General features: G+C 39.1%; 2 protein-coding genes and 2 long non-coding RNA genes across 5 annotated transcripts in view; 2 read left to right on the forward strand and 2 right to left on the reverse strand.

The window, feature by feature from the left end:
• Positions 1–7,948: 7,948 nt before the first annotated feature.
• On the reverse strand, positions 7,949–18,438 carry LOC148024585 (UDP-glycosyltransferase 85A5-like). 2 transcript variants are annotated; one of them, XM_087694209.1, is made up of 2 exons: positions 17,652–18,437; positions 7,949–8,246 (listed from the first exon to the last, which is right to left on the reverse strand). In XM_087694209.1, the coding sequence occupies exons 1-2, from the start codon at positions 18,151–18,153 to the stop codon at positions 8,179–8,181; spliced, it is 570 nt and encodes a 189-aa protein (XP_087550335.1). In that variant the 5' UTR covers positions 18,154–18,437; the 3' UTR covers positions 7,949–8,178. The 2 variants fall into 2 exon arrangements, with proteins under 2 accessions (XP_087550335.1, XP_087550334.1); XM_087694208.1 differs by lacking the exon at positions 7,949–8,246 and adding an exon at positions 15,581–16,700 and having other exon boundaries at positions 17,652–18,438.
• A 31,902-nt stretch (positions 18,439–50,340) lies between these two features.
• On the forward strand, positions 50,341–50,870 carry LOC148024586 (uncharacterized). The gene is made up of 3 exons (XR_015693249.1): positions 50,341–50,463; positions 50,573–50,692; positions 50,802–50,870. It is a non-coding gene; the product is annotated as an uncharacterized LOC148024586 (long non-coding RNA).
• A 21-nt stretch (positions 50,871–50,891) lies between these two features.
• LOC148024587 (uncharacterized) lies at positions 50,892–51,307 on the forward strand. Its single transcript, XR_015693250.1, has 3 exons — positions 50,892–50,921; positions 51,031–51,150; positions 51,260–51,307. It is a non-coding gene; the product is annotated as an uncharacterized LOC148024587 (long non-coding RNA).
• A 19,354-nt stretch (positions 51,308–70,661) lies between these two features.
• The window catches only part of LOC148024588 (mitogen-activated protein kinase homolog MMK1-like), a 3,573-nt gene continuing 2,145 nt past the window's right edge, over positions 70,662–72,089 (reverse strand). The window contains exons 5-6 of the mRNA XM_087694210.1: positions 71,814–71,997; positions 70,662–71,692 (exon numbers count right to left, since the gene is read on the reverse strand). Of these exons, the coding sequence (XP_087550336.1) occupies positions 71,520–71,692; positions 71,814–71,997 (357 nt within the window). The 3' untranslated portion in view covers positions 70,662–71,519. The remainder of the gene's footprint in view (positions 71,693–71,813; positions 71,998–72,089) is intronic.

Raw genomic sequence — 72,089 nt, forward strand, 5'->3', positions numbered from 1 at the left:
AACATAACCGGAGGAGAAAACACTGCTGCCAGGAGGCGAGAACTCCAATCTCCTCTCCTCTGTACCACCGTCGTCTCGCGAAACGGCGGTACCTAATGAAAACCCGAATCCCTCACAGTGGGCAAGGGTGCATCTCTGAGAGTATCCCTGTTTCTAACATGGTTCACACATACAGTCATAAACTGAACTGCTCTCATACCATCTTTACTGCGAATCCGTGCATAAGCAGATCCATCATCCATGACCTTTGTTTCCATGCGCATCTCTGTAATGAATGGCTGACCAAGAATTATGGGATAAGAGCATGAATCCTGCACAAAGAAATGAAAATCCTCCTCTACATCACCAATAGAAACCCTGACACTAGGGCAAGCAGCATATAAATCACTTGCAGTGTTATTGGCGGCTCTTATACGCCACCCATGCTCTACATCCATAGGCCATCTGTTACTCTCATAAACTCCACGAACTATGAGATTAATCTCTGAACCATGATCAACCAATGCAAAATAAGGCACCTGTTTCTCTCCAATCTTTACCATCGTCTCTGTAGTTGCCCTAGCCCAATGGCTCCGCGAAAAGTGACTACGCGGTATCAAAACAGGCTCATCAATTTCAGCATAATGCATAGGCTAAACCCTCTTCTCTACCTGCGACAAAACAGAAGCATTATCAACCATAACCTCATCATCATCCTCATCCAACTCTCCAATCAAAACTCCCTGTGTATCAGTGGTAGCCAATGCATGTCTTTTCCTCTTCAGGACCTCCTGAAACTGATCCTGAAACTCTCTTTTTGAGATGCCCAAAATCTCAGAAATAGTGAAAGTCACCTCATTGCCAAGTATCTTATCATTAAAGATTTTCTTCATGTCTGTAGATGTCTCAATATCGGACATCAATCTGAATCCTGGCTGCTTTCTCTCTCTAGGTTCTTGCCTCTTTTATCTCTTTTGAGCATCCTCCATCTGTCGATCTGGCCCTGATCGTGAAGACGGTCCTGCAGTAGGTGGAGAAACAAACTCACCCCCTCTAGTCTTCTTAGCTGCACTTGGATTTTCTTCATCCCTCTTACGCTTCTCCTCAACAAATACATCTGCACCATGAGATTTAGCCAAATAAGCATAAATAGAATACCTGTCAACAGGTGAGTCCCAACCTGTCTCTGATCTGATGCTAGAGCCTGCGCTAGTCAAAACAGTTTGCTGAATTTTCCCCTTGTTTGCAGTCTCCATAGCATAAGTCCATAGTGTGGATTGAGTCTCCGATCCCTTCTCAATTTGTACTCCATATGCAGAAGCATCACCTCTAGCTGTCACATAAGAAGTACGCGCAGCCATGTCCTCCACTAACTTCTTCATTCCACCTTTACCAAAGTTGGTAGCAAGTGGAGCTCCTGTCTCAGTCAACCAAATCTTACCATCTTGCCCCCAATATACCAAATTCTGCCTCCTTGCATCCTGGAAAGAGTCACAATCCCTGCAATGCTGATGCTCCGTACTATCACACCAAATACATCTCCAATCTCTCCTAGGAGCACTAGGAGCACTCCTAGGTGCAGTAGGAGCACTGGAAGAAGTAGTAGGCATAGTCGAAGTAAACTGCTCCTTCAACTTACCCACCAACTCCGCTTTAACTGACTCAAGTGTCAAATCTGTGATACCTTTGATTATGTCATCAAGAGAAGTAGGCACCGATGGAGCGGATGGTTTTGGAGCAGAAGGTGTAGGCATCGGTCGTGGAACAGGAGGAATCGGTGGAGTAGAAACAGTAGGCACTGGCATAGGCCAAGAAACTGGCTGAGGAGGAGAAGAAATAACAGGGATAGAAGTAGGCATAGGAGCAGATGATGATGTAGGCGTCATGGAACCATTCTGTAGGCGAGTCTTCCATATCCTCCTCTTAGTCAATGTCGAGACTCCATCCTGAGCATCCTGCCAATCAGTTTTAAGACCCATAGGCTTCGTGCGATCTTCAAGAAGCTCACCCAATTCTTCTTGAAGAGCAGGATCTACAGCTTGCAAGAAAAGCTCAACTTTTTCAACATCCAATGCTCTTTGTTCAATGGCATCAAGCTGACTATACCTCTCTTCGAATTCTCGAATCAACTCCGAAGCAGCAAGACCTTTGTTTGGCATGTAGACCCACTCTCGGAATGACCGTCGAGTAGCCATACCAAAGTCCTCAAGGAAATATTCTTCTTTAAGAGCCTTCTTAAAATCTTGCCAATGTGTATTTTGAATAAATAAATCAGTCACCTTTGTCCTCAAAGCAGGTGTGACAAGACGAAGGAAATACTTACTCATAAGTCCAGCAGGAACTCCAAAAAACCCCATCTTGATCTCATATGTCTTCAAATATGATGAAACATTACGCCCGTCAAATAGCTTCTTCTCACTCTCAACTGCTTCAATAGCCTTAGTCGCGCTGTTTGCATTCTCCTGCTCCGAATAGAGTTGCCTTTGCTGAGACAACTGTTGTTGATGCAATTGTTGTTGTTGCTGCATATACATTTGTGTTTGCTGATTTTGGAGCTGCATATACATGGACATATTTTGTAAAATCTGTTTTAGATCCTCCGTTGAAGTACTTGACGCAGCAGTCATTGATCGAGCTGAAGTAGAGGCAGCTGGAGTTGTAGAAGAAGCTGAAATAGAGGCTGAAGTATCTCCCATCCTGAAATTTCTGCGACGCTTTCACGTCGGGTTCACCAAAGATGTCGAAGTGTTTTCGAAAGCAAAGTCGCATCCACAGAGGACTTTGAATAATTTCAGGATAGGAGGTCAATCTAGCATATCAAAGTCAATTTGAAAGCTCTATTTCTGCATCATTTTTTTTTAGTCTCTAAATCTGTAAATAATCAGGGTACATTTATGCACAACATTAGTAATATGAGGAGCTTTTAATGCAAGTTTGTAAGTTTGCATCAATGTATTTCTGCCTTTCAAAACATCAATAGGCTAACTTCATCTTCAAAGGCAAACTGCATAATACAAAGAGAATTTTGTTGGGTAAATTCAACATGATCTTGCAAGTGAACAAATCCAAGCCTTTCAAGCCCATGGGTATGGGCTGCTTTCAGCTGCTCTTAGGAAAGAAAAGAACCCAAAGTGATCAAAGATTGAAAGTACTCTGATATGATCCTGTTAATCATAGAGAAAATGGGAAAGGAAATAACCTTGCATAAACATGATTCAATGCTAAACTCTGTGGATATACATTTAAGGCCGGACTTCACATCAAAGCTTAGATTCTTGACTATGCATGTACATCGATTCATTAAGATCCCTAATCTGCATACACTGGTCTGCATGAGGATTTAACCCTTTGTACCGATATCAGCTGCTCCAATCAACTTCAGCAGTCAAATATTCATGTTCATTTTTGCCGGCACTCATTCAGTGCACCAACTGGTCGTGGGATCAAACCACAAGTACATCCTCTGTTCTCTTCCTCCAGTCCCATTCCAATATACATTTGTCTGCAATATGTATGGATGGCCTGTCTCATTGCCCAAAAACTCAAAGTCCAGCTCATCCCAATGTATAGTCTGTGAAGAGAATTAATAAGCTGTCACTGTGCCAGCTGAATTCCCAGGGACCAGCTTGATGTTCATGCTAAAACTTCCAAACAATACCTCCTTTTGGATGCAAACCCTGATGCAGTGACATTGTTCAGAGCCATCTGCCAGACATGGTCGGTATAGAGTAATTTGATGTTTTTGTGGTCCCATATTATGGAAAAATCATTAGAGTATCTACACTGCGCTGTCTCAATATATATATGTGTTCGTAAGGATACGTCTGATGCAGAGCATACAGGCGTGTCATCGTCTGCAATACCATGTTACCCCCCGTTGATTATGAAGACAACGCAATCAGTTTTCTAAAACGATTATGGGGAGTCGATCCAGTGTATCGGTTAGCTGAATTCTGCACATCAGTATGCGCACCAGAATGCCTGACTGATGGAAGGGGAAAGCCCCAATCGGCTCTCTGCTTTTGACCTTCTAAATAACCGCTGCCTACCTAATCGATCATGCTGCTCTCGCTAATTCAAAAGGAAGTTCTTTGTCTCTCTCCCGCCTCCGCCTTTCTGTGGCTCATGTTCAAAGCTTTTGGGCACCTCTTTTGGATCTGTGTATCGAGCACTCCCCTTCCTCTCTCTCAGCATTCGAATGAGTTTTTTTTTAAATTCAATCATCTACAGCAGACATGAAGTTCAACTCTTTCTCCCCCAGCACTTGTCTGGTTGTAGCAGATCCATTCTGCCGGCCTTTGTTTGCTGATTCAGTACTCGATGGTCTCGTCGTCAAAGAGATGTCAGAAAAATTCTCCACAAACCCAGTCAAAGTGTCTGATGAAGCCTCAACGGCAGTTGACTGAGGACACTGATTGGCCTCATTGAATTGTTGTTTCTGATAGCCTAGATCTGAAGGTAAAGAAGAATGCCATTGCAATCGCTGTCGCTGTGGCTGTTGGTGTCTCCCCCATTAGCTACAGAGTCGTACCCTTCGTTCACCTCAAGACGTTGAACTGTGTCAGCGTGTGAGCATATCGAATTGAAATTCCCCATACTACAAGAGGAACGGATCAACATAGAAGGAAAAGGCCTCCTTCATCACTCTTCGTAGATCTTCCCCTCCAAAAGCCTCCTTTTCAAAAATAGCCCAAAAGCTTCTCCTTTTTCCCCTCAAAGCACGGCTCTCCTTTTCCCTCCTTCTTTAGCCTTTTAAAATCCCCTCTTTAGCCTTCGTAGCTCTATTTTCCAATTACCGGGATCCGCCTTGTTTGTGATTCCCTTTTTCAAGTTAAACCACATTCCAAGCTACATGGGTAAGGTCATCATCGTTATTCTCGCAGCATAGATACGATACTTGACTCGGAAAATCTATGTCATCGCATGATTCATGCATTCGACATGATGAAGCAAAAGATCACTATAGAATTATAATGTGGCCTTTCAAAAGTTGTGCATATCCTGTGATTAGGACATTCCATGTGTCTAGATCTCGATAAGGAAACATATCAAACACTGCTTGTGCCTCTGCCAGCCAGCCACATTTAGCATACATATCAATTAATGCAATGCCCACATCCACATTTGTCTTCAATAGCCCTATCTTATCAATCTCAGCATGTATTTCTTGGCCCTTGTTTATAGCTCCAGCCATGCCACAAGCTTTTAAGGTGCAGACAATTGTGATATTATCCAAAGAGATATCCTCCTCATGCATTTGTTTGAATAACTGTAATGTCTTGTCTCCTTGATCCTGTTCAACTTAGACTGAAAGCAATCCTTCATACTCGCTACTATACTCATACGCAGAAAAATATGTACAAAGTACCAAATCCCATGCACAACTTTTGGGTGGTTTACACACCTCGAATGCGCAGCAATACGACAACGTGACATGGAATTGATTAGAAACCCTATTTGGAGCTCATTCAAAATCCTTCGAATATGGCTTACTGATTGAATTTTTTAGGCTTGACATGAAAAGTAGTACCTCACTTGCAACTCATTTGAATTATATGGAAAGCTTGTTGACACAACTTGCAAGAATCAACTTGAAGATGGATGAAGACATTTGCATCGAAGTGCTTCTTAAGAGTCTTTCACTTGAGTTTGATAATGTGTCTACCACATTAATCAACATGCCAAAGCCAAAGCTTGTGGATATCAAAGCCTCTCTCTTGGAAGAGGAAAACAAGATCAAGAGCAAGGGAGAAACAAGCATCCAAAGAGGAGACCAACAACTCCTCTATGTGAAAGGAAAGAAGAGCATAGTCTATGACTTGTAAGAAAACTTGGCATATTGAGAAATTTTGCTATGCCAAGGAAATTTCTCAAAGAGTATATCTTGCTACAGTCAAAGAAGATAAAGACAACAATGAAGAAGAAGAAGAATAAGAACCCCAAGAACAAAAGGATAGGACTCACTGGTCCCTCTTTTGTAGCTCATTTGCTGATAGACTTTTTTAAGTTTAAAATGTGGACTTGCCTAATGTTCCCACCATAAGCTCATATACTCCTCATGTAACCTTTGCACACTACGGCCTCTACACACTTAGTGAGGCCTTGTGATAGCCTCTAACTTTGTATGGTTGGTTCTTTCCATGTCTACACTTAGCAAGGTTCTACTCATGACAGCCTCCATATACTCAATGTCTTTCTTGGTTTTGATTGAGGAAGGGTGTTGAGAAATGTGCAATCACATCCACCATAGCCTCTGTGTAAGGAACAAACAAGGCAAAGAAACACATTGCAAATAAAGCCTTAGACTAGGTCATGTATGCATGGTTTATTAAAACCATAGTTGGTGAATACCATGGTCACTTTCCACCTTTCTCCACCTACCAATACCACCTACTATAAGCCTATAAAAGGCGCTAATCTTCACATTCATTCCATCAGTCATACTCATCAGTTGTACTTGCATTATGCTTGGATAATATCAGTTGTTATTCTTTGTCAATGTTTATGTCTCATTATGATTGTCTATTTTCTCATCAATGATCCTCTTTAGCATGCATCCTCAATATTTTAACACTTGTATCCTCATTAAGTCCATTGTTCACTCTCTCTTATCAACTAGTGGAATACATAGAAAATACTTTGATGGAAAATCCCAATCCTCTACTAGATGAAGGCCCCTCATACCCACATCTCTCTCATGACTCTTCCATTTTTTGCTCTTATGCTCTCAACTCATCCATCCCAACATGTTCTAGGTCTCTCGGTCACTCTCAATACTACAATGTTTGTCATCCCTATCATGATCTCCTCTTACATCCTGAAATAGAGGACTCTACCTCAATTGGAACAACAATTAAAGAAGGGGATGCCCTTCATACCTTACATCATGAGGCCCAATAAGGCATTGCCCTTTAGTGGCAAGAATATGGCAAAACCTTGTCACTCTTTCATTTAACAATGTGGATACACCTACTATTCCTCATAAACTCTTATTGGATATTTCTACCAACCTTCAAGGTCACTGCCTCATTAAGTGCATTGCTTCCACTTCTCTTACATCTCTATGTTCCTTACATTTGTCACTCAACATCTAGTCTTTATCTAACTTTGCTTCAATCTCAAGATCACATCTTGGTCCTTATCTCACACTCTCTCTATGGGCTCAATATCCTCATATTCTTATGGTCACACATACACTCCACTTCAACTATGTGCCACAATCTTTTGGCCAAATGCAATCACACATACTCTTGGCTTCCTGCTACACATTTGGAATTCTCACAATGTTTCCACATTCACATCAAAATCCTATCTCCTTGAGTTTCTCATTTTCACATCACTATTTCTCAATGTGCAATCCTAAATCCCTACATATAATGTTATTCTACCATCACATTCCATCCACACTATATTTCTTTACATCCCATCAATCCCAATCTATCAAATCATCATTTATTTCTATCCTATCCCATCCTTCGTTCCTCTTGCAATCATCTTGCTCTAATTGTATACCCAAATCTCAATCATTATTCTACGTTACATGGCAAAAACCTCATCAACAATCACAAGTACTCTCTCTTCCAATTTTCTCTTAGTATCATCATGAAATAGACTATCTCTTACCTTACCCAAATCATCATCTACTTATTGTATCTTTCTCAAATTGGCCAATTATTTTGGCCTTCCAAAGGAGGGGAAAAGAATGGATAAAGTTCAAAGAAATACTTTTGCATATTTGCACAAGAAACTAATTTCTATGGATAAAAGAGAACACTGACACTAAGTATGCTATTATTGAAGATGTGATACTCAACTCTTGGAGTACTCTCAAAGACAATATGCTTAAAACTCCTCATCATTCACTAGCTATTCATTCCAAAAGATCAAGTCACAAGAACCTTATCAATCTCTATCTTACTATGGTATCTAGTGCCATTGGGATCATATTTCCATCTATAAACATGCTCTCTGACACCACTATTTTACTCCACAACTATCAAGTTCCAATTGAAATATATAATCTATTTATATGATGAGATCATCTCTTATCAAGTCTATCATGAAGCAAACTATGACTATAACTTCTTCATCAAGGTATCCATCAACCAAAGCCCAAAGAACTTCATCATCAACTTACATCCCTTAAATCATTGCAAGCAAAGATTGATGCATATCTTTTGCAACAACAAGGACAAGGTCTCATGCTATAGTGATCATTGTAATCTTACTTCTCTTGTAGCCAAAATGATTGGTAGAAAGTCTTTGTACTGCAAAAGAAAATCATATTAACTTTTGAGAAGGGAGGAAGAATGTTAGAACATATTGTTAACCTTTTCTAGAGAGGGGGAATGTTACAATATTAGAATGTACTCATATGAACATGTACTATAAAGACAATATCTAGATATTTAGGAGAACTAGATAAGATGGATCTAGAATATGTGGAGGATACTTCACTAAGATAACCTACCATATCCACACTTTATTGTATATATATATGTGTCCTCTCACCTATTCCAAAGTGTAAGTGTGTAAGCAAGTGTGCATTACAAGTATGTGGTTCATTCTCCATCTCATTGTCTCATTATCTATCTCTCTCTCTTTCTCTCACCATCACTTTCACTACAGTCGGTGGTTGCCTTCTAGTTGGGAAAAACTTTGCAGGTGGCCATGTACCAAAAAGAAGTTAGCGAGCTAAAGGCAAAGCTCAGTACCAATAAAGAAAAGGAGAAAACCTAGAGATAACAGCTCGAAGACAAGAACCAGAAGCTGGTTGCGCTACAACACTAATACAAACTCTTAATAATGAAGCATGAGGACCTAGAAGCTTAGCTGAAGAGAGTCCAACTAGGCATGGAGGAGCTTGTTGCAAAAGAAGAAAAAAGAGAGAAGGAACTGGAGGAGCATCATTGAGAGGTTGAAGAATTGATAGTCAGGGTGTTCCTAGAGATAGATGGGCAAGAGAGGCTGGAGAGAGAAATCAAAAACTTGGAAAAGAAGAAGGAGGTGATCACTCTCACAAGTGGAAATAACAGGACTCGAAAATAATAGCCTTAACATAGAGGCATGGAGAGAGCTCTGGGGAGATAACAAAGAGGGCAGAAGAGTGGGCAACTCACAATGAAGGGAGGGTGAAAACCCTCACATGCCATCTAGCTCAAGGGGAGAAAGACAAAGTACTCACTGAAGGAAAAGCAGAGGCCTCACCTAGGTGGGCTTCCAAATGCAACAACATGCCTTCGTGAATACCTTATTGGAAAAGAAGCTAGGAATGGCACATAGGGCCCTGAGAGCAGGCCTACGGATGCCACAACCTATGGGAATTTGCCTTAGCCTAGAAGAGCAGCGTCACTATCTTCTATCGGCAAGCTTAACCCCACCAGAAGTGGACACACTTGGATTCACCAAAGGGGCTCAGCAAGAGCCAAGGCACAAGGACGAGGCAGACATAAACTTTGAAATGGGACTGCATGAGGAAGAGCTTATCCCACCGCCTCCTTCCCCTCAATGTGATGAGCAGTGACAAGCAGATACCTCCACAGAAAGTAAGGTGGCGCTAAGAGAAAGGAGGAAAAAATGGTGCAGGAAACAAGATGAAGATGGAATGCCAGAGGAGTAATGGCACCACCGGCACCTATCCCACCAGGACAAATCCCCAACAAGCTTCCATGACGACATTGTGATTTGGGAGAGGTAAGAAATGGCCAAGAACCCCTTCGATTTTAACTTTCAATTCCCCACCACCCTACGTAGAGTTTTGCCCATTAAGGTGGTGGATGAGGTGATTAATATTGAAGGTAGTCTCAAGGAGAAGTGATTGAAGGAGAGAGAGTAGAACCCCACACTATGGGGAATTGAAGATGCGAAATTTTAGCAAAACAAAGTTTTTGAGGTACCAAGGTATGTACCTAGTTACAAAAGCAACCTACATGGAGAAGGAGGATGTGCGACGTCAACATGGACACTTGGATGGCCTTTTGCAACACTCAACCCTTCAAGCGGAATGACCCAACCTTCATGCCATAACCTCGAAGGGTGGAAGTGGATTTTGAATCTAGTGTCCATGGCCGCTATGACTTCCTAATAATCTATAATCCGCATTGTACTACATATAAAGATGCCCTTCTTTTCACATTAGAAAGTTTGTATGATACAGTGGTCCACTTCATTAACTAATTCTCTTCATGCCCTAACCTCACCTTTATTACCACCTATAATTAACTTAGATTGCTTAGGATACTCCTTAGGCAAGACCCCACTCTATAGGAGTGTGACCTCCTAGCCCTCCATTTTGCGCCCTCCATTTTGATCCTAATGCTATAGATAGTTGTGCGATGGCTTGACTAATGATGTGAGCTACTCTACTACCTTCATTTTTCTTAGCTCTTCTCAAGGATATGAATGATAGCCACTTCACCTGTTGCAATCATCCATTCCTCTCCACCACTGCCCTTCAAGTCCACCTAGACCTCAAGGGGTATCTCCAAAGCTGCCAATTCCTTAACAAATCTATTAAGCCCTCTTCTTTGCCTCACTCCAATGATGAAGACTAACTTCTGTCATGACTATGTAACTTTTAAAAAAATAAGGAAAAAAAAAGAAAAAATTTAAGAAACAAACAAACAAACAAAAGGCAAGAAAGTATAAAACAAAAAGAAAACAAAGAGAATGGAAATGAAAAGAGAAATCACATGAAGAAACAACGAGCTGCACATAGACCACAGTCACTACACCTAGGGGTTCTCAAGTGAGGCACGTCCAATGGCCTTGGTTGGTTGGCTCCGTGTCTACCCCTAGCCCTTTTTTATCCCCCACTACACATGCTTAGGGTGCCTCTAGCAGGACATACCTAGGGGGGAGGTAATACTCACCTACAGTTGGACATGTCTCACTCAGCTACAACCATTGCATGCACGAGGTCCTCAAGTGTGGGAAAGCACCCAGGCCTACACAGCTCCCTATTCCACCAACACAAGCACGATGCACTACACAGTGAGGTAGACACTCCCCCTAGGTAGAGCATGTCTCCCCTTTTTAGGTACTCCCAGCTACTACAACCACCAACATTAGCGGCCCCACCAACAACCATGCTAGTAGGATACTACCCTAGTTATTAGAACTACTTGATTTATCTTCTCCTTGGTACAAATACATGGAATAATGAAAAAATATATCCCATTCATGTTTTCCTCTGCATTCACAACAAAGTTGTCCCCAATAGACAAGGCATCATTCAATGCATTTAAGAGCCTTGAATATGCTAGAAGACCAGTATCCTCCTCATCACAAGAGCTATTGTCTTCCTATCCATCATCAAAAAGGGGTTCAATGGTGTGATACTCCCAATTTTGCACAATTAGCTTGTTTTTGCATCCTCTATAATGCCCATCCATACATTGGTCACAAAAGCATGATAGGATAGTGCTCAATATCTTATAGAATTTCTATTGGTAGATGAATATGCATTTAATGAATACATGGAATGGAACTTGGATTTGTGCCTGATATGAGCTTGTAATCCCACTGATTTTCTCTATCCACATCACCTACCTTGACCTCCTAGAAAACACAGTCCATATCATTGTTCAAAAACCTTGCCGTCAAGAAATTAATATAATTTGAAGCATGTTTTAGCACAAAGCCACTTTGTTTCACCTATTCATGTGTCAACCCTTGCTTTGTAATAGCACTTGCACTGTCATGCTCTCCCTTTCTGTGTACTAAGAATGGATAACTCAACATCTCTAGACTAGTCATAGCAAAGTATCTTGCAATAAAATAGAATGAACACTTTGCCTTGAATTATGCTACACGACCATTGGACCACATCCAATGATGTTTCAACTTGTTCCCTTGAACCTTCAACCACTTGTCATGCAAAGGAAACAATGCTAGAAAAACAATGTATCATGTGTTTTTTCATGAGAGATATAGAAGTGATAAATCTTTTTCACATCTTCATTATAACGAATATAACTTGTATGTACCAATATTGTGACCTAGTCACACTACCATTGCATAGGTTGCATTTCATTTTGTTTTCTGCAACATCAATCACTAAGGCTAATACTGCATCAAGAAAGCTTACTAGGCAATCTTCAAATTTTTGACTTTGCTACCTATAGATGAGGTTATACATAACGAAGCCTCTTGTCTTTTCTTTCAAAAGGGACATGAATCCTAGACACCCCATTTATTGCATTAAGAGATATTTCCTCTTCTTCTTCTTACCACCCTCGTTAGGTCCACTTTATATGTCTTGAAACACCTTAATTGATAGCAAGGGCAAGGCATTGCTAATCTCCATTGGGCACAAGCCAATTTTAGTGCCACATTGAGAACAAATCCCAAAAATGCATTTTCTATCATGAAATGCAAACCCTTCGATTTTAGGGCAAAGTAAAGACTCTAGAGAGATGTGACCCCACTACAAATAAATTACCCCTATTGTATAAGTAGAATGCTCTATACTCTTGGTGCATAGAGAGCACACACATGCATCCTTTGGTACATGAAATTAAAAGCATCCTTCAAAAACATCATTTAGACATGATCAATGAAACAACATGTATACATGTCTTTCTATTGTCTTACAAAGTATGGCTTCAAGCCCTCGAAACATCTCAAAGATATCCAAACATACAAATAGGTTCCCTTAAATCTCTAGAAAATCTTTGCTTGCATGCCATAATGCGAAAAAATAAAATTTCTAGGAAATAAGTAGTGGTTATCGCTAGATTTCTTGAGAAGAAAGCTATCAATATGATTGGATTTACTACAAATGGACTAAAAAGTAGGCGAGCAATGGAAGGAACAAGTTTTGAGACAACTACTCTCAAATATAGAAAAGTGCTTTTGGAACTAGAAAAGTGCCATAATATGTTAAAGACTTTTTTCAAATATAGAAAAATACTTTTGGATGTAAGCAATGCTTTCAAAACTAAAAAAGAATGTGAGAAAAAAGAAAATTTCTTTTTTGGCATAGACAATTGCATGCAATAATAGAAAGATGCTATCAAAAATACTTTTGAAAATAGCAAAGTGCTTTCCAAAATAGAAAATTAATGTCATCAATACAAAAGAGTGTTTTCCAAAATAGAAACAAGATTACCAAAATACAAAAGTGCTTTTGAAACACAAACATATTTTTTAGTATTAAAAAAGTGCTTTCCAAACACAAAAGTGATTTCTAAATTACAAAAGTGCTTTCAAAATAGCAAAGTATTTTTGGAAATGGAAAAATAATTTTTGATATACACAACTGCTTTCTAATCTGGATAAGTGGTTTTTGCAATAGACAAATATTTTTTAAATATAGAAGTGCTTTTTGAAATAGAAAAGTGCTATATTTAGAATAGAAACATGCTTCCATAAGGAAAAAAATGTGATTTATGCATACTAAGTACTTTTTTTCCTATATAACATCTTCGCATTACACACCACAAATTGTTTATTGATAAAACAAGTGCTCTTCTAGATGCGTTTGATATGACAAGATATGAAAAAACTATTCTCAAAAGAAAAAATTGTGCTTTCCAAAAAAGAGAAATTGTTTAAGCACAGGAAAGTGTTGCTTGAATGAGAGAAATCACTATTTATGCAAGATTAAATGCTTTTATACACTACAAAAATGTTTTGAATCATAATAAGGACCAAGCAATAGAAAATGATATACTAGTAATGCAAATGAATAAATATGAAAAAGTGATTTCTAAAAATGATAAACTATAGTACGACGAAGGAAAAAACTACTTTGAACATTGAAAGGGTTTTTTGGATTAAGTCGAAGGAGAACATCACTAGAAACAATCTAATATTTGAACTTGAATTATGTGCTTCCTAATATAGATTGGTGTTAGTATTACTATGTGCATCTATATAGTGATGCTAATACCTATGGATATACTAACAATATTATTGATAGAAATAGCAATGGCATATTGCGAAAAAAAAGCACCAAACATAGAGTAAGGTAGTTTTTCTTTGTGGAATGAGCATGAAGAAAGAAAGAGAGAGAGAGAGAGAGAGAGAGAGAGAGAGAGTGTGTGTGTGTGTGTGTGTGTGTGTGGGATGGAGATAGAAATGGATAGAGGGAGAGAGTAATGGAGATAAGGAGAGAGAAATAGAGAGAGAAAGAGGGAGAGAGAGAGAGAGGGAGAGGGAGAGGGAGAGTGGGAGAGAGGTAGAGAGGGAAAGGGATAGAGGGGGAGGGATACTAGATTCTTATAGTTTTTTTATAGCACATGGGAGATAAACGTGAAAATTTAACGAGGGAAACAATGCTATGTTTTTTTACCATTTAAAACTTGTTTGCAAAAGAAAGTTAGTCATGGCAAATATACATCTTGCTATGCAACCAATGTTTTTAAATAATTAGTATAGGCCTCATAGGATCTTCATAGAATGACTATGGCTTTTTTGGACTTTGCCATGATGAAGATGCCACTCTTGCCTTGATGGTCAGAGCTTTTACAAATGCATCAAGACCTTGTTCTGAAGATTGGCCCTTGGAAGTTGCTACTCTTGCTAATTTTTTTATAGCTTGATCTCTTTGTGTAAGTTCTTTCCCTTCCTCCCCAATCATAATAGACCTTATTAATATGTCCACTTCATCCCTTGGCACAATAGGTTTGTCTTTTGTTTTGAATTCAATACCAACCCTCCACACATCGACTACATATCTAGCATTCATGTTTTGCTCTACAAATCCACTTCGCCAAGCAAGGATGGGCACACCTGCACTCAAACTTTCTATTAGAGAATTCCACCCACAATGACTTAGAAAACCACCAACACTAGGATGAGAAATAACCAAGAGTTGAGGTGACCATGACACGATAAGTCCTCTTCCTTGAATCCTTCCTTTAAAGGTTTGTAGCATTGAAAGAGTGGCATGATCCTCCAGATCAGATCTAAGCACCCAAAGAAAGGGTTGTTGACTAGACTCAATACCCATGGCTATCTCCTCAACTTGTCGTGATGACATGTGAACAACGCTACCAAAGCAGATATATAAGACCGACCTTGGCTTTTTCATGTTGAGCCATTCAACACATTGTTGGTCTTCTTCCCATAGGCTAGTCCCAAAAGAGAAAGGAGTAGTGGGATTATCCATGACGAATGAAGGAGGAAGCAAAGGACCAATAGTAGAGTCCCACGTGCTATTAAAACACTATAAGCATCTAGTTGCTATACATGGATGTCCCCCTAGGTAGAGCATGTCTCCCCTTTTTAGGTACTCCCAGCTACTACAACCACCAACATTAGCGGCCCCACCAACAACCATGCTAGTAGGACACTATCCTAGTTATTAGAACTACTTGAGTTATCTTCTCCTTGGTACAAATACATGGAATAATGAAAAAATATACCCCATTTATGTTTTCCTCTGCATTCACAACAAAGTTGTCCCCAATAGACAAGGCATCACTCAATGCATTTAAGAGCCTTATGCGTAGTAGAGTCCTACGTCATAGATGTATTGGCTGAAGCAATTAATGGACCTTCACATGAAGGAGGGGACATCCATGTATAGCAACTAGATGCTTATAGTGTTTTAATAGCACGTGGGACATAAAAATCAAAATTTAACAAGGAAAAGAATGCTACAAATTTTAAAACATGTAAAACTTGTTTACAAGAAATCTAGTCATGGCAAATGTACAAATTGCTATGACAATAATGTTTTTTATGAATTGATATAGATCTCATAAGATCCTAAGAGAATGTCTATGGCTTTTTTGAACATTGCCATGATGAAGATGCCACTCTTGCTCTGATGGTCATAGCTTCTACAAATGCATTAAGACCTTGTTCTGAAGATTGGCCCTTGGAAATTGCTACCCTTGCTAGCTTTTTTATAGCTTGAGCTCTTTCTCTAAGTTCTTTCCCTTCCTCCCCAATCATAATGGACCTAATCAATATGTCCACTTCATCCCTTGGCACGATAGGTTTGTCTTTTATTTTGAATTCAATACCAACTCTCCACACATCGACTACATATCTAGCATTCATGTTTTGTTCTGCAAATCCACCTGGCCAAGCAAGGATGGGCACACCTGCACTCAAACTTTCCATTATAGAATTCCACCCACAATGAGTTAGAAAACCACCAACACTAGGATGAGAAATAACCAAGAGTTGAGGTGACCATGACACGATAAGTCCTCTTCCTTGAGTCCTTCCTTTAAAGGTTTGTAGCATTGAAAGAGTGGCATGATCAACATTAGATCTAAGCACCCAAAGAAAGGGTTGTTGACTAGACTCAATACCCATGGCTATCTCCTCAACTTGTTGTAATGACATGTGAACAATGCTACCAAAGGAGATATATAAGACCGACCTTGGCTTTTGCATGTTGAGCCATTCAACACATTGTTGGTCTTCTTCCCATAGGCTAGTCCCAAAAGAGAAAGGAGTAGTGGGATTATCCATGAAGAATGAAGGAGGAAGCAAAGGACCAATAGTAATGAACGAATTCACAAATCTCTCACGAAACAAATCTATACCCTCCTTCTCCAACTCATATATATTGTTCCCTAAGTTCCATTCTGCTTGTCTTCTTGGTCTTTCCTTAAATTGTGCCTCAATCCAATCAAACAAGTCAAAGGTAGATGTTCCATTATATGATTGCAAGAATGAGGGAAGGTCATTAGCAAGTAACTTTGAAAACTTTAAACCTGGAATGCATGTCACAATTTTGGATCCTCGCTCATGATCACCTGTATGTTAGGATGAATGTAAGGATAGTTCAATTACATAATCATCATTATTCATTCATACAAAAGAAGTATTAGTTATAAGATCAAGTTGTTTTTAGTTTAGATATAATTGAGTTGCAAAATACGAAGAGAAAAACTTTTGATAGTAAATCAATCTTTGCTTATTAACTTAATCTTGGATCACTAAGTGGCTATTAGGATCCAATACTCAATTGCTTGAACAATTCTAAAAACATATATTGCTAACATAGTGCAGTACACAACATGACTATAGGATGGAGGCTTCTGTTATTCTATGAATTGATGTAGCATTTAAAGGTAGAGAGTACAAGCATTGGTTCAGGAAATGTAAATGTTAAAATTGAAAGACTCTTCCTACTAAATCAATGTGGTTCAAGAGGAAGACGCTCCAATAAAAAAGGAGGGTATTGTAAATGAAACTCCATATATTAGCCATTATTATATGTAAAAAGTTATCCATTAGAAAGCTTCACACCTTCTACTTTGAATTCCAAATGACATTGTAGAAAATTTGTAATTTACTTTACATTAAAACTGAGCTTTTCGAGAATACCCACAAGTGTTTGACTATTTCTATTGAACTAAGGTATTAGCTTGTAAGTGGTTTTTGACATTTTCCCTTGTAGAAAAAAGGGTTATTTTCCCTTGTTTTTCCCTAGAGTGTTCAACATCACAAGCTTTTTGCAAGGGACAGGATACCTAGTTAGGTGTGGTTGGAGGTAGGGGTGTGAGCTGAGAACACCTTGCTGCCACTTGCACCTACGTAGGTATGGGGTTCCCTATCTTGGAGAATAGGTTGTTGAAGGTCACAATGTGGGGATTATAGTGGGAACTTGTCTAAAACCCAAAGGTTCCTTCTTGAGGATGTAGTGTCTCGAATGTGTAGCGTGCAGTCATGGTAAAAACGAAGAGATGAGCATATAAACGCACCTAGAGGGAAGGGTATGATACCGTCGGAGATGAGCTGGGGCATCGAGCAGTAAGCGAGGTTGGCGTGGACCGGTGTGGTCCACAGGGCGGCGCGTGGCAGGCCCACGTCTTCCGCCACGTCCTGGACCCACGCAGCGAGGCAGTCGGCAATAATGCAGGTGACGTGGCGCTCCTGCATGAGCCGCGTCAGCAGTTCCTGCAGGGGCCGCCGCATGCGCGTCTCGACGGCCTCGCCGAACTCCAGCACGTTGCCATTGAGGCGGGGATGGTCAGCTGGCAGGCCGTCCGGGAGAGTCTCGAAGCGGAGGTGGCGCCAGGTCAGCAGGTGGCGGTGGGAGGCGCCGTTGCGGAGGATGTGGAGGTGGTTGTAGTGGGTGTTGACGAAGGTGACATGGACGCCGCGCTCCAGCAGGCGCTTGGCCAGCTCCATCATGGGATTCACGTGGCCCTGGGCCGGGAAGGGGAACATGACGGCGTGGACTGGAGGGGGAGCTGGCGCCATCTTATTTACGATACTTATAATCAGTCAGAGAGACGGAGAGAGAGAGAGAGAGAGAGAGAGAGAGAGAGAGAGAGAAGCAGTTCTGGCTTGCTTACAGTCCCTTGTTCAGAGAGAGAGAGAGAGAGAGAGATTGATTGCTTCTAGCTTGCATACATTCCCTTGTTCTCTCAGAGAGAGAGAGAGAGAGACAGCTTGATTCGTTCTGGCTTGCTCGCATTCCCTTGTTCTGAGAGAGAGAGAGAGAGAGAGAGAGAGAGCGATTGCTGTGTTCTGGGTTGCTTGATCATAAGTATACGAGAGAGCCTTTAATTAGGAGGCCATGACAGACTTGACTGATCATCCCGCTTCCAGAATCGTAAGGGTAAGATCCGTTGTAACTTGTCGTCAAGGAAGTCGATGGGGCGCGTTGAAAAACGGAGCCTGTGACGTTCATCATGAATAAAATAAAATACAATGAAGAATCATGTCGATGTCGAGTCGTATTTTCTAGCGAAGAATTGATCACAACACTAACAATACGTTTATTAATCCAAGCAGCACGTGTCCAGCACCATGCTTCGACACTTTATACGTCGAATCCCGTCGGAAGTCCAATCAAACTCCAAAGTACATCAAATACATAAACAATGGCCATTGGCCTTCTTAACATTGAAATTTGGAGGCAAAGGCTCCATGTCGTGATCATGAGATAAGAGAAGTTGACAATTTTGTGATCATGAGATAAAAGAGTTGACAATTTTTATCGTTTGGGCTTGTGCATCTCGATCAATAAAATGTATTGGGATGAATGTATAATCAATGATCATGTGGCGGGGGCTTTTATATCATCATATCATGCTATACATGTGCAAGATATTTTTCAAGTTTGTAGGTTGAACCCTTAGATCAAGGAAAGACCCAATATTTGGCTTGGATATCATTTCACTAACATGTCACATAGTGAAGCACATTGTATCATTATTTGCACACAATATATTTGTCAAGTTTCTAGCTTGAACTATTAGATCAAAGAAAGACCCAATATTTGGCTTGGATATCATTTCACTAACATGTCACATAGTGAAGCACATTGTATAATTATTTACACACAATATATTTGTCAAGTTTCTAGCTTGAACTATTAGATCAAAGAAATACCCAATATTTGGCTTGGATATCATTTCACTAACATGTCACATCGTGAAGCACATTGTATCATTATTTACACGCAATATGTCTCTGTTTGAGTGAGTCAAGTATTCTCCTATCACTGAATAAGTGGTGCATGTATATTTCACATTGACCATGCAAATAATGATACATTTTATTAATGTTCATTAAATTCAAGATCCTACTTGTAGCAATGTGCTCTTTGGGAAATGAGCTTCAAGAATATTAAATTACTATTGCCTTTAGGATTAAGTTTTAAAACTTGAATTAAAAAGGATACTTCCTACATCGTGCAATGAAAAACACCAATATAAGAATACATTATGTCTAGAAAAACAAATAATCTATGTAAAGAGATAGTGTTAAGTAGTGCCATTGAGTTTGAGAATTCCAAATGAGAATGATGGTTCAAAACACCTTAAAATAGAAATAATCTCCAAATATTAATAATTGTAAGTAGCTCCCATTATAAATTATATTAAGAAACTCCTTAGATCAAGGGAAATTGAAACACAACATGGCACAACAAAAGGATAAGAAAAACTTCCTAGTGTACCAAACAAATACAATTGTTGCACGAAAGCTTTGTCCACCCATGTGTTCCAAGGAGCTTTGATGGTACCTTAGTAGATGTTGGATTGAATGCAATTGTAAATGAGGCTAGGAGGAGAGAGGAGAATGAGCAAAAGAAAGAGAAAGAGAGGAAGAAGAAGAGAGAGAAAGACTAAAAGAGGAGAGAGAAAGGCAAAAGAGGGAGAAGAAAGAGGAAGGAAGAGATGGAAATTAAAGGAGAAGGTGAAGAGTCGGTTCTTGATTATATGTAGATGCCATAAACTAGGTCTCTTACACCTTTTTATACCCTAGACGGGCATCTAATCTCTAGTTCTTGTGTACCCGCTTGCTACATTCTATCCTAACCCTAAAAGTTTTTGCCTTCAAAAATAAAAGGCAGTTGGGGGGACTTGTTAGAGTGGCTAATGAGAGGGGTTGCAAAGTACTACTCTTATATTCAACATTACAATGAGAAGATTGGATAGGGAAAGGGGGATGTATCCAAGGAGAAATTGGGGCATAAGGCCAGGTATGGCTAATATGCATGCCGTGGGGATGGTCACAAGGGAACAATACCATCAATTCATTTTAATTGAAGGCATGAAGACTATGGACAACATATTGTCCACCATTGACCTATTGAGGTAAATCTATCATAATTTTTTATGGGCCGCTCCAAATGGGATGTGCCACATGTCAAAATGTGTAGAAAGCGCATGGCTATAGTTAACGCAAGTACAAAACTATTCTAAAACTATGTGTAGTGTGAAAGCAATGTGGAGCCAAAATGGGGTATAGCTAATCCTGAGCTCATTGGGTCTCTTGGAGTTGAGGAAACTCTTCCACGATAGTGGCTAGGCACCAAGAGGCTTCTTCTAGGGGCAGGCCTTTCCATTTTATGAGATATTCCTTAATGGATCGAGATCTCAAGTGTTTATCTCATCGCCCAATGATTGCCTCAGATATATTGAATGATGCCTTCTTTATCTATTGAAGGTAGCTCTTCCACATAGTCCATTGAGGTGCCAATGAGGGGCTTTAGCTAGCTAACATAAAATACATTGTGAATCTTGGTGGTGGGTGGAAGCTCTAATCGGTAAGCCAAGTCACCAACTCTCTTGAGGACCCGGTAGAGGCCGTAGAAAAATAGTCGGCCAACTTGTTATTGCTACCCTCCTTGAGAGTGGAGTAATGATATTTAAGTACTTTTAAGAGAACCAACTCTCCCTCTTTGAATTCCAAATGCCTTCTTTTCTCATCAACATAAAGCTTCATGTGATATTATACCTTCTAAAGATTCACTTTGCATTGTTAAAGGAGGGCTTGTATGCACTCTATCTCCTCTTTACTCTAGGGGTTGATCTTATCATTGAGCAAAACTATAGGGAGGGGAACCTTATAATTGTATAGTGCCTCAAAAGGAGAAATCCCAATGTTAGACTAGGTGAAGTTGTTATAAGCAAATTCTGCCAAGTGAAGCCAATATCCCAACTATCTTATACACTACAAGGAGTTGAGCTTATAGCGACGGCGATTAGCGACGGCGGGTAGTGGCGTCGCTATTTACGTCGGTGCAAATACCGACGCAAATAGCGACGGTCCACAGGGAAAAAAAACGGGCCGAAACGAAGCGTGGCTTTATTTCGCGTTTTGTGTTTTGAGAGCGAGAGCGAGGGAAAGAGCGACCGTCGTGAGAGAAGAAGAGGAAGAAGACTTGCCACCGCCACCGTTGTTCGCAAAGGAGAGGAGGAGCCTTCATCGCAAAGAGGATCCGCCCCACACTCGCCATATCTCATCGGTGAGTCTCCCTCTCTCCTTCTTTTGCTTGTTTAAGATTTAAATCACTTTCTCTTTTGCTTGTTTAGGAGACAAAATGAGAGAGAAAGAGAGGGAGAGGGAGAGAGAGAAAGAGAAAAAGAAAGAGAAAGAGAAAGAGAAAGAGAAAGAGAGGGAGAGGGAGAGGGAGAGGGAGAGGGAGAGGGAGAGGGAGGAAATGAGAGAGGGAGAGTTAGAGAAAGAGAGGGAGAGGGAGAGGGAGAGGGAGAGGGAGAGGGAGAGGGAGAGGGAGGGAGGGAGAGAGAGAGAGAGAGGGAGGGAGAAAGAGAAAGAGAAAGAGAGGGAGAGGGAGAGGGAGAGGGAGGGGGAGGAAATGAGAGAGGGAGAGAAAGAGAAAGAGAGGGAGAGGGAGGGAGAGTGCATTCTCTCTCTCCCTCTCTCTTTTGCTTTTGGAGAGTGTTAGGATATATTGTGAGAGGGAGAGGAAATGAGAGAGAAAGAGAGGGAGAGAAAGAGAAAGAGATGTATACTCAAATGGATAGTTTTATGGAGATGTATGTCTACTCAAATGGATAGCTTTTGTCTACTCAAGATGTAGTCCACCTGTGTGTGTATATATTGGAACGATAACATATCCATGATTATGGTAATGATATGCACTTTGCTTTTTTTATGGGTACCATTACATCGACTCCCTAAGAGGGCTAAAAATTAGTCATACACTTTATAAAGTCTATTTAGGAGATTTAAGATGCACGATAATAGACTTATCGATAATGGTATGCAATGTGCTTTGCCATGGGCCACGTACATTGGTGACTCTTTAAGATGGCTTAAAATTGGTCATATCCTTCATAATGTCCAAGTAGGTGATCTAATTGTGATATGCATAATTCCTTGTTTTTGTATTAACTTTATAGGCATAACAAATTAGTAATCATGCCAACTAGTCAATGGAAGGACTAAAAGAAAATGATACCCTAGCTAATGGTCATTATGGTACTTCATCAAAATGAACCCAAAAGTATTGTTATAGAAGAAGAATCCCTTAAATTGAGCATAGGATATTTTCTTCAAATGTTATGACTATGAGTAGAATTGATTGGAACAAATTTTATAACTATAGTTGATAAATTTCATAGATGGCATTAATTTTTATACATGGACCTAGGACAAAAAACCACATTAGTAAGATGCTTTTTGTTGAGACTGATTTATTATTAGACTAAGAGATCCTCAATGATGCTCATAAATTTTGTTGACTAAGATTACTTATACTCAAAGCCCTCTAGTGTAGTTGTATAAGTAATCCTAGTAGAGCCCCTCTAAGATACTCAAAGTACATAACCTAGAGACCATAGCTAGGTATATAAGGTATAATGGCCATACAAGAAGACACCTCAATAATTGACTGATCACCACTAAATCCCAAAGAAGAATCGTGTTCCATCCCCTTCAACTCTATATTCACCTCGTGAAGAACTTCATTAATCATAGCATCCTTGTCACTAATCTTTTTGTTGCAATGATGAAGTAACATATTGATCACTTTTCCTTTTAGCATCTAAGGCATTATCCAATCTTTTAGTCAAGTCCAAACATTTAGTCTTCAACTCATGAACCTTATGAACCAATGCTTTTTTTTTACAATAATGAATAATTATCTACCGGAACAAACAAATCCTTGAGCATGGTATATGGCCGAGATATAACATCAATAAATCTCTCAACTACTATGTCCCATGCATTCTTTACATCAATCGGTAAAGCATTTCTTATATCTTGAAGTTTAGATTTCAACACCGTGGATGCATCAATATCAACCTCAATGTTTTACAAAATTTGCTTCTCAATCTCTTACAGAGGCTAAAACCTCTCAAGCAAGAGCTTATGGTCAACTTGCAACTTGACATACATCTCCATAAAGCTATCCATTTGAGCCTCGTTTTCCCAAATTGTATTACAAGTCATTAAATTGTTTGTTGTAATGTAGATAAGATGGAAAACGAAGAAGGTCTTGTTGTTCAAGATCGTGAGGCATATCTTAATCAGCGTGTCCCATGTCCTTGCCCTCAATGCAAGTTGGCAATTAGACAAAAACGCCGATTGTCTATAGAACATGTACGACGATTTGGCGAGTTTCAATCTGAGATCATTGATCAGGCGATTGCGGATTTTCAGCAAACGGTAATTTGAAGTTAATATCAATCATGCATTGTACTCGCAAGCTAATTGAAAATCATATACAATAAGATTGGGTCTTGCTGGCAAATTTTCTATCCAGGGAGGTGATGTCTCGTCCCAAGGGGGAGTGCACTCTTTGCGGCCAATTAGAAGAGTTCGTGGGCGTGCGATGGATGGAGTGCAGGAGCCAATCCACCACTCGCAAGGCCAATCTATACCGTCAATGCCAGAGGAGACACCTACAATCTTGGAGCCTGAGATGGAGGAAATGATCGATGCATTGATTCCCATGGATGTCGACACTTCTAATCCTCTTAGAGAGGAAGCATCCATACCATTATATGATGGGTGTCGAGTATCTCGGTTGAAGACACTGTTTGCACTCTTAAGTATGCAAGCAAAATACGAGTGGAGCGATATGAGTGTGACCGAATTATTCAGGTACCTTGCACATAGGCTTCATTGATTTTTTTTTTGACATTATTATTACAAATATTTGTGCTTTTTCAAGGTCTTTTATGATTTTTTTTAGGTTATTGAATATCATATATTACCACCTGCAAATACTATACCTGAGTCTCATGATGATGCACCACATGTTTTACAAAAGCTTGGCATAGACTACAATAACATCCATGCATATATCAACGATTGCATACTGTTTTGAGGAGAATACGAGACTATGGAGACATGTCCAAAGTGTGGTGCTCACAGGTATCGACAGGACTTGCAAGGGCAAACCATCCCTCAAAAAGTTCTCAAACACTTTCCGCTCATCCCCCACATAAACCACATGTTTCGTATGTCCGACATGGCAAGATTAACAATGTGACATGTGCAGAATAGGTCCACAGATGGAGTTCAACGAATATCAGTGGATTCGCGTACATGGAGCCACATTGACTCTACCTTCCCAGGCTTTGCACGAGAGCCAAGGAATCTTCAGCTCGGTCTCGCAATGGATGGCGTGAACCCATTCGATCTGCACTCAACTTCTTACAGTGTGTGGCCTATAGTCCTTATCAACTACAACATCTCTCCATGGCTTTCTACAAAGAAAGGACATATCCTTAGCTTGCTCGTCCTAGGCCGCTACAAAGTAAAAAATATGAATGTGTATCTTCATCCATTAGTTGATGAGCTTAAGATTTTGTGGGAGAAGGGGGTCACTATGCAAGACATGAGCAGGCACGATGGTCGGCGGCGGTCAGCCAATATTCGAGCCATTCTCATGTGGATGATGGATGACTTTTCGGGATTGGGAGAGTGCTCAGGTGAGCAGGCCTCCGTTCTCGTTGGTAATATCTATATTTTATCTCATTCAATCAAGTATTCACTAGGTCCTGGTGTTGGAACAGGTCTGGTTACCTCAGGTTATCATGCATGTCCATTGTGCGGGCCACAGTTAGACTCCCGAAGGTCACGAACCATGAAGAAGATGGTATATCAAGGGCACGCCGCTTTCTTGCCGGAGGATCATGAACTCAAGGAAGGTTTCCTTGGACGACCTCCAACACGTATGAATGCCGCAAGCTGGTATGACCTGAAAATGGTCCACGCGGAATCACATCCAAATGGCATGCAACGGTTCTCAGTTTTCTACGAGTTGCCATATTTGACCCACTTACAGGTCAACCACTTGTTGGATCCCATGCATATTTTCAAGAATGTGGGCAGCTTGCTATGGGACCACATCACAGGAAAGAGAGACACTATAGGGGCACGAATGGATTTGAAGGAGGTAGGCAAGATGGAGGCGCTTTGGCCGCAGTCGAGTGCTGATGGTCGCGTGTAGCTTCCTCGCGCTCCTTAGGTTTTGTCCACTAAAGAAGAGCGCATTGTGAAGCAAGTAATCAAGTCTATCTACACTCCGACGGGTATGATGCGTTCTCTCAAGTCCGCATTTTCGGGGCTAAAATCCCATGATTGGCATAAGATATGTCAAGTTTGTGCTACGAATGGATTGTAATTAGCATGGGCATTTTGCAATTTGGAAAGTGGCCATTATTCACAATGCTTTCTCATTTGTGGCAGTTTGTCCTACCGATCACAGGATGCCTTACTCCAGAAATTCGCGGGGCCATTTACAAGTTGTCGACTTTGGTGCAATGGATCTCACAAAAAGAGATTAAGACGTCCTCTATTGAATCTGCGAGGCAGGGAGCAGTGGAGACAGTCTGTCTCTTTGAGAAATATCTGCCCACTAGCATGCTTACGATACAAATCCACCTTCTTGTGCATCTTGTGAACGAAATGGAGATTGTTGGACCTGTCCATACGCGATGGATGTTCTTCCTGGAGCGCTTCATGAAAACCATGAAAGGCTTTGTGCAACAACGAGCTTGGCCAGAAGGTAGCATGGCCGAAGGTTGGTTGGTGTCAGAGGCGTTAGTGCATATTTCACAATGGCTACCAATGGTGGAACCAGACAATGAAATGCTATGGACGCTGAAGGATGATGATAGACTGACTGGAGATGTGGTGGTTGGAAATGGGGTAGAAAAAAGAATGGATGCCTCAATGGAAGAGAAGGTAAATCGCTTTTGTATGTTGCACCATGCCTCCATGGAGACGTGGCTCGCCAAGTACCAGATTGCAAGGCAAGATCGAGAGGAAGCGCGAGCTCAATTCCGACGTAGTACGCGTCATCGACTGATTCGATATCCCAAAGCCATGAAGGAGATGCCATGGTTTATGTCAACGCCATGGTGACGGACTCATTATTTTGTGGTGACATGTCTATCGACCTTCCAGTGTATGCGGAGTTGTGTCAGGAGATTAACATGGGACCATAGGATACTTCATACTTGGAGCATCCACTTACTCAATTCGTTGACCAATCTCTTATAAAGGTACATAAGATATGTATTTTAAGAGATATTTTTTTTAAATGATTTATATTACTGTGCTTTGTATGATTTAAATTGAATATTCTAACACCATTTTTTATCTGTGCAGGTGATATTTTCAGGATGAGTCAAGGGATGAGCGATGAGGAGTTGCAGGACATCTTCGCACGCATGTCTCCAGACCAGCTCGTGAGATTCACAGAGATTGAAGACCAGGAGCTGTCTCGTTCTTCGTCAGGGCACTCTGCTAGATCTACTTCAGCGCGATTGGATGCTTCGGCTTTGAGTAGACGATCTCGATGCTCACAACTTGGGCCAGAGGAAGGGAGTGCATCAGGATCAGGGGGATGCTGCTGTGGAGACACGAATGTGGTGTCTCCGTCTCGTCGTTCAGCTGAAGCTACATCACCTCCAAGATTTGTCACGCCTGTGGGGACGTCTACTCCAGTTACTCCGGCTTTTGCACAGCCGTCATCAGTAGGTGGCACCCCTTTAGGTGCCACCCCTTTAGGTGCCACTCCGAGAGAGATTACCGCCGTCCGTACACTGGATGTAGAGGGGTCTCCTGGATATGCCCAGGAGCATGGACGCAAATGGGAGAGGACCCATCTTAGGCAGACTCCTAGGGGTTATGGATATCTGGTCGATAGTAGATCAGGAGCCATCATCATGAATGATGAGGGGAGGAAGGTGATGGCTCGCATGAGAGAGTTGTGCCAACAAGTTTTTCGGCACAACGTCATGGATCATTGGAAGAACATACCGAAGGGGAGCAAGGACTATATAGTAGCATCCTTGCACGAGGAGTTTTTGATGCCAGCTGCAGTAGATAGATTCTCTACGGGCTGGATGATGGATTACATGTGTGCATACATGTCACATAGACGATCCGACGCACGCAAGGCAATCAAGAGTGGGGCTACAAAGCCCAAGTGGTTAGATGCAGACGACTGGTGCCGACTGAGGGAGGAGGCTACAGATTCTCCAGGACGTTGGAGTCAGTAGTGTGAGGCGGCGAGGGCACGACTTGAGGCCGGAGTGGTCCATCATCTTGGGAGTGGCAACCACAGGACATATTTGGACTTTGTAAGTTTTTCTTTTGTTTTGCTTGTTTGTTTTTTTGAAATATTCTTTGTACTGACAATCATGTTTCTAACAGTTAGCATTTTGTTTTCTTTGCAGCACTCCATTACAAATCGTGATCCGATAGGCCTTGAGACTCGAAATGCAGAGAGGCACGGTCTCAATGCATTGATCGACCGATTGTATAGACGCGGCGGCCCTGTAAGTCACTCATCTTTCTTGTCCGTAGTTACCATGAGATATTTGAATGCATTATTGTATGGTGAATTGATGTGTTGTTTCTTTTTCTCTAGAGTCCGTTCGATGCTGGGACAAGCTTTTGGGGGACGAGGATTTGTAGCTCGCCCTTGGATCCTTGGAGCTCACACACCTTTATTTTTTAGTCGCCTGATCTATGTAGACATTTTCTATGTATTAGTGATATCCTGTCATGATTGTACCAATCGCTTTTTATGCGATCATGTATTTATTTCATGTATCAATTTTATGATTTCAATATACATTCTTTTTGTTTGCAAGCGCTTTGTATACACTAGTGCAGAAACTATTTTGTATGGCTCTCATACAGCACATAGTGCTGCTGCCCTGCCACAAATTTTTTTTTATCCCTGTTACCATCGTCACAAATTTTACTGCTCGCATCGCTATTGTCGTCGCTATGAGCGTCGCAAAATGTTGCCATCATTTGCGACGCTGATAGCGACACCAATAGCGACGCTGATAGCGACGTTTCTATGGCGTCGTTAATAACAACGCTTTTTGCGACGACGGGGAAAAATTTTGTTGTTTGTATTTTTGTCGCTTTAAACATCGGTATAAGGCCTATATCTTGTAGTGATATATCGTAGCAAAAGTGTTGTAAGTAGGTCTTAAGACATTCATTTACCCTTTTAGTCTAACCATCATTTTGTGGGTGGTATGCATGGAATGGAATAATCTTGATGCCCATAGATGTGAAAATCACTTGTCAAGAGTTGCTTATAAATGCGATATCGTGATTATGCACTATGACTTGTGATAACCCATGCAACTTAAACACATGCTCCATAAACTAATTGACCACTTGAGATACGGTATACTTAGTCTTAGTTGGGATGAAGTGGGGTTAGTGAGATGGTCAACTACCACATATATATTGTTCCATTCTTTCTTGGTAATGGATAGGCTAGTAATGAAATCCATAGTGATATGTGTCTATTTCCCTTCAAGAATAGGTAGAGGCTACAAGAGACCAATAGTTCTAAGTGTGATATCCTTATTCTATTCACATGGAACACAATTGGCCACAAAATTCTTGACATCCCTCCATAGGGCCTTCTAGCGAAAGCTCTTAGCAATCTAATCATATATTTTGAAAACACTCAAATGACCAATAGTGGGGCAAAAATGCATCTCTTCCATGATCTTCTTCTATGTGAAGGGAGAAGTGTGGGGAATGATAATCTTGCCATGGGATCAAATAACACCATTTTTTAGCTAATATTGGAAGTTTTTATCTATTATCCCTTGCTATAATTTCTAAAATATGTGATTGAAGTCCTCATTTGACAAATAGGCCTCTTGAAGCTCCTCAATCCAATCACTATGCAACCCTGAAATGGAAGATACTTTGCATACCCACATCCGTGATAGTGATTCGGCCATTATGTTGTCTTTGCTCCTAGTGTGGAGATGTCAAAATCATAACTTCGCAAAGTTGCCACCCATCTCCTGTGCTTAGCAGTCAAAGTAGACTAGGTCAGGAAGTACTAGAGAACTCAGTGGTGGCTCTTCACTCTGAACCAATTTCCGTAGAGGTAATGGTACCATTTCTTAAGAACATGAAGGTTCAGGTGTTTAGAGCTGTTTTTCTCTTGATCTGGAGGTTTGGGTGACTCTAGTATAGAATCAAGAGAGAGTTTAGGGTTCTTATCATGTAGGCTTGGACAAAACCAGGTGAAGAGGTCGAGGTTGTATTGATGGGAAGCATAGAGATCTAGGATTGCACGGTCTTGACTGAGGCATAAGACATATGCATTGACATCAAGAACCATACTCCCTACTCCTAGCCTACTAGCCACGTGTAGATCTTCTTCTAGAAGCACTTTATTGTACAATGGATGTTTTTGGATAGTGGCAGAAAGCTAGACCTCATGGTCCACTGCCAACACTCTTAATGAGGTGTCAATGGTGTTTGTTGTGACACCTCTTCCATAGGTGAATTGCTAAGGATGCATTCTGCAAGGGGCATTGTCACGGCCAAAGGTTGTGACTGCTGTGATTCCTGATTGGAAGTAGTAGCGGCCAGTTTAGTGGATCGACTACTATTAGTCGACTGCGGTGTCAAGTCCTTAGGTGGATTGGAAGTGGTTGTGTCTTTTGTTTTCCTTTGAGCATTCACTTGTGTAGATCGAGCATCGGTTGAGCTAGTCACTATGGATTGCACAGGCATATCCTTAGGCTGAGAGCTAAGGGTGGTGTCATGTCTCACATCATGGACATTTGGAAGCTTAGATGGAGATAGAGATTGGGATTGAGCAGCTACACTTGACGACTGCTATTGTGCTTTCCGTGTCCGTTTAGGAAAAGAGGGTGTAGGAGATTTGGGACTCCTAGGTGGACTTGGCACTCACTGAAAGATTTGCTCATGGCTATTAAACAACTCAACCATTTTCTTTATTGAGAAATTAGCCTTATCATGAGCAACATTACACATGTGGTGCTCATTATCCTCTTGGGAGGTCAAAGGCTCCTTGGGCACTAGTGGCTTTTCTGCACACTCGATGGTTACATCTGATATCTGCTTATTCAGAACACTAGATTGAGAATCTACCCTTCGAATAGTCCCATTTGGTTTCTTGATTTCAATCGTGAGGGGCTTGGTCACTCTAATGTTTTTGACTCGAGACTTGTTTTTTCGTTTAGACTTCCTTTTGTGCTTCATCGCTCTTGATATGTCATGGCCTTCAGCTAATAGAGATGGTTTAGCAGGGGGTTTTGGTACCCAAGTCCATCAGTTACCTGCGGAATACCCTTGAGCATGTAGCAATGCTTTGGATATCCATTGCAGCATTGTGTTGGCTCTCCATCGATACCTCTGTCTATAAGGCTTGGGCTTCTTTTGTGGTATTCTATGATATTTGTAAGTCCAAAGCATGTCCTTAGCATTGTCTCTTGACCTTCTTGTTTCGTGCATGGCCTCGCTCACTAGTTCTCTTTGTTCAATATGCGCTTGTACCAATTCTTTCAACAAGTCCTTGCTCTCATTACTAGGCTTGCCTGGTATGTCAGAAGGTTCTGTGCCTTTCCCTCAAAGGTTGTACTAAAGTTTGTGACTATTCTCACACCCAATAGTGTCAAGTGTATCCTCTATGCTACATAATTGGCCTCGCACTTTGTCGCCCTTTTGAAAGGTCTTCCTCCAAGGGTTTCCTTTCCACAATCAACACTATTTGGAGGAACATGGAATAGGATAGGCAAGCTTTCAGTTTCAACAATTACAAGGATTTTGCACTTTCCTATAAGTGCTTGTGGGTGCTCCCCATATGGACTAAGAGTTGCATTAATTGGTGTGAGCTTTGGTTGGCCTAGTAGGGTCCATGCTTCATAGGTCAAGATATTAAAATCTGCTCCTTCATCGATGAGAGCATCGACACTATGCTCTCTTTTTGCGGTGAGTTTGACCCTAAGATAAGCAGGTGGTACTACGTCTTCATCCTCTGGGTCTTGGCTTATAAATTTAAGGGTTTTGATACATGCCTTTGAGTCCCCATTTGCACAACCAGATGTGGATTCTCCACTGATGTCTTGAGTCGTCTGTGCAGTGCCATTCAAGGTACATCTATGTTAGGACCGTCATTTCTAGTCATCCTCCCTATTTTAGCTTGATGTTGTTGCATTCTGCTTGGACTAGATGCAATCCAAATGCAACCTATACATGTTTTTGTGGTATGGCCTTTTTTTCCCTTGTTGGCTAGATTGGCCCATTGAGGTTCTAGGATCTCTGTTTGTCTTTGTTTGTGTATGGGTATTTGATTGTTTTTTTGTAAGTGAGAGTCTATGTGTATGCAAAGCCATTACTACACTAGGATCTAATTTGGAGGACTTGTCCCGGCACGCATTTTCTCTCCAACCTACTCAGGGGAGGTGCGGAGGGCCATTATGCTAAACACCATGCACAATTTGAAGGACTGTTCATAGTCAAAATTTGAACTACTTGTTCCAAATTTCAATCTAGTGATAGAACTATTATGTGTTTTTGGCTCTATATGGTCTTTGGGTCAACTTTAGGGTCTACATGTTAAAATTTGAAAAAATCCAAACTCGACCCAACACATCCGAGTTGCAAGGGCCGAATGTTCGATTCCGCTTATCCGAATGGCCGAGGGTCGAATGAGGAAATGGCCAAATGCAACCAGTCTGAATATCAAATTTCGACAGTCCGATTATGGTCATCTAATGGGCCGAATGGCCGAATGTAAATGGGCCAAATTTACTAGTCCGAGGGCCGAGCTAAGTGTGGTCCAAATGGTGAATTTGGCCGGGCCGTCTGAGTGGCATTGGGTGGAAACCCACCACGAAGTCTAAGGAGGGGAGTTGAGACTTGTCACAATCCGCCACACCACACCGTCAATACACCATAGGGATCAAACCTAAGGCCCTTGAACCACAGTTCATGTGGGTACCTAAACATCAAGGACTACCACGTAGGAGCATGCAATCATGGCCTCGTAAGTCTAAGAACTCATAGTCAAGACCTAGAAGGCAAAGAAGAAACTATAGGCACCAACGAACGGTCAAGCCACGATGGGTCCCCAATGCCTTATTACAAGTGCAAGGCTATTACAAGGGCAATGCCTAAATATGGGTGCCTAAAGCTAAGTTGACCAGTGGCACTATTCAAATGCCACCCTCAAACCTGACTATACAGAGCCGCACGATAGATCAAGCACTAAGGCTTTGTAGCCCCAACACCATTGACCCACTCATCGACTGAAACCACAACTTGATGACTCCAAACCAACTATTGTTGGCGCTACTCAAGCCTCACAGACATTTGGCAACACAAAGTCAGAATCCCAAACCAAGCCTAGTGCACAAGAGGCCAAACCACACACTCTAGAGCAGTTGCACCATAGATGTTAGTCGCCATTGAGCTGTCAAGTCCAATCAAACCCCAACCCCTAGCACGCCTTAAACCTTCTTACAAACGATGTCAACTCTTACCGTGGCCACAAACTTAGTTGAAAATATAGAGGATGAATTAGTTGGTTGCCTTTGACATTTGGATGCCATGTTTACCACACTTGCTAAAAGCTATGATCAATTAGACCTAGGTCTGTTAGATGAGCCTTTAGCAATGGACATATGTGCACTGCCTTGCTCATGGGAAGAATCGAAATTCGTAATCATTAAAGCTCCCCATGCAACTGAGAAACTCGTAGACACTGAGATTTCCCACGAACAAGCACGCAAGCAACATCTCATTATGTCTTATGCCAAGGGCATGGCCCTTGCTACCAACCAAGAAATTGCAAAGCTAAAACATATGCCTGTAATGACTCCTCTTTCTTGTGACAATGGTATATAAGCATAATGGTGAGCTGTATAACCTTCAAAACCAAATATTTTAATAGGATATATGACCCTACTAGACTTACATACCATTGGATCACTTAGTGGAGGCTTTACATTACCATATGCTCTCTATACATCCGATGTCTTGATTGAAGGAATACCAAGCCCATCATCCAAACTTTCTAAACCACTGGAATCTCCATCAAACCCAAATGACTAGTAGATGCATCATTACCATTTGACACTTTTTTCTTTTCTTTATCTTTACTTGCAACACTTGTAGATGTACTTGAAGATATACTACCAGCCTAAGGGCTAAGGGCTAACTGTAGATATACTACCAAATGATTTTTTGGGTCCACTAAGGGTCCTGATTCTTACTATTCTGTTTGCACATAACTATCATCATTATCATTATCATCCAATGATCACCAATATATGCATACCAACTATCCATCTCGTAAAAAATAACATCTCTACTCACACTTTGAACTCACCTATGATAAGATTATAGCAGCAATACCCTTTTTGCTCTTAAGAGTATCCAATGAAAATACATTTTTAAACCTTTAGATCAAGCTTCTTTTCTAGCTCACTTGGTACATGAATATATGTTACACAATTAAACACTTTCAAGTGTGACACATTGGACTTCTTACCTGTAAAGCATTCTTTGGGGGTTATTCCATGAATTGCAGCTATGGATGTCCTGTTCATAATATAGATAGTAATATGAACAACATCATATCAAAAATGTTTTGGCAAATTCTTTTTAGCCACATCAGTGCTTGTGCAGCTTCTGCAATATGCCTACTTTTCCTTTCTACAACCCTATTTTGTTGTTGGGTATACCTATAAGTAAAGTGTCTCTTTATTCCATGAGACCTCAAGAAGTCACTAAAATCATTAGAAAGGTACTCTCCCACTCCATATGACTTCAAGAACTTAACTTTTAACCTTTGTTTTTCTTCAATGGTAGCCTTGAAAGTTTTGAACTACTCAAACACGGCACTCTTTTTCTTTATGAAATACACCCACAACTTTCTTAAACAATCATTAATAAACATGATAAAATATTTAGTGCTTCCCCACCAAGAGATATGTTTTGTGTAGGCCTCCAAATAAATGTATGCACAACACCAAGTATATTCTTGCTAACATCTCTATCATCATGCAAAAAAGGATGCCTTACCTACTTACCAAACTGATATGCTTCACATACTTTATGAAATTTTGTAACTCTAGAAGCAAGAAACCTTATAACCAACCCTTTAGACTACGTTAATTTTAGTCTTTGCACATTTGCATGCCCAATACGCTTGTGCCATATATCAATATTTGCAACCCCTTACCTTTAGCATACATAGCAACATTCATTATAGAAATTCTAAAATCTAAAGTTAACATGCAGCAAATTGTACTTCCTTTTGCAACCAATCTACACTTATCATTAAAATTATTTACAAAACAACCTTTTGTATTAAATCAAGCCTACATCCCGTTCTCTACCATCTGACTAACAGACACTAAACTCTTTGTGATGGATGGCCCTTGTAATACATCTGAGAGACTGACCATCATGCAAGGATAAGGAAACTTTTCCAATGTCTGAAATTGGGTGGCATGAATCATCACCCATCTACACATAACCTAGATTTTGTAAATATTGAGTCTCTCCAAACCATTCAATATGGCTGGTCATATGATTAGATACATCTGAATCAATATACCATACATCATCATGTGTTCCATTTCCTATAATAGCATTGATAATATACCTCATAAACAAAGATATGCTCATTTTTGTATTCATTTTGTCATAAAGATTATGCATAGTTTCCTTATTGCAATTTACCACTGTGCATATCATCTTTCTTAACATAACATTGGGCTACGTTATGACCTATTTTTCCACAATAATGTAACAAACAATATTATTATTGCTAGAACCTATGTTTTACCATCCATATCTTCCTCTAGAGCTCCCCCTACCTCTAAAGTTACCACGACCTCCTAGAACCTGCATTTCACCAAACTATTGATTTAACCTATTTTATTGGTTATCACTACCACATTCCATACCATAGCCTCTTAAAGTGGATCTACCACACCCGCTTCTTGAACTTCAATAAAAATCTTACACCTATTTACTATTTCTTTTGGATGATTCACCATCAGTCATCATGAGAGAGACCAATTCATCAAAAACTCAAAATAGGTTTTGTACAAACACAGAAGTGACAAATGATTTCAAGGCCTTCTCATTATTAAGGCCACCTAAAGTAGATGAAACCAAATCATTATCATCAACCATTACATCAATAGTTGCTATGGCATCTACAATGCTTTTTTGTTTAAAGAGAGGAAGAGAGATAGACACAAGATGGAGCCATCCGAACAGAGAGCAGTGTACTCTCACTTCTTTCTTTATTCTATTCATTGTAAGACACCAAAGGTTCTAAGTCTAATTCACACATACAATGTAGTAAAAACCAGGAACTTGTAGATAAGAGAATAATGTGCACAATAAGAGAAAGAGATAGAGACAATATAGAGAAAGGAGTGAGCTGCAATTTGACATTTCATTGCTAGTAGTTGTATTTATACATGGTACATTAAATGAGGTAGGTGAGTTCCATCTCTAAATATCTGAGATATTTACAAAGTGGATATCTATGAGATCCCTTTGTCCACATGCTGACTTTTCCTTATCTTATCCAAGCTTTTATCCTTATCCACAACTTTATATTAACATCCCCCCTCAAAAGGATTCCATGGGTATCTGTAGAGGAATAAAATATTTCATTCAATTCATCAATTCAACTAGAATTTTTTTCCCTCCCTATCAAATCATGCAAAGGATTTGCATGGCAATTTTGTGCTTCAAGTAAGGAACTGATTTGGCGAGGAAATCAACAGCATTATCACATGATGGTAAATATTGAAGGATGATATGGCAATTTTCAACTAATTCACATACAAAATGATATCTCATATCAATATGGTGGAGTTTAATACTTAATTTTGTGCCTTGAATGATAGAGATTGATGTTTTATTGTCAATGAAGATTGGAATTTGCTGAGGATGATAACCAAAACTGACGTCTTCCAAGAGTTTTTTCAAGTAAATTATTTCCTGATGAGCAGCCATGTTGCATGCCACATATTCGGCTTTAGTAGTAGAGAGTGATACGGAGTGTTGCTCTTTGGTGCTCCAAGAGATGGGACCTCCTACTAGAGTAATGATAAAACTAGTGAGAGATCTTCGGGTAGCAAGGTTACCACCCCAATCTGCATCAAAATATGCTCATAAAAGAAAATCATTGTTGTCTTTTCTCAAACAAATCCCCACATTTGATGTTGCCTTTAGATATCGTAAGACCTGTTTGAGCTGCTTCCAATGTTCATAAGTGGGTTGATGCATAGCTTTGGAGAGGATGTGTCCTACATAAGATAAATCTAGACAGGGACAAGTAATTAGATATCAAATATATCCAAGTGCTTCCATATAAGGAATAGTCTCCATTTCACAAGCGTGGTCGATTGAAAGAGAATGGGATGAGGATGGATTCAAATGGCGATTTTGGGCAAGTGGTATGTTGATGCATTTTGATGGATGTGGATGACTGTGTTCAATTTCAATGCCAAGACAGTAATGCATAGGACCATAGTCTGTTATAGCAAACTGTGAAGATATGATAGATTTGGCTTTGGACATTTCATGAGGAGAGTTGGCAAGAATAGGAATGTCATCAACATAGAGACCTAAGATAATGACAGTGTTGCCCTGAAGAAGAGATAAATGTTGTGATCTATTTCTAGCCCTGCCGAAAGCCATGATGTAGTAAGTGAGAATGAATACAAGTGTACCATTGCCTTGGTGCCTATTTTAGGCCATAAAGAGCTTTATGTAGTAGACAAACATGTGTAGGAAATTTTGGATCAACAAAGTTTGGTGGTTTTGAGACATATAGGTTTTTTCTTCTAAGTGGCCATGCAAGAAAGCAATTTTGACATCAATATGGTGAAGAATCAATTTAAAATGAGCTACCATGGAGAGTAATACCCATAAAGAGGATAAAGAAAGTACAGGAGAGAATGTACTTCCATAATGGAGGCCTTCAATTTCTTCGAAACCACAAGCTACAAGTCGAGCTTTGTACTTGTCAATGGAGCCATCTGGTTTGATCTTTTTGCAAAGTACCCATTTGCAGCTTATTGCAGATTCTCCAAGAGAAAGTGGAACCAATTTTCAGATGTTATTGTGAAAAAGAGCTTTGTATTCATCAAGCATTGCAGCTTTCCATTGAGAGGCTTTGGGACTTTGAAGTGCTTAAGTAACAGAAGGGAAAATTGGGGGTTTGGGAATAGTGATTGGAGGCAAATCTCAAGCTTGGCCAAGGGTAATGTTAGCTTGAAGATGAAGGTCATGTAAGTTTTTAAAGTAAGGATTTGATTGTGATTGTACCTCTTTAGTGTCGGAGTTGGAAGTACTGAATAGAGTAATGGGCATTGATGGAGCATCTAGAGATGGAGGCCATAGAGTCGTAACAATGAGAGCCATAGGGGAAGTATTGCTTGATATTGAAGACATTGCTGCTATGCGAGCAGACCTTCAAGGTTTGTGCCCTTTAGGGGAAGAGGATGGCACTATTTGTGGAGTAGTGGCATGGAAAGGATTCGAATTCTCCTAATGAAATTGAGGTTGTGGGAGTTAGGGGATGTCTAAGTCTAAGTCTCTAATCTAAGTTGATCGACTCATTATTATGCCACACATGACTGGCAAAAGCTAAGTACAGCTATAGTAAGTAGAGTTAGTGTCAATACCACTAATGAGCTTGATTTTCAACACTCCCCCTCAAGCTCAAGTTAACTACTTTACTCCAAGTAGCTCCCTGAAGTAAACGAACTTATCTCTACAAAGTGATTTGGTAAATTTGTCAACTACCTGGTCTTCTATCTTCACATGTAGTCTATATTTCCTACAAGCACCATTTTCTTGATGAAGTGATAATGAACTTCTATGTGCTTTAATCTAGCATAGTAAACTGGGTTGCTAGCCAACAACACACTACTCATATTGTCACAATGCAATGTGACTTTCCTGTCCATCTGTATACCCAATTCATGTAACAGTTTCAAGAGCTAACTGCTTCACATACAGCTAAGGTTGTTCCTCTATACTCTACCTCTATGCTAGAGAGAGAAACTATAGGATGCTTTTTACTATTCCAACTAACTATAATACTTTCAAAACTAAAAGCATAACCACTGCTTGATCATCTGTCACATGCACATCCATCCCAATCAGCATCTATATGTCCTGTCAAATCAAGTGGCTTTCCAAACTCATAAAACAATCCATAATTAGAAGTATCCTTCACATACTACATAATTCTCCTAATTGCACCCAAGTGAGGTTTGTGTGGCCTTTACATAAACTAACTAATCATCTCCATTGAATAATTCAGATCAAGATGATAAGATAGATCAAGCTGCCCACCATTTGCATGTACATTGTCACATTCTCTATCTCACTGCCAACATCAACTCCAAGCTTTACATTTTGATCTAGTGCATGGGCGTAAAATCCATCATTCCTCCATACTTGATCAACATATCCTGTGCATATTGTTTCTATAGTAGTCAATTTCCTTGAGGTGAAGTCACTACCTCAATGCAAAGAAAATATTTTAGCTCTCCCAAGTCTTTCACTTCAAACTTTACTTGTAACATGGATTTAATTTCAATAATACCGTGGTCATCATCTCTAGAAATGATCAAGTCATCAACATAATTAACCAAGAATACATAACATTTCTCTGTCTACTTAGTGAATAGACTATGATTATCATTTCTCATCTAAAATCCAAGTTGTTGTAAACAAGAGCTAATCTAAGCAATCCATGCTCTCGGTGTCTATTTTAACCCATAAAGTGTCTTTTTCATCCTACATACATGATTCGGATAATCAGGGTATACATAACCCTTAAGCTATCCCATATACACTTCCTCAATCAAATATCCATTCAAAAATGCATTTTTAACATCAATTTTCCAAATCTTCCATCCCTTAGAACTACAAAAGCAATGACAATTCTCACGGTTGCAATTTTTGCAAAACTGGGATGAAAGTCTCCTCATAATCAAGACCATATTGCTACACATACCCTTTAGCGACTAGGCATGCTTTGTATCTCTCTAGAGATTCATATGCTTTGCATTTACAACATGGGTGTTTTTCCTTTAAGCAATTTGACCAAATCCCAAGCATCATTTTCAACCAATGTTGCATATTTCTCGTCCATAGCTACATGCCAATTCTCATCACCAAACTTTGTATATGCTCTTTATGACCCATCACTTTAGTCATGTAAGCAAAGTGACTACATGAATACCCACTATAAGTCAGCCTATCAACAAGCTTTCTAACTCTCTCTAACCTTCTTAACTATAGTGTACTATTGCAGTTTTTTCTCATGAGGTGGTACATACCTGTTTTGTCTAACTCCACATATAGTAATAGCCAATATGCCAAGTTTACTGTCAAAATTGTCACTACTAGGTGACATAACCAAAAGTAAGTGGCCTAATAACATCTTCCCTTTTCCTTTCTCTATTCTCCCCCTCATTGACATATCCGTGCCAGTGGACATAGAACCATGACTGCACAAGCTACCAATCCATGGACTAATAGTAGAGGATGTGTCTCCTGTAGGCCCACTAATAGTGGTACTATCCATAGTATCAATTTCAAAATGAGTATCATCTATTGGTCCATCAGAAACAACCACGTTTGGATCACCATACCATGAAGCCAACTCATCAAACACTACATCCTTGTTAACCCATATCTGACAAGTAGTCAAAAATTGTAGCATTTGTAAGCTTTTATGTCCTATGCATAGCCAATAAAGACACATTTAGTAACCTTTGAATATAACTTTTTCCTCTTCTCATCTTGCACATGTACATAAGCAATAAATCCAAAGAATTTAAGATGGTCGATACCCAATTTGTGCCCATACAGTTTCTCATACGATGTAAGATCATAAATACCAACTGTAGGAGTTCTATTCAAGACATATACTACAGTCACAATTGCTTTAGCCCAATAACATTTCTATAAATTCTTCTAATTTAGCATGGCTCCTGTAACTTCCATAAGCACTCTATTTTTCCTCTATGTTGTAACATTTTGTTGTGGCATATAACTACATGTAAGCTACCTTTTAATGATGTCATACTCAGCCAAATACCTGTTGAATTCATGAGAGACATACTCACAACCTCCATTACACCTCAAGCATGAGCTATGACATTCAAACTCTTTTTCAGCATGTGTTTTGAAATTCTTGAAATATCTAGTACTTCATCCTTGTGCTTCAAAATATATGCCCAAGTATATTTGTTGAAATCATTAATAAATGAGACATAATATATTGCACCATCAAAGGATACATTATGCGTTGATGCTAGACATCTGAATGCACCAACTGTTGTGGTCTAGTACTATTTCTGGCATATCTGACAAATGGAAGTCTTGCTTGCTTCCCAAGCTAGCAAGTGGAGCATACATGTCCTAACTCCACATACTTCAATTTTGGTAGACCAAGTACAATCTCCTTTTGTTGCATGGTTTTCAACCATTGTATATTTACATGTCTGATGTGCTTATGCCCAATTTCCATATCTCTAACTACTCTAGTGTCATGGGAAAACATGGTTGTCTTTAACTCATCCTTTAACTCAAGAATAGTATCATCCAAGAAAATATCCTACCATCCCTTATTCCTTTAGCAATAAGCTTGCAACCATTTTTATACTCTTCAATAAAGAAGGCATCTCTATTAAATCTAACTTGTGGTTTCTAATCTACCATTTGTCCAATAAAAATAATTTTTAGTGATAAACGATACATGCAACACATCATACAAACTCTTTTTCTTCCCATTATGCATGACTAGTGATGCAATACTTGTATGCTTGATATCATGCTGCATATCATCACCAGTATATACATAGCCTAGCCCATGAGAGCATGTGGTCATCTCATAAAACCATTCTCCATGCGAGGTCATATGATTCGAGGCACTTGAGTCAATGTACCACTTTTTATTAGCCTTGCCTTGCTCAAGCAAACTCTTCAATATATATGTCATAGCAAATAGCCTATCTAATTGATCATTAATAGCATAGAGGATGCATAGTTACCATGACGTCTACCTTTTTCTTTCATGTCAATCTGATTTTTATGACAATATTTTGCTATATGTCCATACATGCCACAATAATGATAGTCTTTGTCTCTATTCAACTGATCATGCCAAGAATCACCTTTGACTCTACTATACCAGCTAGTCTCACAGTACACAAGGAATAAAGTGTATTTATATGTTAGGGTACAAATAAGGGTGTGTTCACACCCATATATGTTTATTCAAGTGGAAATTAGGGGACTTTACACCCAACAACCTCCCACACTTAAAGGCCCGAAGTGGTACCTTTAAGCTAGCCAACTCCCACTAATTGGATGCAATGCTCATGCTAAGCCTTTGCACGACTCTTGGTTAAAACATATGAAGGGTTATCTTGGTCTTTGACATTAGTCAGTGTGACAAGACCATCATCCAAGGCCTATCAAATGAAGTGGTACCAAACATCTATGTGTTTCGCACATTCATGAAACATGGCATTCTTAGCCAAACATACAACACTCTGGCTATCACAGCCAAGCACTAGAGTACTTGAAGAGAGACCAAAATCCTTGACCAAATGGACAAGCCAAATAGCTTCCTTACAAGCTTCTGTGGTGGCTAAAATATATTTATCCTTTGTAGTACTCAGTGCCACAATTTTCTACAACCTTGAACACCAAAAAATAGCTCCACCATCCAAAGTAAAGGCATACCCATGCGTAGATTTCTAGTGTCAAGATCTCCTATCGTGACTAAATCATAGAATCACTACAACTCTAGTGTACCTTTCCATAGAATATACACTTCTCCTATGTACCTTTTAACTATCTAAAGACACATTTCATTGCTTCTCAATGTGGCTTGACAGGGTTAGACATAAATCCACTAACAACTCCCACTACATGAGCAATGTCAGGGCAACTTGCAACCATGTCATACATCAAAGAACCACAAGCTGATGCATAAGGTGTACCTTTCATTGCACTAGCAACTGCATCATCCTTTGGGCAATTAGGTTTGCTAAGCATTGTATGTGGTGGTAAAGGCACACCAAGAGGTTTAGCATTAGCCATATTAAACCTATCAAGTACTTTATTGATGCACTTGTCCTATGAGAGAAACAAAAAGTGCTACCATCTATCTCTTTTAATGTGCATGCCCAAAATGTGTTCAACTAACCCCAAATCTTTCATTGAGAAGACTGAACTCAATTGCCTTTTAAGAGTATTCAAAGTACTCTTATGCTTTCATGCAATTAGCAATGTCATCCACATATAAGACCAACACAATAAGAATTCCATCATCAACCTTTTTAGTGTATAAAGAGTGATCTATGTGACTATGTTAGATCCGTGGTTGAGCATGAAGGTATCAAAATTTTTATACCATTGTCTAGGGGCTTTTTTCAGCCCTTGTAAGCTGCATTTCAGCCCATATAAGCTACATTTCAGCTTACAAACAAAATTCTCTTTCCCTAGAATAGCCAAACCTTTGAGATTTTTAATGTTCAGCTCTTCATCCGGGTCACCATGAAGAACAACAATATTCACATCCATCTAATCCAACTCAAAATCCAAGGATGTAGTCATCTTCACCATTGGTGAAAAAACCTCTTGGAAGTCTATGCCTTCCTTCTATGTATAGCCCTTAGCAAGCTGTAGCACAATAGGTTGCTACTCATTTTCAACATCAAAGGGAACAGAATCTTCAACTAATGGTTGCTCAACAACTAACTATTCATGTTGAAATTTGACCTTCCTTTTGTCAAGGTCACTCTACGTAGCATTTTTCGGCAACTTTGCCTCATTAAATACTGTGTCTCGACTACATACTATCTTCATGTCCTCATGAAGCCAAACTCTATAACCCATCTCTCCCTCATCTCCATATCCCATGAAGATGCCATTGATGGATTTTGTGTCTAGTTTAGACCTCTGATTTACAAGAACATGCACAAAGGTATCACAACCAAAGACACGCAAATGGTCATATGAAGCAAGTTTTCTAGGCCAAACCTCTTTAGGAATGCCATTTTCCAATGCACAATTGGGAGAGTGATTGCATACATGAACTTCAGTTTTAAGATTAGCTATGGACAACATGCATCTAACTCTCTCACAAAGTGTACGATTATATCTTTCAGCCATGCCATTTGAAGTAGGATTAAAAGGTTCTATCAACTCCTTCTCACCCCCATGCATCTCAAAAAACTTTTTGAACTCATTAGAAACATAGTTTCCCCCATTATCCGTTCTTATAGCTTTTAACTTAAGCCATTTTTGTATGGTAAAAAAAGCAAGAAACCTTTTAAAGGCATCCAACACTTCCCTTTTGCTCCTTAACACATACACCCATGAATTTTTACTAAAATCATCGATAAAAGCAATAAAATATTGTGCACCCCCATATGAAATATCAAGCACACTGCACACATTAGAGTGTACGAAATCAAGAGCACTAGACTTCTTAACAACACCAGAGTAATAAGGAGACTTCATCTCCATATATGCAATCATTACAAAAGTCAAGACCAGAGCCTTTTACATCAAAAGTCCCTAAAGAGAAGAGAACCTGAAGGCCTTTTTGGCTCATATGGCCAAGTCTTTTGTGCCAAAGTTCTATCTATGAGTGAATTTCAGTCATAGCCAAAAACTTGCTAGATAATGCTTTACAATTCAAATAGTACAAATTACCCTTTTTGTTGCCTTTAACAATCAGCATAGAGCCCTTATGGACCTTCCAAGATCCTCCATCAAAGGTAGTAAAATATCCTCTTACATCAAGTTGCCCAATTGACAATAGACTTTTCTTTATGCTAGGTACATATCTAACATCTTGTAGAATCAACTCTTGGTTGTTTTCAAGGGCCAAGTAAATGGCACCTACACCCTCTATCTCACATTTATAGTTGCTGCCCAAGTAAACCTTCCCTAGGCAACCTGCAGTGTATTTTGAAAAAGACTCCAATGAGGGAGTAACATGAAAAGAGGCACCGCTATCCACTATCCATGATTCGGGCAGTCCATCATGAGCTGAAAGTAAAACATCAATAACCTCATTTTTGGTGATGTGCATATCACATGCTGCTACCATAACATTTGCATCAATACATGAGGCTACAACAAGTATATCTCCAGTGTCAAAGAGCTCTTCAATGACCATACTAGATGCAACATTTTCCTTTGAAACTTCTTTTGAGAGGGAGAGTTGTCATCATCATCTTTCTTGAAATCCTTATTTTTCTTCCCTTGCTATTTTTTTCTTTCTTGCTCTGTCTTGTAGTACCAGCAATCAGGCTTTTTATGTCATTTATGCCCACACTGATAGCAAGTAACATCTTGCTAATTGCTCTTGCTTTTACTCCTACTTTTGCCTTTATTTCCTACATTATCCCTCTTCTCTAACCTGCCTCTAAGCCAATAGGTTGAACCACTGCTTTCACCACCACTAGACTTTCTTTCGATATTCTCATTGAGAATAGAGCTCCTAACACCATCAAAGGTTAAAGCAGGGTTGTCAACCAAAGACTCCTAGCTATCAAGCAAAGTCATCAACAAGAAAATAGCCTTCAGTTTATCATTGAAGGGCTACAAACCAAAGTCCTACAACAACTGACTCAAAATCCTTGTGAAAGCACTCAAATGCTCAAATGCTTGATTATACTCATCAAACTCCATGTTCATAAGCTTATGCATGAGATGCACTTGATTCACTGTAGTTGCGTTTTCATAAGTGTGCATTAACTTTTCCATATGGCATAAGTCGTATCAAGATGATTAATGTCTGTAAGTACATCATCAAACACAACCATTTTAATGTATGCAATGGCCTTCTTGTTGAGTCTAGACCAATCCTCATATGTCATAGATGCAGGCTTGGTTTCCAAGAGAGCATCATCATAGTCCTTGAGAAATGGAATGCATTGCATACTATCCTTCCACACATCAAAGCTAGTGTCATCAAACCTCTTGATGGATCTAGTGTCACTGATGCTTGAAGCATTAGTGGTCATTATTCAGCAAAGTCCAAGTACCAATGCTATATTTTATGACAATAAATAATAGGCTAAATATAGAACTAATTTCAACCCAAAGTTTCAAGAAATAAGAGCAAGATTTGATCCAAATACATATACAAGAGTAGAAAGAATGTCTTTCATCAACATAATTGAGATTCCAGTATACATTCCTTGCATACACCACTACAAGGTGACTCCCACTTCAGCAATATCACCAAAAATACATTTGCAACAATCCCAAATATACAAATGATCACTAAAACTACTAGACCATGGATATTCAGCAACACATCAACTCAATAGAGTTTCCTAACATGTGTATTGCATAATATGTGCCCAACAACACTTCTAATACACAAAAACATCAAAATTGTCTGCAATTTCTTCAAAATCTCACAAGCGGGGGATAATAAACTTGAATTTCACTATTTACAGCACTAAGATTGCCTTAACAATGTCCCAAGTGGATTTCACACATCAATTTTTCCAAAATTCACAAATTTCAGTAAAAGCCCCAAAATTTCACTAACCAATTTGCCCCAATTGCATTAATATATGTTCCCAAAAGTATAAAACAAGCAAATTTTGCAAATTATTGGAATAGCCCCAAATTTCTCAAGTCCAAATGTGCACCAATGTTAGTAAATTCAGCTCAGCTGAGCAAAATTTCTCTAATACAAGAAAAGCCCCAAAATTGTCAAGACCAATATACACAATTTCCAAGTCCAATGTCAGTGTTATGCATGAAAAATATCAAATCTAGGAAAACCCCCCAATTTTCAAGCACAAGTATGCACAAATGCAAGAATTGTGCTTACACAATGAATCTTCGTCAATGACCAAGGCACGTGCTTGTAAAAATTAAAGGAAAAAAATGACAAAAAACTACCTAAAACATGATGAAAGGCACCCATCAACGTGTCGTGCAATTTGGCTATGCAAATTCTGCCTACATTGACTCACTTGGACTATCCCTACATGTGCTTGACCCAATCACTATGTTTGAAGTAGTCACCTGACCTCACACTAGCTAAAAACAATCACTTGCACAACTTGACCTATTGCTTGGTCCACCTAGCCAAAATTGGCATGTCGACTGCCTCACTGGTACACACGTGTCTGAAAAGTGACAACCTAATCTATGTGAGCACAAAACAATCTTGAAACATTGTCAACACATCGTCGCCTATCTCGAAAAGCATGCATACCTGCGATGCAACTTTGATACTAGTTTGTTGGGATGAGTGCACAATGGAATGTGAGTCAAAATTGGAGTAGGAGGAGCATTAATAGTGAGAGTGAGAGAATCCCAAGATGAGTGTACCAGCCAGTCATCACAGTACACAAAGAATAAAATGTATTTATATGTTAGGGTACAAATAAGGGTGTGTTCACACCCGTATATAGTTATACACATAAAGATTAAGGGACTTTACACCTGAAGGAATTTTACACCTGACAAATCAAGGGGGTTTGTTCGTACAAAAATTGATGTGTTAAAGGCTTTGTATTTCTTACCTAAGCTATTCTAAATAAGTGCAATCATGTGGTCATCCTTGACCTTCGACCCAATAGAAGCATGATGATTTGCAATGGTTTTAATTTCCACGATACAAGCATGTAGGCTTTTGCCATTTCTTAACAACATTGTGGGGAATATTGTACATGACCTTTACACTTGTCAAGGTGGTTGTCGGGACAAAAGGTCTGCTACAGTGTTTTGGATGCCAAGAACACGTTGGAATGTTACATCAAGGGCATCAAAGAAAAGGGACCACCACAAAAGGCATTTATTCCCAATCTCATTAGGAGCCTTTTTTGTCAGATAGTCTGGTACATGTTTGAGGTCTGTCCTAATGGTGAATGGGGAAAACTCAATAAAAAATCTAAAAGATTTTATAGCTTTGATCATAGCCAGTATCTGAAGTTGATAGGAGGGGTAATTTTGTTGAGTACCAGTAAATATTCATGAGGTGTTTCTGTAGGGGTAAAGAGTGGAAGATTCTTCTTCACATAAACAAGCACCCCAACCAGAATCAGAGGCATCAGTGTAAAGGATTAATGGGAATTAGGTGGGTAGACAAAGTGGGGGAATGCTTGATGAGATTTTTTATGTTTTGTACAACCAATGTGTGGAGTGGTTTCCAATGGAAATGATCTTTTTGCAGTAGCAGGTAAAGGTCCTTGAAATAAGTTGCCATATTGGGTGTGGAGGAGTTTGTCTAATTCAGACATCCTAAAAATTGTTGGAGTTGTTTCACACTAGTGTAAGTATCAGGCATATCAAGAATTTTGGTTAGAACATGGTCCTATAACTTGATTGTGCCTTGGTTGATTTTCAAACCTAGAAATTCAACAGTGGAGCACATCACTGATTTAGTTGGCGATAAGACCATGCCAGCATCTTCAACTACCTTAGCAAATTGACTAAGGTGCTTGATATGCTCTGCAATTGTCTCTAAAAAGACAAGGATATCATCTATATATACCAAACAAAAAGGGAATCTGGCAAAAATAGTCTGTCCATTCTTGAAATTCGGTAGGAGCAATCTTAATCCCAAAGGCAAGGACTATCCATTGGTAGCGACCTTGTGGGACACAGAAAGCAGTTTTGTGGCGATCTTCAGCTTTGAGTGGGAGTTTCCAAAATCCTGACTTCAGATCAAACTTACTAAAAATATAAGCTTTTTTGAGTTTTTTAAGTAATAAATCTTTCAGGGGAATGGGATGTCCATGGCCTATCAAATATTTATTGAGAGGTTTATAATTTATAACCATTTTTTTCTTCCCTCACTTTTGCTCTGAATGTTTATTGACATAAAAAGCCTGACATGCCTAGGGGAAAGTAGTTGGTTCTATAAATCCTTTGTCTAGAAGAGTTTGAATCTCTTCTTTGCAGAGTATAAGATCTTCATCCTTCATGCCGAAATGAATTGCCTTTGTTGGAATAACATTAGGCTATATGGGAAGAGAGACTGCATAAGAGGCTCACTTTTCTCTATACAACAATGGGTCTTCATACATAAAGGTCTTAAGATGATCTTGTATTTTCTGAATAGTCAAGGCATGTAGTTGCATTTCATCTTTTATCCATTGGTCTCGGGCAACAACCTTTTGGGGGGAAGTAGATTCCACAATTGAGTATATTGTTCTGCCAATTTTAGGGAGAAAAGGTATTTCGGCCTTCTTACCTTTGTAGGAAATGTTAAAATGATCAGACCAAAAGGTGTAAGGAACCAAATTTTGTAAAATGCCAGTTCCAATGAGTAAGTCATATATCATTTGCTTCATTAATTGGACCAATGGGGACCTTAATGGAGCCAAGTTGTAGATAAGCCTGAGTCACATGAATCAAAGGGACCTTCTTATTGTTGGAAAGTTCCACTATGATTGGAGTGGTAGCTTTGATACAATGTGGAGGAAACAACTCAAAAGGAGCAATTGTTAGGCTAGAGCCTGTATTCAACAAAGCATCTATATATAGAGAAAATTGGGGCATGTTTTTAAACTGTATACATATCATAGGAATGGGTCCTCTAGTATTCATAGCATTAACCTTATGTATCTGAGGTTGAAATAGCCAGATTTGGTTGAATGGTGTGGCAGGAATATTTATAGAGGAAGAATGTAACTCTTGTAAAATAGTTGTAGTACCATGATCCGAGTCTTTCTATCATGTTAGAATTCTACGGTAGATTTTACATAGGGAGTGTAGTTCTTGTTGCATGAAGGTAAAAGCTTGGATCATATCAGCTCTAGCTTGTTGGATACTAGTATTTACAAAGGAAAGAGATTGCATCAATTGTGAGGAAATACGGGGTTGATGCATTTTTTCAAGATTGTAGGGGATAAACATGTTGGCTTGTCCTTTACTTTCAGGGCCAAGTGTTCCTGATTTAGGAAGAGCATATGGATTGGAAAAGAATTCTTGTCTTACCTTGTTTTTGTGCTTTTTTGCTGAAGAGGTTGTAGTTGTATCACAATCATCAAATTCTGATGAGCTTTGCTTAACTTGTTTTTCCTTATATTTTCGGGAGGATTCTCGTCTTACTGTTGAAGTAGCACCAATGAACATTTTGTCAATTTTATATTTTCTTCTAGGAAAATGCACTGCATGTGCATTCACAAGCTTAAAATTCTCAAGATGGACAGTGTCATCTTCAGAATCTTCAGTAGTATTTGTTTCTATATTTGAGCTAGATTCTGAATCAGATTTTGCAGAGTCACTTGCATCTGAATAAGCAGTGTGCCATGAAGTTTGACTATGTCTAGAGTCACAAGAATTATCTCGATTGTCAAAGGAATAGTTGTCAGTGTCGAAATAATTTGTGTATTCTTATGAAGAGGAAGAGTTGAAATAATGCATGTTCACCATTAGGAGAAATATGGACTCTCTTTTTTGCCCCTTAAGGAGTGAATAAACAAATATAGGCCTAACCAATGGGAGAGCTGGGATTCCAGATTCATGTAACATGAATCTTCTAGCCATATCTTGGACCAAATCTTCCCTTAGCTCCCCTTTTCAGTTTCCCCCTCTTTCTTAGGCAGAACTCAAATTTGTCATATCTCTTTCCCCACTTCTTCTTTCCTGACGAAATTTTACAGCCTCACTATTGCTTGCCCTGTCTGTAACCCTGTAAAATTTCATTTGCTTTGCACAAGCACAGAGAGAGTTTCATGTGTTTTATGAGAGCAGAGCTTGTTTTACCAAAGCCCTAAGATTCTCTTCACAAAACTCTACAGGTATATTTTTCTCTTCCATAGATGTTCTATGGTAAAGTTTTATCTCGTTTGGAGAAAACCTGTGCAAGTTATGTGTATTCTCTGACATGTAATTTCTTTTATTTTGATGCTCTAGGAGTCTCTTACAGTCAAGAATAGTGATATTTTGAACACTCAACTTCTTCTTCAACATCTTAGGGTTTCTCTGTAAACAAAGTTACAGGTATATTGTCTTGTTTTTTTGTTGCTCCACTGTTAAATTTTATCTCGTTTAGACAAAATGTATACAAGTTACATGCATATTGAGCTTTCCTTTGTTTTTTTACTCCAAGAATCTCCGAGGGTGAAGAACAATGATTTATTAAGAACTCAACTTCTACAACATCTTTGGGATTTTGAACACTCAACTTCTTCTTCAACATCTTAGGGTTTCTCTATAAACAAAGTTACAGGTATATTGTCTTGTTTTTTTGTTGCTCCACTATTAAATTTTATCTCGTTTAGACAAAATGTATACAAGTTACATGCATACTGAGCTTTCCTTTGTTTTTTTACTCCAAGAATCTCCGAGGGTGAATAACAATGGTTTATTAAGAACTCAATTTCTACAACATCTTTGGGATTTTGAACACTCAACTTCTTCTTCAACATCTTAGGGTTTCTCTGTAAACAAAGTTACAGGTATATTATCTTGTTTTTTTGTTGCTCCACTGTTAAATTTTATCTCGTTTAGACAAAATGTATACAAGTTACATGCATACTGAGCTTTCCTTTGTTTTTTTACTCCAAGAATCTCCGAGGGTGAAGAACAATGGTTTATTAAGAACTCAACTTCTACAACATCTTTGGGATTTTGAACACTCAACTTCTTCTTCAACATCTTAGGGTTTCTCTATAAACAAAGTTACAGGTATATTGTCTTGTTTTTTTGTTGCTCCACTATTAAATTTTATCTCGTTTAGACAAAATGTATACAAGTTACATGCATACTGAGCTTTCCTTTGTTTTTTTACTCCAAGAATCTCCGAGGGTGAAGAACAATGATTTATTAAGAACTCAACTTCTACAATATCTTTGGGATTTTTTGTAGAGAAAGCCACAGGTATATTACCATTTTTTACTGCTGTTCCATGGTTAAATTTCAACGCATTTGGACAAAGCCTATATAAGTTATATGTATGCGTTGACCCAAGATTTCTTTTGTTTTTGTACTGCAGGAATTTGTCAGTGAAGGAACAATGGTCTTGCTATAAGTCAACTTCTTGTTCAACATATCTAGGGATCTTTGTGAAAGAAATTATAGGTAGGTACAATGTTTCTTTTTTAAATTGATCCATTTAAATTTAATTTCATTTGGAGAGAACATTTGCAAATTATACACATGTTGATAGGTAACTTTTGCATGTGGTTGTTACAGATATCTTCATGGAGGAAAAATATCAGTAGCATACTTGCAGTGGAGGTCTTCAACAGGAAAGATAATGGCGGTAATTGGATTTGTGATAAGTATTATAAGTTGGATTGGATTTTGATGCACCCAAGTACTCGAGGGAGTTTCAAGGTCAAGCGCAAGGATGTTGCAAACCCTAGCAAACATTGGAAAGGTAGAATTCTAGAGTTCAGAAAAGTGTTTAATGGCACAAGTGCAGTAACAGAAGTGTTGATTCAACATGTTTATACGCATAAACAAATCTCTGTACACGACGAGAACAACATTGCAAATTATAAACAAAACAGTAAGTTGTTAAATTTTATCATTGATTATTCTTTTGTATCAGAGTTGTTTTTAAAAGTCTTTGTAGTATTCTAATTCAGTCTTGTTTGATTGACAGCTCTATATCCATAGACTTTGCATGAATGGCAGAATGTGGAATGTTTAAGCGGCAAGATACATGTTTGGCATGAAGAGATAGGTTCTTTGATCTATGATAATACCTCTACAAGTCAACTTGCTACTCAAAATATCTTTTTTTATAATTCATTGTATGTGGTAGAAAGCCAGAGATTGCAGCATGTCCCATTGCCGCCACTGTCTAGTGGTGAATGGTTCATTGGTAGCTTGGAGTTGTCAGGAGCTTGCAAGTCGAAGATAAAATCTAACATCAATAGTGCTATGAAACCCACCGCAGGCTCCAAAGATGTGCATCTTAGTTGGTTTATTCCATTCTCATTGTTTGCACATTTGTTTGGTTCATGTGATGTTTTGAAGAAAACAAAGATTACTTATCAATGCAAGTGTCCATCCGAGGAATGGATGAGTCAGCTATTGGGTGAGTCTTAGCAAGTCTAAAGAACACATTTTGATGAGATGATTGAGTGTAGGGTCAACCAATCTGATATTACATTCAGGTCAAACTTTTTTACTACTTTGCATACCTTGATTTAATTGACATAGGTCTCGCTTAGATGAATTGTTATGTTAGTCGCATTGATCACTTACCATTATTTTTATTTTTATTACAGGTATTTCATTGCTAGAAAAACTCTGTGCATTCGCTTTCGATATAGAAGATGGCGACTTTTGTGAGGAGAGTGGATTAGCTTGGATCAAGATATCCGAGATGACACACATATAGCGCTCGTAGATGTGGTAATCTTGTGGAGTGGTCATAATGGTAGCGCAGAGAGTCAAGATATCCTTTCGTAGTCAGCGCAGAGAGTCATTGGCCCATTTATTTTCTGAGACAAGAAATCCAGTTAATGTCCAGTGAGCCCCTCTACAACTTCTATTTCAAGTTAGATAATAGAAAAGTCAGGACTCGTAGTGAGCAATCCATGACATGTAAACAATGTGCTTCTCCACATATCCTTGAGATAGTGGAATCCTTGTAAAAAAACTTTATAAAGAGCGAATACATACATTTTTTGAACTTCTGAGTACTTTAAATTTTAGTTTACTATGATCCAAGCGTGCGATAATACATATTGTAATTACTCAATCGTGCAGTTAAAAATCATAATTAAATTGTAGGTTAGAGGTCTATAATCTAGAGAATATTGTCTTTGCACAATGATATATTGTAGCGCATCTCTGCTGCTCATTTCTTAAATTGTAATATTAAATTGGATCCAAAGGGAATTTCAAGGCCTTTTAGATTTATTTTCTTTAAAAAATTATATATTTTCTCTCGTTAGACTTGAATATACTCAGCAACCCAAACATATTCGAGGATATAATAATGTAGAACGAAGTGTTTGTCTATATGAGTAATTTTAACAGTGACTTTAAAGTACTGAAATAAAGAAACTAAGGTAAGAGTTTTAATTTGAAACTTTAGAGTTAATAACTTTATAAAGAACCTTTATTTAAAACCCTAGATACATAAAAGCTATAACTCCAAACTCATTTTCACTTTCATTCTCCACTTCCCTACACTTGTGCTCTCCTTCCTTCTCTCTTTGTGTGCCATGGCTACCACTCCCGCCTTCGCCGCATGGATCAGCTCCACATGCTACGCGCACATAGGGGACCAGATATACCCTAGGTTTTGCGTGACCTTGAGTCTAGAGAGCTCGCTTTCCGCTGTAGACCCTGACTCTAGTATACTAGCATCGTTTTGTGATGCAGTGAACCCTCTCACTTGCTCTATTCCCAACTCCACTCTCAGGTGGGTTCCCATGGATTTTTTGTATAGTTTGTGTGCCGGATCCAGCCATGCAAAGGTGATAAGTTGAGCCTTGGTGCATGTGGGGCAACACCTCTGCACTAGAGCAGTGCCCACCTCGTCACACAGGACCATGTCACGATGGATCTCATTGAGAGGGATGCCGTCTTTGCCATATATGTTATGTGCATTGAGGTGCAAGAGGGCAATGATGAGGACATCGACGCACCCTCTCGGCCACTACTAGAGTACTTTGAGAGGGAGCCCGAGGAGATCACTCTCGATATGAGTGTTGAGGCAGCACAGAGCTTGGCCATTGTGCACCCACCTCCCTGCCCTGATGAGATGCCCACGAGCGAAGAGCCACCCCTCTCTTCTCTCCATGCTATCACCATCAAGGGGGTGGAATATCTACTCATGCAGGATGTGCTAGAGTTGTTGGAGCTTAGGGAAGAAGAACCATAATGTATCATGGTGCGTGATGCACCTAGTGATTTCATAGATTTTGATTTACAGGATGCCCCACCACATGTTGATGAGGTGGCTCGTTATGATGGCATGAGCATCGATGACATCTCTGCCATTGTGAGCATCCAGGAGCAGATTGAGGATGCGGCGCCACAGTATCAGATCTCTGATGAGGAGTTCGAGCGGTTGCAGGAAAGCCTTTTTGGTCCTCGACCCGACTTTGCAGTGCCTATCCAGGAGAGAGACAAGGGCAGCCCAATGGTGGCAGGAGCAGACCTAGATGCTCCATTACAGCACAGATAGATGATGCAGAGAAGGTAATGTTCTCGGTTTCATATGAAACTTAACCAGTAGGGCCTCTAGGGCATCGGGAGAGCACACATGTGTTTTTGTCGGGATCGGGCCCCCAAATGTGCCCTGGCCGGAGGCTGGGCCCGATCCCAACAAAAACACATGTGTGTGCTCCCGATGCCCTAGAGGCCCTACTGGTTAAGTTTCATATGAATATGATTTATATATCTTCAGCACACTCCATACATAGTGAGTCTGATACTGAGCTTGTGTGTTGCAGGAGATTGTCTATATAGATGAGTTTTCATCTAGGCAGGGTGGCCGATCTGGTAGCCAAGGAAGGGTGCAAGACTCGACATTGAAGGAGTACATTGGGCAGATTGTCAACGAAATTATTGTATTTCATAAGACATGCTCCCCTGCTTTTGCCGAGAACTTCTTGAAGTTGAGGGCACGAACAAAGGCTGGGCCCTTCAAGACCATCCCGACCAACTCCAGCCTGGAGAAAGTAGTGTTGCTTCGATGTTCGAAGCTACTCTACTTATTCACGAGTACTAGGTCTGACCCACCTTTCTCCATGGTGGCCCGTGGCATGGTTACCGGTGTTGAAGACCCCACTGTCATTAGACAGGAACTATTGGGGCAAAATGTATTGTTGCCTATGATCAAGAATAGCTCTGACCATAGGGAGCCTAGCTCGAAGAAGCCTAGGAGAGAATAGATGTACTTATTGCCTACTGATATTGCATCACTGATGTACTGCACTTTGTAATCTTCTCTTCAAGTAATGAAAACCGATGTTTGTTGGATTCGCGTGCAATGTAGTTTGTGATACGTGTCATTTACTATTGTTTTTTACTTGAATGTTATGTTTATTTGTCGAATTTATACGTAACACAATTCGTACCCTAAATTTAATACACAGTGCTTTATTGAATTCGTGCGCAACATGTATTTGTTCGAACGCATGTAATGATAACTCAACGACGTAAATAAAATAAATATCAAGCGACTAAACAAAAATAAGACGCGCCAAAAACTTTGTATTTGTATTAGTAACAATTTTACATGGGGTCCATTACAACCAAGGCTTTATAAAATGTCTTCAGAAGCTACATTCCATGTGCTTTTGAGTTGTACACCTCTATCCTTGCTGCCCTCTGCGAGGACTATCTTTCCATCGCCGAAAGAACCTGACTATCCGCAGATCCCTGTCGGTGACGGTGACTCTCCTTGCATGCACCGCTGCATAGACTGAGTCTCCAAATAAGTCAATGAGGTAGGCTTCAGCAGCTTCTTGTAGTGTGAGGAGGGCCTGGGCAGTCCAACGATCCGGTTGTTTCGCGCGTGATGTATCTGGAAACTGGGTCCTGTTGTTCCTGATCAATATGCCCTCCATGATCTCCCGCACCAACTTCTGGAATGGAGCCTTCGGTATCAGGAGGTGAGTGGTCTTCTGGTAGTGGCGGATGTCGCGAAGAGCCACTGTGCCTGGCTTCCATCGACGCTTGCGATGCTAGCGTGGTGGTGGTGGTGGTGGTGGTGGTGGAGCTGGAGGACGTGGCTGCCGTATGGAATTTCCAAGGGGTATCTCTGGGCCGCTTGCATGGTGCGTACCATATCTTCTAGGAGAGAGAACTCAGAACTCAAAAGTGAAATGTGTAAAATGAGGTGAAACTTTAAACTTATAGCCAAACTTTTCAAAAACCCTAAAATTTTAATTAATGAATCCACTCTTTGGAAAAATATCACCAGTGCTCCGATTCACATGAAATTTTACCTTTAGGCTCCTCAAGGACACATCAACCACCCAAAAAAATTTTGGCCCCAACAGAAGCCTCTGGATCACCTGTCCGGAGGCTCACGTCTGGGGCCCTGAATCCCCAGATTCAGGGCCCCAGACGCGAGCCTCCGGACAGGTGACCCAAAGGCTTCTGATGGGGCCAAATTTTTAATATAAATGAGTTTTTCTAATGCCCAACATGAGGGTGAAGTTTCACCAGATTCCGATTTATAAATTTGACGGTTTAATCTTTTTTTTGAAAATGCGTTAATTGCATTATACTACACTGATAATGTATTGTCAACCTCGCAACTGTAGATTAAATGTACTGATAATGAGTGTGCGCAACTGCAAATTAAATGTATTGTCAACCTCGCAATGCGAAACATTGGAAACTTAAAAATTGACAAAAAATAAATCATGGGTAAAATGGAATATCGCATATCGGATATATTGTTGCCAAACCACTAAATATAGTAAGGATATAGTACATCGGCCCATGTACAACCGATCACCGACGTGTACCTGGTTGCACAATGAATTTATCCTCAACAAAACTACTTACAAAATTGGAAACTTGAAAATTCACACAATGCGAAACATGGTCAAAATAGAATATCACATATTAACACAAAATTAGTGAGTTTGGGAATCTCCCAATTCCCATCTTTTGAATACTAAACAAGTGGCACATGGATAACATGCCCATAAGTTTCTCAAAACCAATTGATGTGACCTATCATTGGAAAGTTCTTGAAAATTTGAATCTATTGAGCTATAGAGTGCTCGATTTGGAGTTATAGTGTTCAAGTTATGACAAATCCAAAGATTTGACCACGTGTCCCAAACTTATGGAAAATTCCCATATTCCCCAATATGGTGTTTATTGGATTTAGCATTGCGAAACTATGAAATACACGATAGACAGTGCATCGCACCAAGTACAACTAGAGCTAGGGAAAATTTAGCTCCATTTTGCAGGTCACTACTATCAAATACTTGAAGGTCTACTGGAAAGATAACCCAAAACTAAGCTCCTTACAATCTACAACCAAACCTGAGCTAAAAACATAGATCCAATTACAAGGTAGCTTCTCAAAGCATATTGTTGACATTAAGATTAAATGCATCCTTGTTATTGCGGATCCTGTGAACAAGAACCAGATCTATGGGCTTAATAGTGATACGTCGGGCATGAATGGCTAAAAGTTGACCATCACTCATTAGATCAATCAAGTAGCTTTCAGCTACTTCTTGGAGAGCAAGCAAGGCTTGGCTTGACCATCGCCCCACATTCCTTGCCTGGTTCCTTGAAAAGGACTTGTGACGATGCCCTGACTGTAGATCTTGCAGTATTTCTCGCACCAACCTGGAGAATGGTACCTTAGGAATAATCAAGTCGGAACTCTTCTGGAATTTCCTTATCTCGCATAACGCAGCTGTGCCTGGTCTCCATCTTTGCTTTTTATGTGTTGGAGGGCGTGTATTACGAGCTGGAGCAGTAGTGGGAGGTGGAGCAACTGGAGCATGTGGACCACCATTTCTGGACAATGGCGAACCATCATTATCGACCACACTAGGGCCACCATTGTTGGCCACAGTAGCGCCACCATTATTGGCTGCAGTAGGGCCACCGTTATCGGTCACCAAGCGATCTTTGTCACTCACAGTACGCTCACTAGATTCAGAAGAGTGTTGAGATCTTGCTCTCGAAGGCGCCTTTTTTATAGGAAGCTTGGAACGTGCCATGGCTGTGATGATGAAGGATAGAAAGGTGGAGGGTAGAGTGGAGAGCAATGGGAAAAAATGAAAGGGGAGACGACTTAAATACGAAACTTTCAAACTTACTGTGGTGTAAATGAATTTTAAATTTATCATTTTATTTCATTTCTCCACCCCATCCCTACCTCTCTCTATCTCCTGACACCCCCCTCATGCCCCCCCTCTCTCTCTAGGATAGTGAATGTTCCAATGTTTGAAATTTTCATATCTTTGTCTTAGGATTTCAAAATCAACTTTTTATAATTAAAAAACAAAGTTCGAAATCGACTTTGAGAAACATAGTGACAAACCTTTGAAATTTTAAAGAAAATTTATAAGACATCTCATGTTAGAGATATGAGTATTGATGTGTCATATCCTTGGGACTTGTGCTCTCTTGTAGACTCTAAATGCATCAAAATTATTATCTTTATCTAGGTCTCCATTTTTTGCCATCTCTCTCTTGGGTTGCCAACCATTCTGTGTGCCGTTGTCTAGCTGTGTTGTTTTCATATCTTGCTTTTCTTACTTCATATATTGCCCTACTTATAGATTCTGCTTGAGATGTTTTGGACTTCTTTTCTTTTTCCTCGTATCGTATCTCTAGTCTCCTATACCACCATTGGAATAATTGCCTCATAGAACTGGAATCATTGATGCCACCTCCATGATCAGTTGCCTTTTGAAAAGCACAGCGAGCTTGCCAGTGAGATCTTTCCATGCCTTGAGTTGACCATATTGCCAAACTTCCTTGATCTGCAAAGTATGGACCATGTGCTTCAAGTATATGATGCACAAGAAAAGAGATTAGAAACACAAAGTAATTCGAAATGATGTTTTTTTTTTGCAATGGTGATAATACTGACCATGTAGTGTGTTATGCTATTTGTAGTCCATGCCTCCACCATGGACTTATGAAATTTAGCAGCTGTCTCTTTAAATGCATTGGCATCACCATCCATAAACCTCAACTTCTGTAAGAGAGCTGCTAATCTATCTCGGTGTATCCACACTTCTGCCTTCACAATCCTCGTTTGTCCCCCATTGCTCCAATCTGAAACAGCAAGGTGCAACTTTTTCCATGCTTCGTACTTCTCTGGTTGTTTTACTAGTATATTGCCTTCCTCATCTCGAGGTGGAGATAAAAACTTCCTAGCCTTGGGTCCGCCAAAGCATGGTTTACAAGGAACATTTCCACTCTTCCCCAATTTTTTCTCGTCCTTTTTTATTTCTACTTGGCCTCCGTGCAATCCAACTTCAGAGAGGACTTGTTCTACCTTCTTGCATGTAGCATCAGATTCTGACACGGGCTGCATCTTGTATAACCAAACAATGCAATGTGCAAAAGTGAACCCTTGTTAGTGGTATTTCCAAAATAGGGCGCCAATTTGGATCCACTGGAATTAGCATTCCATTTCTCATGAATTTCTGATCACGTGTCGGAGCACCCTATTGTCCTGCCTTGGCAAGCCATTCTTTCTTTCCATCTTTCCCTTTCTTCCTAGTTTGCATGCAGTATATGCACGGAAATTTTGCATTTGCTACATTTGATAAACCAAACATACACTTCAATGTTTTTAAATCACCTACAAGATGCCATTCAACTTGATAGTCCCCAAACCCCTCAATGTGTAAAACTGCTCCATTATTTTGCTATTGAATAACACTGGGTATATTAGTGAGGTTAAAAAAAACTTTAAGTACTTCATGGTCCTCCTTTGGTACTTCAAATGCTGCAAGCCACCATATTTCATTCTCCAATTGTACACTGAAGTATAAAAGATATTTTTCATCGATGTTGGGATCCAATGCTCGATTCATAAGTGTTATACTCACACGCCCAAGTTTTTGCCCCTTGATAATCTCACTCTCATCAAGTTTGAGGACAAACTTAAGCTTGCCTCTAAATTCTTCCATAGACATATTCTAGAACTTGACCATAGCAATCTGATCCCTACATATATCCAATACAAAGTTGTTGGATGCATTCAATACAAAGGCAACTTCTTTGGAACCATACTTCAATATGTGTGTGTGTTCCAGATGCGTAGGCTCACCAATTAGTTCTAAAACTTTCTCATTTAGTTGTTTTCGAGCCTTCTTCACGTGAAATGGTTTTGGCAGAGGCATTACTCGCTTAGTATTGAAGACTTGCTTAAAACCTATATCCAATTGTTGATAGAGCATACTATATGACTCAGAACTCATTCCCACCTTGTCACATAATCCCTGAGCATTTGTAGCAGTAAACAAGTTGCTCACATTCCTAAGACGTTCACTAGCAACACCATCCACAATGTCCCTGAATTTACAATTTTCCAATGCATTTTTGACCATATCCTTGCTAAGGACTTTGGCAATAGTATCATTCTCTGCATGAGGAAACATATTTCTCATTGTAGTAGATTGAGCATATATCCGTCTATGATATTGTCCACTTCCTTTGGCTAATTGGCCAATTGGTTTAACGGATCGGATGCACCGACGTGCCTCTTTGGTTTTTAAAGTGGGCCCAATCTCCAAAGTTTTTGTGAGCTTCCTCTCTATGTTTCGATTCTCCTTCTCCAAGTCATTGACTTTAGACTGTAACTCCATATTCTGCACGTGTGTAGCATGCATAGCATCTTCAATGACAGACATTGCTTGTTGTAGGTTCTGGTTCTCTCTATCCTTCTCAGCCAATAATCTATCATTTTCCATCAAAGACTGCATATTCCCTTGTAATCTTGTCTGCATATTTGTCAAGGTTTGATGAGCCCTTGCGAATCCTTGTGTGACAAGTTTGCATGTGTATCCATACAATCCTTCATTGCCTTCACAAGCAAACTTTACAAATGATGTAAGCCCTTCAAATTGTGGTGGCCGTCGAGTGAGTGGATCGGGTGGATAAATGCACCCATCAACCCAAAGGTCCACATTTTTTTTCCCTGCATTTCTTTCTTGTTGCATCCTGCATCTTATTGCATCATCTCTTTCCACAGTTCTTTTGAACATTGGTGCATATTCATCCTCCAATTGAAAGTGAATATCTCTCTTTCTCTTGGTACATCCTGCACCTGCATTCTGCAAAAAAAAAAAGTATGCAAATGTTAACTTGGATTAACATTCAAATCGCAAAACTACACCCCTTTTATTCACTATATCTGTGTTTTTTTAAAAACCCAGTTGGTTCTTGTCTCTTTCTCTTGCTTTCAGTCTTGATAGACCCTAATCAATCCCTAATCACCCTGTAATCTTGGCTTTTAATCTACCTCTAATTAGCATCAAATCTTATCTTCTGTTCTATCCAAAATATTCTCTCTCTCTCTCTCTCTCTCTCTCTCTCTCTCTCTCTCTCTCTCTCTCTCTCTCTCTCTCTCTCTCTCTCTCTCTCTCTCTCTCTCTCGCAACAAAAATTCATCAAGGAAACCCTAAACACATTCATACTGAAGCTTGGCTAGTGGAAAACAATAACATCATCTTATCTTCTGCCCTAATTTACTATCTGTCACTCTATCACTTATTTTCTTTGTTCATCTCACACAGTCCTCTCTGTCCCCCCCTTCTCCCCTCCTCTCTCTCTCTCTCTCTCCCCCTCTCTCTCTCTCTATGAATTGATGCTTAAGGACTGAACAACAACTGTGAAGAATAATAACATCACAAAGATTAAAAAAATAAAGATACCTCCATTATCACTGGATTGCTTGTAGTATAGACTGTTGAAGACGGAGATTTCTTACTGCATATTTCTGAAGAGGAAGATGGCTTGTAGTAGGGTAGAGTGTGTTGTAGATAGATATTCTTTGATTTCAACAAATGGTATCAAAACTACTCCTCAATGCTGCTTCAGAAGAACTCGTATGCAAGAAACCATATTCTGGAGGGAAAGAGAAGAATGCACAAAATTTGGGACAAAACTAGAGCTTTCTGAGGGAATGAAAAAATGCCCAGAAATAGGTATATACTTGTCCAAAAAAGATGAAAATTTACAAGGAAACTCTCGAGTCAAAAAGGTGTCTCTAGGTAAAAAATAATCTTAAAATATGATGTGTACGTCATTTTATATCGTTTTTTAACTTCTTCCCTTTTAAGAAGCGAGAATGAGAATGATTGAAAAGTCATGAGGGCATTAAAGAATGATTGGCTGCGTTTTTAGAAAAAATAGAATTGTATTTTTTTAGTTATGAGGATTTTGAGAAAAAGTGACCTTATCCTGCATTTTGGGAATAAAATAATAGGTGAAATCTATTGAAAACACAAAAACGAGATTTGCTTGATTGTAGAAGATCTATTTTTATAATATTATTTTGGAATCTCTTTTTAGAGAGAGAGAGGTGAGAGAAACCCCTTAAGGGGCAAAAAAGAGAAACCCCTTAAGGGGCAGCATTAGCTTGTGTTTTTCCTTTTTTGGGCCACTTTTTTGCTAGATATAGCACTTGAGTTCTTTCTTGTGATCTTTATCATATTGTCTTGCCTTATCAAACCTATGATGTGATTTTCTATGCTTGTGGTGATGTGAATGCCTGGAATGTTGGAAAGATGAATCATTGTGGTCATGTTTGTTGAAATAGAACCTGAAATTTTTGTAGTGTCGATTGGAAGATCGGTGATGTCTATGGCCATGGTAGCCATTATGACTAGTAGATGCATAATTGCAATTTTTACATCAAAAGTCATCTTCAAATTTTGAAGCAATTTTGCATATAGACAGAGAAAATTTTTGATTTAGCTGAGTCATCTTTTGATGATGACAGACTTCCTTTATAGTCTGTATGATCTGACCTACACTATCGGTGAAGTCTCTATTTTCATTCATCTGACCTACACTATCGGCAAAGTCTCTATTTTCATTCTTCATCCTTTGTTTGCAATAAAAAGGGATGGATTCTGGGAAGCAGCATACCAGATGTTTCTTCATTGAATTTTCATGGGCACCAAGACCTTCATAAAGCAAATCCTGCATGTAGATAAGGTATTCCTTATATAGCTTGGGATCACATAGCTTGGACTTAAAGAATGCTTCTCGTGCTTCAAGCACATCATCCAGCTTGTTTCCAACTAGCTCACCAAGGAGGAGTTCAAAAAATAGTTGGACTGGATTTGCATGTTGAACGATAGCCATTTGACTTGTGGGTGAATAGATACCCACCATTGTTTGAGACCACCGATAAACCCATGAGTAATTGCATTCAAGATGTCAATTCTGTGTGTCTAGGGTTTTTCTACAATTTTCTTCCCGACATATGCATACATCATGTATATGAGGAGTTTGATTTCCTTAGGGGATTTCCCATCTATAGACCAGATAGAGAGTGAACCCACTTTTTCGAGTACACCAATCTTTTTGTAGAAATTATTATAAGATGGTTTGGAAGAAGAAGTAGAAGTAGCATTTACAAGAACAATAGAGGTATTGATAGGATACTTTGGAGATGTTGTACTTACAGTATGAGCATTTAGATGAGCTCGAAGGACTGAGTTTGAAGAGGCCTGTGATCTATGAGGATTAATAGGAACAAAATCTTCATCAATCACACTATCACCATCTTCATCCGAGGAGGAAAGTGTATAGGCGGCTTGCCTTTGGAAGGCTGCTTGGTCTCTAAAGTACCACACAAGGAGCTGATTTGGAGGAATATTAGGGGGGTGTTTCTCAATACTTTCACCCATGAATCTTGAATCAAGGCGGCCTTCAACATGGCGGGTGAAGTCATCTTTTTGGCAATTTTCTGGGTCAATTCACAAAGGCATCTGATCCAAAATTTAATTGGCTTCTCTTTGCCGTTTGATTTGGCTAAGATCAAAATCATCAATAATGTTGAAAGCAACATGATTGTCTTTGTCGAACCAATATGGGAACATAAACTCTAAATATTCTACTAATTCTTCAACAGTATTCCCTGGTTGGAGAGATCTCTTAAATAAACCGGAACTAGATGGGGATTTATCTTTCACATCTAACAACATAGGGCAATAGATATGCTGCATTTCTTGTAATAAATCATCAGCATACTCATCATTAGAAGTATCAATATTTTCATAGCAGTAAAGATCCATGTTTGGAATAGATAATTTGGAAGTACCTAAAGTGCCTTCACCTGTAGGGATTATCATTTTTTCTTTGCCTTTGTGATTAGAAACTTGATGAACATTTAAAGTTCTTGTTGATGGAGAGGAAAAATGGGAGCTCCATCCTTTTTGCAACCGTTTTTTTGAAAAATTAACCCAATCAATGACTGTAGTTGTATTTGGCACGAGTGAAGAGGTTGTGTTGTGATAGGCAATGTTGGAGAAGGATGGATTTGGAGGATTTAACCATTTTTTGGCATAAAGCAATATTTTTTTCAGAAAGGTGTTGTAGAGTATCCATTTTTTCAATCAAGCCAGTAAGTGCTAAATGTGTCCAATTTGCTACTTGTAGTTCAACTTTCCAAGAGGAAGCATCTTGGGGTCTCAAGTAAGGGGCAGCTTTGTATTGGTTGTTTTTGTATTCAAATTCCTGGACAACATTGAGAACCAAAGTAGAAGAAGAAGAAGAAGAAGAAGAAGAAGCTTTTTCTATTAATTTTTTACCATGCTGACACACACCATGTATAATTTGGTCATGAGAGCAGGGTTGTGTGTGGAACTTCAATATATTAGCTTTCTTTGGAGGAGAAACCTTCAACTGTGGCTATAATGGAAGCTAAGGAACCATTGGATCAGCAAGCTCATAAGCTTGTTGTTGGGGCAGAAGTAGTGTTTTGCCTCTAATATTCTGTACTTTAATGACTTATAGAACCAACTACTTCTCCTTGGGCAAACAATGCTCAAGGGATCAAACATTGCAATATGGAAGTATTCGGAGCATGTAAAGAATAAATCTACAGTCACTATCAAGCATAAATCAATGTCTTCAACCCTCAACTAGTGAGGTGCATCATCAAAATATCACCTAGGAGCTCCAATACATTAATGTTTACCATCCATAAGCATTCTTAAGCATTTTTCCAATATTTTACTAACATATCAAGCCAAAATGAGAGCATTGTCCATTGCAGTAAATAGCCACTCTATACAGATTTGTGTTAAATATCCCAAATCCATGCAGAATTTAGAAAAACTTTCATTTGCAAACTTGTACACCACATCGAAACAATCAAGGATGATGGGCCATTTCTCCAAAATCCATTTTTGTAACAAGATATGGCTTCTACAAAAAAACGGGCTATTGCAGGGTTTCTCATAGACTAGAGGTTCACATGCTGAAAGTCAAGTCCAACTCCACAACTCCAAATCCCATGAACCTGAGCTTCTAACACCATTTTCAAAGAGAGGGAGAGAAATAGATACATGATAGAGCCATCAAAATAGAGAGCAATATACTCTCTCTTCTTTCATTATTCCATTCATTGTAACACACAAAAGGTTCAATCTAAGTCACACATACAATGTATAAAAGTAGCTCATTACTTGACCAAACATCTCTAACCTGATTGACTCATTATTATGCCACACATGACTAGTAATGGATAGCTACAGCTATACTAAGTAGAGTCGATGTCAATACCACTAGTGAGCTTGATTTTCAACATTCTCACCTTCAAAACATATCCATTTACATACATCTTTCCTTTTTTTAAGGTATTCAACTCTTGCTTGAGTTGAATCTTTCGTGCCTTTGTGTTTACTGAAAACATATTCTCGAAGATTGTCTAAGCTACATGTAAAGTTTTTGCATTTTTGATATGTCTCAATGTAGTGTTATCAATAGTTGCAAATAGCCAATACATTACCTTTTTGTCTTTTGCATTCCATTCTTTCTAGCCTTTAATTCTTTTGCAATAGTAGGATTACTTAGCTCTTGCTCTTTTTCTTCACCTAAAACAAACTCATAAATGTCTTTTTCAATAAGGAAGTTTATCACCTAAAACTTCCATGAGGGGTAGTTATTCTTGTCTAACTTCTTAATGATAGGGTTTCTATTGTTCTCTGTCATTATCACAAAATTGAAACAAAATAGTAAGTCTTCTACAAACTTTTACAACAAGTGCACAACAACACACCAAGTAGTCTTTTTCAGTGTGACTATTCAATAGTACATATTATAATAATATATTAGCAAATAAAACTTGTGTTTGCTTCCAAAAAAACACCTCAAAACTTAATATTCAAAATCTGTAACCTATGCATCAACTTTCAATCAACAAAATTGAAATTGCGGTATCTTCTAAAACTATTATTCACAACCTTGCAGATCTAAAATGAGATTCGAAATGGCCTTAAATGGCCAAAAAAGCAACGGCAAGGGCAAAGCCCTACATCTCTTATCTATAGAATATACAATGCTCAGCTCGCACACCAAATGTCACAACAGCAATCTGAGATTTTTTCTCTGCCCTACTTCCACTGCCTCCATAGGCACTATCCAAGAGAAAGAGTAAAAGAATAGAAGAGATTCTTACCTATTGCTTGCTTTCTCGAATCCTTGCTTCTTCTCCTTCACTTCAGCCTTCAAACTGGCTTCTCTTTGTAGCATTGCTTTGATACTATATCTCACAAATCACATGGTGGGGAGACTTGCTTAAGCTGCTACGCCACACACAAGAGGAATGTCACTCAAGAAGAGAGCTGGAGGCTAAATTGTTTGCTTGCTAGTTTCTTCTTCTTCTTTTATACACAATACAATGTACACAAAGTATAGATAAGATACAATATAATGGAAAGTGGCCTACTAAGCCACACAATGTATAATTGACTATACTAATTGATTGGCGCTATAACTATACCAGCTATAGGTAGATACAACAAATCAAATATAATAAGTGATAAGTCAATGGTCATGTGAGGATCATAATGACCACTGATATGCTAAGTGTAAGTATGTAGACTTATCTAATCAGGTGGTCCATCCATCAATGTTTGCACTTGTTGAGCTTGCTATCTCAACAAGTTTTTCATGGGCAGTAGAGCCCTAATGACCTCCATGATCAGATGATTCTCACCAAGTACAATGGAAAATCACCATCCCCATCTAACTTGGAAGAATGGACCTCCAACTAGAGTCATACTTCCATACACATAAGAGGAAGCTCACTCAAGAACACAAAAAGAGAGATGGAGGCCAAAATGTTTGCTTGCTAGTTCTTTATTCTTCTTTCATACACAATACAATGTACACAAAGTATAGATAAGATGCAACATAATGGAAAGTGGTCTATTAAGTCAAACAATATATAACTAACTATACTAATTGACTAATGTTATAACTATGCTAGTTATAGGTAGGTGCAATAAACCAAATATAATAAATAAGTGATAAGTCAATAGCCATGTGAGGATCATAATGACCACCAACGTGCTAAGTGTAGACATGTAGACTTATGTAACTAGGTGGTCTATCATCAATGTCCACACATGTTGAGCTTACTATCTCAATAAGTTTTTCATAGACAATAAGGCCCTAATGACCTCCATGATAAGATCATTCTCACCAAGTACAATGGGCAATCGTCGTCCCCATCTAACTAAGAAGAATGGACCTCCAAGTAGAGTCATACTTTAATATTTAATCACATCCCAATGGTCAAAAAATCATATTTGTCTCTCTTCATTTAGAAGGGTTTGCCCACACATGGTGACACTATATAAGTAGAGAAAATCAACAATTCATTAGTTCGACATGTTTTAAAATAGAACTTGTGTAAACCTATTATACTCAAGATTTCTTATGATAACAACTTATAGATCGATGAAAGCTTAAATATCTTATCATATTTATCCACAACAAAAACAAGACTTTGTAAATATTATCACCTTTTCACTTATAGGCATGTATATAACTTGCATAAGTGAAGGACTTGCACTAAAATGATTTCATTGTACCCATCCATTACTTTAAAAGAAAGACTTTGTAATTTTTTGTCACCTTGTCACTTACAAGCATATTCATAACTTGCACGCACAAGTGAAGGGTTGCAAGTCTTGCTTCACCAAGGTGTATATATATTCATGATAGTTGTTCAATAAATAACATTGAGATGTACAAAGCTCTTGTTCATTTCTCAAATATATGGTATTCATTTGTCAAATCTGAAGTTTTGATTACCAAGGTCACATATATTAGTCAAATTATAAACCATAACTTTATATTTCTTCTAAACAACTTTATAATTGCAAGCTCAAACTTTTTCCTTGATGTGCTCATTCATTGACTAATTTTACATTCGTAAGTTCTTCTAAACATGTTTATACTTTCAACATCAACTTTTTTTCTTCGCGTGCTCTTTCATCAACTAATCTTACAATTCTAAGCTCCTTTTTTTTATCTCGTCTCTTCAAATCCTTCTCTGAAGCAAGTCAATGTGATCTCATCACCTTGTCCTCCAATGTTTAATTATTGAAGGACATGCCTTTGTTGTACCGTATCATCTAATTCGTTTATGTAGAGCTTTTAGCTTCACAATTAACACTCTCTCCCTTTATCTTATCTTAATTGCCAAATTTTCATTCTCCTTACTAAAGTCACACATCTAGATTGAATTATGGACCACATCTTGGCGTGCATTCTAAACATCCATTTTGCCACTTGCAATCATGGGCTTATATTTTAAGCATTTCACCAGTAGCAAGCATAATCTTGCATTGCCTTTTGTCCCTCATGTGATCACTCATTGACTTAATTTTCCATTGGTTCTATGCTCCTTTCCTCTTGTCTCCTCAACACTTTGCCAAATATATAGTTCCTATCATTAGGATCCCATCATATATTCATCATCCATCGGTTCTATGATCCTTTCCTCTTGTCCCCTCAACACTTTGCAATATATATAGTTCCTATCATTAGGATCCCATCATGTATTCATCATATCATGAACCATAACTTGATAAATATTTTGAACATTTTCACACTTACAAGCATCTCATTTCCTTATGTACTCATTCATTGACTAATGATACACTTCTATACTCCATTATCTCTATCTCATCTCCTCAAAGCTTTCCTATGATTTTATGTCATCTCCTCAAGGCCTGCTCTAAAGCAAGCCCTTGTGATTTTATCACCTTGTTCAATAGTTGATTACATTTGTTTTAGGTGTCACCACATTCATTTATTTTGTACTTCTACCTTCACCTTCACAATAAACACATTCCCTCTCTCTCTATGTGTGTGTGTGTGTGTGTGTGTGTGTGTGTGTGTGTGTGTGAATTTTCCACCCTCTTTTGTAGTTATTCTTCTACTCTCTCTCTCTCTCTCTCTCTCTACCACCACATTTATAGATATTAATGATGCCTTACACGATAAAGGAGTGAAAATAGATGTGTAATAAAGAGAAGATAGAAATAAAAATGAATGTGTTAAACAAAAAAGATGGAAATAAAGATAGCACTAGTAAATAGTCCTAAAAGTATCGTGGGGATGGATACGATCAAAGGGACCGATTGAAATTTCTTCCAATTGAAATTTCTTCCTCAAAGGCACGTTGCTTTCTTTGAGATCGTCGTCTGAAGACCTCATAATAAGAATTTTTAGAAGACTTCAAAATAGATTATGAGGGAGGTTTAGTTTACCAAGTTGTCCACGCTTGTCATTGTAGATTGGAATTGATTTGTCATATGTGGATATATATAGTGTGTGATAGGCCATAGTTAATTTTGTGGCAGCATCTCAACATGTGTCTGAATAAGTGATGATAAGAAGAGCGAATAGTGTTACCAATTAACCAACCTAAAAAACTACTCGTTAGAAACAATGGATTATCGTAATATGCTATATCAGAAGAGAAAAGAGGTGAAGCAAACTCTCCAAAACAAGATTTGGTAACAAAATTTGTTTCAATATTTGAAATTAAAAACTATTTAAGAACATATCGACTATTGATTTTCCTATTCTGCCTTTACCATAAATTTTTGTTTTCTTGCCACAAAACTCCAAATTTGATTACTTGTTTGTATCCCCTTTGTTCAAAAACATCAAAGTATATAATTTGTGCAAAAAATGATCACATTCCTTAATTTTGTAGAAATTAATTGAGTAAGTGGCCATTACTATTATTATGGATGAAAATATCTCTATTTATTTATTGTCGATTACTAAAAATGATATGATGCTTGCACGTTCAACGGACGCATGTTCAATACAAATTCCTACACAATTGTTCACGGGGTGGACAAATTATTCCCTGTATATATGTATTTCTCAATTTGACACACAAACAAATGAAGAATTATTGATTTATAAGAGTTCAAGAGTCTCAAACCATAACCTAATTGAATCAAATTACTGATATAAAAGTGAATATTCTTCATTATGATTTCTACAACCCACTTAGAATAACTAACTACTTGGCCACACATTACACGAATCTCCAAGCTATGCTTATCTTTGACTCCCCAAAGCATGTCACCATTTACCATGGCCTTCCTTGTCCAACGAATTCTCGTGATTAAAAGATTGTGCTACATCTATCTCAATTTCCGTTAATTAATCTCATTAAACAATACCACAAGTCAAATTAAAAGATTGTGCTGCATCTATCTCAATTTCCGTTTATTAATCTCATCAAAGGTTCCCATCTTGACAATACCACAAGTCAAATAATATGGTAGTTGCTTGGGGAAGGTGACCAGTTGTACTGGGAAAAGAATATTTATGAGGCTGTAATGAAATTGGAAGTTGGGGTATTGCTGTAGTTTTGGAGGCTTCTTGGTTCAAAGGTCTCCTTGGGCCAAATTCTAAGGGTGTTTAAGTAAAAATACACTGAAATTTTCCAAGATTTGTAGGTTTCCTCACCTTCAAACCTTATTTTTAAAGGTAGATTTCAAAATCTGAAAGCTGGGATCATTTTTTCCGAGCACTTCCAGCTTCCACAGTCACTCATTAAACATAAATGGTATTAGAACATGCACCTTTTCTAAGCATTGCGCAGAGTCGCCTTTTCACATGGTAAAGCTGAATAGTTATATTGATGATGATGACAAGCTCCACATCTTATTCTCAGCATCTATTTATTGTCTTGAGTGGCAACAGCTTCTACACTGGTTTTATCTCTCACAATAGGCTACTTGCTTCTCAAACCACAAGGCTCACTTTGAGCCCCGCTAAGAGCTTCTAGATCACTTTTACAATATAGGCTAGGGAATGCATCCAAAGGAGTATAAACATGTCAAATTCATGAGACAGGGTAAGGCCATTCACCCTTCAAAATAAGTGCCTAACTGAATGAAGTGCATGGCATTGCTTTGTACACAAGAAAGGGGTGTTAATATACTGGCCAGACATTGGCATCTTCCAGTGTGATCAGGGGAAAAACGAATTATAGCAAATGAATCAGCTCTCTATATCTGTTAAAGTGCAGGAACACATTATTAACATTGGGGATCGTGGAAGTGTGAATCGTGGTGCCAATTGCTCTACTCTTGATAGTGTGGGTTGAAGTAGAGGGCTTCTTTGTAGATGAGTTCCCTGAGGCGCTCCTCTGGTAGCTTGTGCTCTTCAAAATCAAATGTGAATGGGGTAGGGCAGATGGGTTCATCCGACACATCGTGCAAAGTAGACAGATAAGGGTGCGCCAGCGCATCTTCCACTGCCACATACAGATCCCATTAAGTGTCATACATAATGCCACTGATTTTAATAAACAGGCATCCTATTAATGTAACTTTGGTAAATATACTCTGTGCAAGGGTGGAATTAGTTAAGAATACCTGTAATCCTCTTTGTTGGGTCAAAGGTGAGCATCTTGTCTACCAGATCCAGAGCCAAAGGTGATAACTTGGGGTATTTCTCTTGCAGAGGTTGCTTCTGGTATCGAGGTAACTGCCGGAGGTACCTTCTAGCATTGTCGCTCTTCACAAAGTCCATCTCAGCATCGTCTGGAAGACCGATAAGCTGCAAATTGGAGACAGAGTGAATTGAGAACATTGTAGGACTCACAGCCAGTATCAAGGATGCATGCATACATGGCACATGCACTAAGGGAT

The sequence above is a fragment of the Lygodium microphyllum genome, chromosome 15 (genome assembly GCF_053477565.2).
Source record: "Lygodium microphyllum isolate KBCC chromosome 15, Lygodium_microphyllum_v1.1.10, whole genome shotgun sequence".
NCBI classification, from domain to species: domain Eukaryota; kingdom Viridiplantae; phylum Streptophyta; class Polypodiopsida; order Schizaeales; family Lygodiaceae; genus Lygodium; species Lygodium microphyllum.

Bases quoted from the DNA above. Each gene is read 5' to 3' on its own strand.
- LOC148024585 (XM_087694208.1), bottom strand. From the start codon at position 18,153: ATGGCGCCAGCTCCCCCTCCAGTCCACGCCGTCATGTTCCCCTTCCCG. The intron at 16,701-17,651 runs GTGCGTTTATAT...CCTAACATACAG, and splicing joins TATCATACCCTTCCCTCTAG to GTGATCATGAGCGAGGATCC.